The sequence below is a fragment of the Spermophilus citellus genome (assembly GCF_964194105.1).
Source record: "Spermophilus citellus genome assembly, chromosome: 10".
Lineage (NCBI taxonomy): Eukaryota > Metazoa > Chordata > Mammalia > Rodentia > Sciuridae > Spermophilus > Spermophilus citellus.
This window is the reverse complement of record NC_138197.1, coordinates 9261070-9333158: the sequence shown is the minus strand read 5'-3', so window position 1 is coordinate 9333158 and position 72089 is coordinate 9261070. Positions and strand designations below refer to the sequence as shown.

Below are 72089 nucleotides of genomic sequence, written 5' to 3'. Positions count from 1 at the left end.
GGTTTAAGTAAGATAGGGTGGATGCTGTTTTTGTTCCATTTCTCCATAACTTAATAGTGAGCAGTAAAGAAGGTAGCTTTAAATTGGGGGCAGTTTTGCCCTCAGAGGACATTGGTAATATCTGTAGATGTTTTTGATTGCCACAAATGGAGGTTGGGAGGATTACAACGGCCTAGTGAGTAGAAACCAGAGAGATGCTGCTAAACCAACCAGTTCCTAAACCAACAGGAGCTCCCTCCTGCCCGCCACCATCAATTACTGGGCCCAAAGTGTCAAGAATGCTGAATTTAAAATACCCTGGTGTGAATAGAGGGATAAAGGGACAGTCATTGTCGTCTTCTTTTTTTAATATATATATATTTTTAATATTAATTTTTAGTTTTCGGTGGACACAACATCTTTATTTTTATGGGTGCTGAGGATCGAACCCAGCACCCCGCGCATGCCAGGCGAGCGCTACCACTTGAGCCACATCCCCAGCCCAGTCATTGTCTTCTTAATGCTAGGGGTGTTTAAGTTTTTACTGTGTGTAGCTTTGATTGCTAATTTTGGGAACTTTCAGATAGATAATTGAGACCATAGAATTTCAGTAAGATAATTGAGACCATATAATTATAGTCAAAACCCTCAGGGAAAGGTTGTTTAGAATAGGGACTAGAACTTGGTAGTTAGTGGCTGCTGTTACATTATAGCAGTGTTTGTTGGGTTTATTTTCTCTCCTGATTAGTGAGGCTAGAGGAATTGGATTATTTCTCTCAAGTTACACATTGTAGGGCAACTTCTAAAAGTATCTAAAATTTTGTTAGTTGGGAATTAATTGGGAGTTAGTTCTAATACATGTAACTTAGTAAAACAGCTGGAAAGTCCAGTTTAAAAACAAAACAGAAAGAAGAGAAGCCTAACTTCAGTTTTTTTATGGATCACCTTAGTGTTAATCATGTTTTACTTTATATTTCTCTTACAACTTTAAGTGTCATGAGCTCAGGAAATTTTGCACTTAAATTTTGAGTTTGTTCAAATCTTGGTGGAGAGAGTGGATTGAAGTTCTCATTCCTTATTCTAATATAAGGTCTTCATATGACTGAAGCTGAGTCACCTGACCCTCTCAGTTTACTGTAGATACATACTATAAAATGATACTTAGGTGCACCTATTAGAAGCTTGAATGAACATTCTTAGGAATGAAGGTATCTAATCCTGAGTGAAAGGCACTGTAAAAATGATGAGCAATCCTTATTAGCAAAGAAATAGGGCCTTTGCCAAAGTAGAAATATTTTAGATTGTTCTTAAAATGTCACATACAGAAGTTTAGGTTAGGTGCTGAGAGAGTCTTCTTTTTAAGTTTTTTTGTTTCTGATTGTTAGCAGTTTAAAGTTTTTTAGCAGTCCCCAGATGTAAACATACCAGATCTAGGTATGTTAATCTCTTGATTTTAAACCATGAATATTTTTTCTTGGAGCATAAATAGATTGTGAATTTCTTTTCCCAACATAAATCAGTTAATTTTGTCTTCCTTGAAAACCTGTTGAGGGCTGGGGTTGTAGCTCAGTGGTAGAGTAGTAGAGCGCTTACCTTGCATGTGTGAATCATTGGGTTTGACCCTCAGCATCACATATAAACAAATAAACCAAAATAAAAGTATTGTGTCCATTTACAACTAAAAGAAAGAAAGAAAGAAAACCTGTTAAGACAGCTAATCTCTCTCCTTGATAATTTCAATAAGTGACTCAGGGAACTTTTGAGTAGACAAGACATGGTGCTGTATTTACCTTCTCCTTACCACTGTGTTGTACAGATTTGAATAGGCTTTAAATCTATAGAACCATCTTTTGATAAAGGTTTAATTGTTCACTCTTCACTGTACTTAGAATTTACATTTTCAAAAGAAAAAAATTGCTGTAGTTATATGCTTTTTTCTGCCTTTTCCTGGATTAACTGAGATTTGCAGGCATCCTATAATGATGCTGATTTTCTATTCTGATGGTTCTAAAACCTCTCAGATTTACTACCCTTCTACCACGTGGCCTGCACAGTGGTTTCATTAATGAGGTTCTAGGCATAAAGTTAGTTAGAAGAGATCAAAATAAAACACACAGACAGTACCTTATTTTACATTGCTAGGTCCGAGACGGCTCACCTCCCTGGTTCCCACCTCTAGCCGCCCAGCAGGGCAGCGAGGATTACTCTGGGCTAGCAGGAGAGAGAGAGAGCGAACACGCCTGGGAGTAGCCTTTTATTTGGGAAACAAGAGATTCAGGGGAGAATTCCATCCAATGAAGGTTGGGGGGGCTGTACTCCAAGGTCAGGGTCAGTGATTGGGTCCCCAGGGTCAGTGGTCACGCACACCCCCACACGGATGGGCTCTCTCATCAGGAAAGGGTCGGGAAAGCTTTGACACAGCCAAAGCGCCTCAGGCCCTTAACGGGAGTCACCCAATCACATGTCAGAATGGCTCCCCACATACCCTCATTTTCGCTTTTTTTTTTTTTTTTTTTTTGGTATCAGGGATAGAACCCAGGGGCACTAGACCACTGAGCCACACCCCCAGCCCTATTTTGTATTTTTTTTAAAGGCAGGTCTCACTGAATTGCTTAGCGCCTCACCATTGCTGAGGCTGGCTTTGAACCCGTGATCCTCCTGTCTCAGCCTCCTGAACCTCTGGGATTGCAGGTGTGTGCCACTGTGCCTGTCTCCCAGCTTTCTTTTCTTTTTTATATATTTATTTTTTAGTTGTAGTTGGACACAACACCTTTATTTTATTTATTTTTATGTGGTGCTGAGGATTGAACCCAGGGCCTCACAGGTGCTAGGTGAGCAGTCTACCACTGAGCCACAACCCCAGCCCCCAGCTTCATTTTTTATTAAACATTTTGAAATCCCCCCTTTAATGAAATAAAACACACAGGTAATATAACTTTTCTGCACATAATTTTAAAAATTCTCAAGCTGTAAGATAAAGGATGCACAAGACCCTGGGTTCAATCCCCAGCATCACACACAAAAAAAGGATAAATAGAAAATAATTTATGACTAATTCTAAATCATAGTTCTTTTTAATTTTTATTTTTGTGGTGCTAGGGATATATATTTCAATCTGTAAACATTGGATTTTCATAACAGGAAAATCTAGTAGATGTTATCACCAAACACAGAATCAGCTTGACATGATAGCTACCCAAGTGGACTTATATAGGGATATTTGGGACTTAAATGCCACTAGAAACAAAGCAGCAGAATCATGAACAATTCTTGGTCAAGGTACAAATAAAACAAAGTATACCTTTCTCTTGCTTTATTCAGCAGTTTCTTTTCTGAGCATACAGTGCATGTTAAAATTATATAGAAAGACTTGTTTAAATGTGGAATGGAATCAGGTCCTCGGCTTTGGTAAATACAAACAGTGCATATGTAAGTTTGAGAATAGAGAGATTTCATCACTTTCTGGACTTCTTATGCTTTCTTGGCGTCTGCTCATTAAATATCAGCAGCACTTTTTTTGTTTTGTTTTTTTCCAGTGTTGGTGATTGAACTCAGGACCTTGTGCAGGGTAGGCAAGTACCCTACCATGAGTGGTACCCCCGGTCTAAATTTCAGTAGCTCTTCTTTATTGCTGTGACAACCAAAATGCCTTCCACAGATGTCTAGCGTGTCTCCTAGTGGATTGTATTTCTTTGTTAAGAGTGACTCCTAGGGCTGGGGTTGTGGCTCAGTAGCCGCATGCCCAGCATGTGTGAGGCACTGGGTTCAACCCTCAGCTCTGCATAAAAATAATAAGCAAAATAAAGGCATCGTGTCCTTCTACAATTAAAAATTACAAAAAAAAAAAAAAAGAGTGACTTCTAAGCTGGGTGTGGTACACTCTTAAAATCCCAACAATTTGGCAGGCTGACTTAGGAGATTCACCAGTTGGAGGCTGGCCTGGGCAACTTCAGTGAGACCTGGTCTCAAAATATAAAGGTCTGGGGATGTAGCTCAGTACCTCAGTGGTAGAATTTCCTGGGCTCAATTTTCAGTCCTGGGGGGTGGGGGATCTAGACATAATGAAGAAAATTTTTTTATTTTATCATTTATTTCTTTTCTCATTTGTTTTGAATTTGCTACTTTAACAAAGTAACTCTTCGTTTTACAAGATTCAGTCTTGTCTTTTAGACATTTACAAGTTGCACTTGACAAAGGTTTACCTGTTCTTTAGGTACCTTTACATTCTCATTTCCTTATCACTCTTCCTATTTATCTTTGCAGTACTGGGGATTGAATTTAGGGCCTCACACATGCAACCCTTTTAAAAAATTTGTTTTTTTTTTGAGAAACATCTTTTGTAATTGCTAAGGCTGGCCTCAAGTTTTTTTTATTTTCCTGCTTCAGCCTCTTTAGTACCTAAGATTACAGGTGTGTGCCATACCCCTGGCTCCTTACCACTTTTACTACCATTTCCTTTGTCATTAGTGTTGAAACAGTGCCTGGTACATAGTAGATGTTCATTGATTACTTGTTTAATGAGGGAATTGTAATTGTAGGCTTTTTTCCCCTTCACTTTCTGTCTGTGTACCTAATAAATGATGAGGATATCATAAAAAAAATTCCAAAAAAATACAAACCTGTAGACAATTGAATAAATAATTGGCTCAAAGCAGTGTTCCAGTGGACCACTTAGCATTACTGTTAGGCAGAATTGAACCTTTTTGTTTTAAACATAGGATTGTTACTACATATGAGAGTAGAGGAGACTGTCCATAGATACATGCCCTTCAGAATGACTGAAGGGGTCTTTCATTAATCATTTGTAACTGAATTTGTTGAATATAACTTCATCTAGTAGATCTTTTCTAATTTAAGTAGTAGTCAGGGTACTAAACCCTCAAGCTTTGTAAACAGTTGATTCTGTGATCTTCTAACTTTGCTGAAAGTTTGGAGGCATTAGTGTATCTAGTTAAGAAAAGTTAGGTTGAAGATTGGAAATTTTGTAGCTTAACCTCATTGATTTGTAAAATATTAACTGTTATTTATTTGGATTGCTCATACACTGTGAAAACTTTTATAATTGTACACATTCACTTCATGTGTAATAACATGTAAAACATTAATTCATCAAATTAACTTTCTCTGCTAGTCTTGTTTTGAGTGTTTTAGATTAAAAAGTGATTGGCTGGACATGGTGGCACAGGCCTGTAATCCCAGTGACTGGGGAGGCTGACACAGGAGGATCACCATGTTTGAAGCCAGTCTTAGCAATTTAGCAACATTCTGCCTCAAAATAAAATATAAAATCCGGGTGTGGTGACCCACACCTATCATCCCAGTGGGTTGGGAGGCTGAAGCAAGGAGGATCATGAGTTCAAAGCCAGCCTCAGCAATTTAGCGAGGCCCTAGGCAACTTAGGGAGACCTTGTCTCTAAATAAAATATAAAAAACAGGTTTGGGTTAAGTGCCCCTGAGTTAATCCCCACTATCAAAAACAGAATATAACAAAACAAAACCCAAAGTAATTGAAAGTGATATTAATGAGAATCATAAAATGTTTAATTCCTTGAAATTTTCAACCTTTATGTATATAATTAATGGTGCTGGGGTTGAACCCAGGGCCTCACATACCAAACAAACCTTTTACTGCTCAGCTACATCCCCAGCCATCAACTTTATTTCATTAATACACTAAAATTATTGGCTTATTATTCTCTACCAAGTGCAGATGCTGATTCAATGAGAGGAACTTCCTTAACATCACACACTAGCATCCTGTTTTAATATACAAGCAGCATTACATGGATAGATTCAGAGTTCCTAAGGTTTTTAATAAGGTTGGCAGTGTAACATAGATTTGTCTCATCCTGCAACACTCGTGCTAAGAAAGGATTCCAAATGAGTCTATTTCTATTCCCAAGTGTGATATTTTCTTCGAAGGACTGTGCGCGCAGGCACACACTTTGTATTTATGGAATGTGAAGTGCAGGACTTTGAATTTGGTTTGTGTTTCATAGTAACAATAAAATACTAGGTACTATTCGATCTTGCACTCATTCAGCGACTTTATTAGTGTCTATTATATTCCAGGAGCTGTTCTAGGTACTTAGTCTATATTTAGAAAGAAGTAAAATGATTCATAAAAACGTTGAGAAAAATGGGTAGTGGTATTAGGATTTAAGTATTTTCTCCTCCATTAAAATATTGTAACTATCTCAGAATTAGAATAAATACCTTTTTTCCCATTTTACATCTTGAAGTCACAACTTTTTATTCTTAAAAATGGTAGGAAAGGGCTTTAAGAATAAAAGTTGTGACTTCAAGATGTAAAACTAACAATTAACTCATTTTGCAACTGTTATCTCTGTTCATAGTTGGTTTTATTGATTTTATTTTTGGTTTTTATTTATTTATTTTACTAATTAAATATATAAAGTATTATGTCACTGTGAGAAAAAAGTTTTCTTTTAGTCTTTTTTTTTTTTTTTTTGTACTGGGGATTGAACCTAGGGTGCTAACTGCTGAGCCTTATCCCCCGTCCTCTTTATTTTTTATTTTGAAGCAGGGTCTTGCTAAGTTGCTTAGGGCCTTGGTAAGTTGCTGTGGCTGTGTGAATTTGCAGTCCTCCTGCCTCCGCCTCCTAAGCTGCTGGGATCACAGGTGTGTGCCACCGTGCCTGGCTTTCTCATTCCTTAAACACATTATTGAGCCTTCTAAGGCCTTATTTTCCTTGTCTGTAAACAAGGCAGTTTAGTTGCATTTATCTCTGCTATCTGCTTTAATGACTTGAGCATTTGGGTATTTTTGGATTTCATATAAGAGAATTTTGTTCTATAGTTTTTCCACATAGAAAATTATATGGTAGTCATCAGATTAATCTTGTTGGGTGGTAAATATACCTTGAAACTATCTTCTTTATGAGTTACAAACTCATATGTTCTCTTGTTTTATGGTGACTAGCAATTTTGAAAATTGCTAGTCAGAATCCAGGACATAATGCAAAGCAATGTCAAGATTTTTCTTCTCTTCGCCATTTCTTTCTTTTTTATGGTGCTGGGGGTTGAATCCCTGCCCTTGCACATGCTAGACAAACACTCTTACCTATGTACCCACAGCCCAGCAATACCTTGTTAATGCCGGAAATGTTGACTGAATAAATTAACACTTGTTTTGAAGACTTGGGATTCAGTAGCATGTACATTTGACCTGGAAAAACTTTCTTTTTCTTTTTTTCAACCCTTATTTATTTTTATGTAGTGCTGAGGATCAAATCCTCACACATGCTCAGCAAGTGCTCTACCACTGAGCTATAATTCCAGTCCTTGGAAAACTTTCTTTTCAGAAATTATTAAAAAATAAATATACCTCATGGTTTTCCTTTGAGGTTGATTTTAAGTTGCTTTCATTATTAAAGTTCTATTCAGTGAACTCTATTGTTTTCTTACTCTGTAGTGGTCTGTGGCTACTGTTAAGGACCAGTTTGTATGTGATCTTTGCTGACTTGAATGCCTCTTGGTATCCTTATCTTCTTGATGGAAAGTCAATACAAGAATTCTGAGTACTTGTGATTTTTAAAAATATCTTTATTTTACTTATTTCTTTTAATGTGGTGCTGAGGCTCCAATCCAGGGCCTTGTACCTGCTAAGCGAGTGCTTTACCACTGAGCCACAACCCCAGCCCCTGAGTACTTGTATTTTGATAGAGAGGTCTAAACTAGAGATTTTGGATTGCCTTGAGGGCGGTGATAGGAAGATGTGGGTATATGTAATTTAAAGATCTGTTCTTTAACTTAATGATCTTTTTCTTTTTTGATACTAGGGATTAAACCAGGGTCACTCAACCACTGAGCCACATCCCCAGACTCCTTTGTTTTCTGTTTTGAGATAAGAGTCTCACTCAGTTGCTTAGTCTCTTGCTAAGTTGCTGAGGCTGGCACCTGCTTTAGCCTCCTGAGTTGCTGGGATTACAGGTGTGTGCCATTAAAAGTCTATGCCTTATTCCTGTCATTTGGTCTTAAAATAATACTTTTCAAATGAAATAATGATAATAGTAGGTGGTGATTTAAAAAAAAATGTTTTTTTTCAAATTAAAAAAGTTGGCAATTCACGTTCGTTTCTATTTTTTTTTAATTTTAATTTTAAAATTGAACTGCTTTGTGGAATCTAAATGTTTGGAAATAATCAGTTATCTAAATAACTTTCTCACACTTTGCCTGGAGATTTAATAGGAGTTCATTCATGATAAAATAGTTTATACTCTCCTCCATCCCCATCTCTATCCCTTCATTTCCCCATTTATGATGCAGTCTGTTTCTGAAAAATGAAAATATGGATCAGAGTGGTTCTGAAAAAGTTATTCAGTAAAGCACCATGCTTAATATTCTTTAATTCATCCTTTTCCAGGTCTTTTTTTCCCTTAAGAGACCGTGATTGGGGCTGGGGCTGGGTCTCAGTGGTATGTGTGCCTGGCATGTGTAAGGCACTGGGTTCCATCCTCAGCACCATGTAAAAATAACTAAATAAAGGCCCATCAACAAATAAAAAGATCTATTGAAAAAGAGACCATTGCTTAATAACTTAAGGAACATGGCTTAAGAAATGTTTCATATTCAAAAGAATTTATTAGACTTACAGTTGGTGGAGAACTTATTACATTTCAGGTACCGTTTATGATAATATGTAAATTCTAGATTATGATTTCCAACCTAATTTAATGCACTTGTGTCAATTTCTTTGAAGTATTTGCAAAATTGAAACCTTGGTACTTAATGGGTGAGCAACATGATATTTTGACATACCTAAACATAGTGAAACCGTTACTAAAATATATGTAGTGGAAGTGATTTTATAGAGCATATGCTTTGTAGGTGATTTCTATGACTTGAAGTCCCAGATTCCTTTTTTTCTTTCTGCACAGCGTATGTAGAACTTAGACTATATTTGCTGAGTGAATGACTTGTCAATTTATGAAAGAAGATTCTATCAGCCTAAACTGGAAAGTAAGAAGATAAATTATAAACCAAATGACTGTGCCTTATGTTGTTGTCTTCCCCTGCCCCTGTGAAACTGTCACCTTGTATTGTTGTGTCTGTTCCCTCAGGGATTGCACCCAAGGGCTCATACTTGCTAAGCAAGTAAAGTTTAAGTTTTATACAAGGTTAATTATACAGATTTACACTGTTTGAAATATTCAGCTTTTCAACTATTAACGCCTTGGTTTTTCACATTCTCCATCATTTCGTTCCTTCATTCCAGGACATGACTGAACACTGACATTATCAGGGACTCCCACACACAAGGGTATCATCAGTGAACCTTCTTTAGCTCACTGTGTAGTGAGGCAGAAAATCAGGTCAAAGGACAAAGCGTTATTTGATGTGAGCTCACTGATGTGATGAACAAGAAACCAAATTTTCTAAGAACAAAGAAGAACTAAACTACAAGAATTAGAAAAAAAGGTTAACCTCATACAACAAAATGTAGCCAGAAAAGATTTAACTATATAGTGTTTTAGCTTACACTAAAGTAGTAGGAAGTAGAGCAACCCAGTTGCACAGATTTAAAATGGTAAATGATCCCCCAAGTATCAGTCTTTAGCTCTAGGTGTGGCACAGTAGTTTGGTTTATTTATTTATTTATATGTGGTGCTGAGAATCGAACCCAGAGCCTCACACATGCTAGGCAAGCGCTCTGCAAGTGCTCTGCCACTGAACTACAACTCCAGCCCCTCTTCTCTTGTTTTTAACTGAGTAGATTGCTACACAAATGAGAGACATGACTTCCTTGCTTTTTGAAGGAGAGTTGGGTAAGTCAGTTGTGCTCTAGAAACGGGTCTTTACTGAGTCTGCAAAGGTACTGGTGGAACTGGGAGCAGAACTCAGAAGTTGTGTTGTCTTTATTTTGGAGTTTGAAAGAATTCCCCACGCAAAGACACTTCGCCGGGAGAATTCCAATTTTATTGCAAAAGGCTGTGTGCTTATATAGATCTGAGGGGAGATGGCAGGGCTTAGATAAATGGCGGGCCACCTGTTTATTGGCAAGTTCTTCCAGATATCAGCTCCGGAGCCCAGGAATTAGTTCTTATTGGGCTAAGGTTCCCCGCCAGCGAGAGTTCACACGGGTGGAACTTTTCGGGCCACTGCAGAAAAGGGGAAGGTAGGAAGAGGAGGTCGTTAGGCGCCATGTTGGGGTTTTTCTCTGGGGTGTGGCTGCCGTTTATACTTTTCCCAGCAGAGTTCATTTGATGCTCTTGAGGAAGTACAACTTGGCTTAAAACAGATTATGGAGCCAGTCTCAAGAAAAAGCAAGAGTCCTAGGCTGGGGCTGGGGCTCAGGGGTAGAGTTTGCCTTGTATATGTGAGGCACTGGGTTCAATCCTCAGCACCACATAAAAATAAAATAAAACAAAGGCATGCTGTCCATCTACAACTACCAAAACAAAAAACAAAACAACCCCCTCCACACACATACACACAGGGTCCTTAACTTAGAAATGTAACTTGACATGGAATTAAGGGGTGATGCCTATTGGATAGGATGTGATGTGTTTAAAACTTAATAGTAGAGTGCCTTTTGACATATTGTATACAAAATGGAGCACGACTTCTCATGCCTCTGGCTGTATATGGTGCAGATTCACTCTAGTCATGTAATCATACATGTATATAGGGTAATGCTGTCTGTTTCATTCTACCCTTCTTCCCATCCCCACACCCCCACCCCTCCCTTCACTCCCCTTTACAGAAATCAGCCTCATTCTTCCCTATCCTCCCACCCCACTATGAAACAGTATCTGCTTATCAGAGAAAACATTTGACTTTTGGCTTTTGGGGATTGGCTTGTTTCACTTAACATGATATTCTCTAGTTCCATCCATTTACCTTCAAATGCCATAATTTTATTCTTCTTTAAGGCTGAGTAATATTCCATTGTGTGTATGTACCACATTTTCTATATCCATTCATCTGTTGAAGGGCATTTAGGTTGGCTCCATAGTTTAGCTATTGTGAATTGAGCTGCTGTAAACATTAATGTGGCTGTGTCACTGTAGTATGCTGATTTTAAGTCCTTTGGATATAAATTGAGAAGTGGGATAGCTGGGTCAAATGGTGGATCCTTTCCAAGTTTTTCTGAGGTATCTCCATCCTGCTTTTCATAGTGGTTGCATCAGTTTGCAGTCCCACCAGCAACGTATGAGTGTACCTTTTCCCCACATCCTTGCCAACACTTACTATTGCTTGTATTCTTGGCAGTTGCCATTCTGACTGGAGTGAGATGAAATCTTAGAGTAGGTTTGATTTGCATTTCTCTAATTGCTAGAGATGATGAGCCTTGTTTCATCTTTGTTGATTGATTGTGTTTCTTCTTCTCTGAAATGTCTGTTCACTTCCTTAGTACACTTATTGATTGTGTGTGTGAGTGTGTGTGTGTATTTTGAGTTCTTTATGTGTCTTGGAGATTAATCAGTGCTGTGTCTGAGGTGTGTGTGGTAAACAGTTTTTCCCATTTTGTAGGCTCTCTCATCATGTTATTGATTGTTTCCTTTGCTGAGAAGAAGCTTTTTAGTTTAAGTTCATCCCATTTATTGATTCTTGATTTTACTTCTTGTGCTTTAGGAGTCTTGTTAAGAAAGTCAGGTCCTAAGCCAACATGAAAATTTGGGCCTACTTTTTTTCTATTAGGCACAGGATCTCTATTCTCATGTCTTTGATCAACTTTGAGTTGATTTTTGTGCGGGGTGAGAGAGAGAGGTTTAATTTCATTTTGCTACATGTAGATTTCCAGTTTTCCCAGCACCATTTGTTGAATAGGCTATCTTTTCTCCAGTGTGTGTTTTTGGCACCTATGAGATAACCGTATTTGTATAGGTTTGTCTCTGTCTCTTCTGTTTTATACCATTGGTCTATATGTCTATTTTGGTAATAATACTGTGCCTAGTAATATTCCATTGTGTGTATGTACCACATTTTCTTTATCCATTCATCTCTTGAAGGGCATCATTCTGCCTATCCAAGAGCATGGGAGATCTTTCCATCGTCTCTTTTTCAATTTCTTTTCTAGTGTTCTGTTTTCATTGTAGGTCTTTCACCTCTTGTTACATTGATCCCCAAGTATATTATTTTATTTTTTTTGAGGCTATTGTGAATGAGGTGATTTTCCTCATTTCTCTTGGATTAATTGCTTATGTTTAGAAATACATTTGATTTATGGGTATTGATTTTATATCCTGTTACATTGCTGAATTCATTTATCTAAAAGTTTTCTGGTGGAATTTTTTGGATCTTCTAAATATAGAATTGTGTCATTAGCAATAGTGATAGTTTGAGTTCTTTTTTTTTCCTGTGTGTATCCCTTTAATTTCTTTCATCTTTCATCTATCTGTCTGATATTGAATAGAAGTGATGAAAGAGGGCATCCCTGTCATTTTCCAGTTTTTAGAGTGACTGCTTTCAATTTTTCTCCATTTAGAATGATGCTGGCCACTGTGTCCACCGTGTAGGAATGCGCTCAGGTCCTCCCCGTCTTGTCCAGGGGTCTGTCCTTATCACCTGACCCCTGATGGGCTCCCACACATCTGGATGGATGTGGCTGGTCTGCTCTTGAGAATTCTGAGTCAGGTATTGGACTTGATTACTTTAGGTGAGGGGACAAGAAGGGGTCTGGTTGGGCTGATGAAAGGGAAACCTCTGTGTCCAGTACCCAGTGACCCTGTCTGAGACTCCAGAGGAAAGTGCTGCTTGGAGAATAGCAAGTCCTGGTGGTGACGTCCTGGACACCCAGTGTGGCCGCGCAGGGATGTGGAGAACAAAGGTGGAGAAGAGAAGCCTGGGATTGGAGAACAAGGTTCTGATCCAGTTCAACTCTCTATGCCCGTTTGTTTTTTTCACCACAGAAATGGCCTCCACCTTCAACCCCCGGGAATGCCGACTGTCCAAAGAAGAAGGGCAAAGCTCCACGGCTTCTTCCTGCGAATCGAGAAGGACACGGACGGCCACCTGGTCCGCGTGGTTGAGAAGGGTAGCTCAGCAGAGAAGGCCGGTCTCTTGGACGGAGACAGAGTTCTTAGGATCAATGGCACCTTTGTGGACAAGAAGGAGCATGTGCAGGTGGGTGAGGCGGGTTCTCAGGGTCTCTCCAGCCGCCACAGCTCTGCGGGGTGTGATTCGGGCCAGCAGGACTTGGTTCTTCCCTGGCAGCCGCTGGCAAGGAGGTATCAGTGATGTTGGCCCCCAAGTCCCCTAGTAACCCACACTGTGCCCAGTGGGCATTTCTCCCTGGGAAGCCGGCCCTCGAGGAGCTGTCTGGTGCCAGAGCCCAGCTGGTCTGCGGGGGGCCGGCGGGCAGGGAGCCGTGGAAGGGCTACGGATGTGCCAGCCCCTCCTCTTCCCAGGTGGTGGATCTGGTCAGGAAGAGCGGGAATGCCGTGACTTTACTGGTTCTGGACGGAGAGTCCTACGAGAAAGCCATCAAAAAACGGGTGGACTTGCAAGAGCTGGGCCGCAGCCCGGAGGAGCGGGGCTCGGATGCCGCGACCCTGGCCCCTGTGGTGAGCGGGACGGCGGGGCCGTGCGCCCGGCCGCGGCTCTGCTACCTGGTGAAGGAGGGCAGCAGCTACGGCTTCTCTCTGAAGACTGTCCAAGGTGAGCTCACGGCAGGACACGGAGAGCCCCTTCCAGCAGGTTCTCTGTTGGCCGATGACTCTTCCCGTTTGACTGTCTCTTCAGTGGTCCCCGAGGTCCCCCTGGCTCTGTTGTGCAGCGAGGGTCATCACGCGGACATCAGGGAGGGCTGGTGGGGGCCCTGCACTCTGGTTCCCCACCACTGGCCAGCTTGACGTCCCTTTGAGGCCAGAGGGTGGTGGGCTGATGCTGCTTTGTTATCCTCCAGCGTCTGGGGGTGGAGGTGGAGGGAGGCAGGACAGGAGGGCCTTCCCACAACCGCCTGTCGGGGAGCTGTGGGCAGCGGGGCCGGGGCGGTCATTATTCAGCAAATTCTGGAGCAGGTGTCAATGCCCGACATGGTGACTGTGGCTGAGGGCCTGGGGTAGGCAGATCCTGTCCGCGGCTCCGCCCCCACTGTTCTGAGGTGTGTACCTGACGCTGGCCACATCCCTGAGAAGCCCTGGCCCTCAGGGAGCATGCAGATGCTATCTCCCTCATTTCAGAGGTGCGGACTGACCAGTACCTGGAGGGGAAGATGTTTTCATAGAAACACAGAGGTATATAAAGGTACCAGGAGAAATGTCAAGTGTCTCGGGACACGCAGTTCCAGTTTTCCTGATATTCATACAGTCACCTAAAGCGACTCTTTGCCTACATGGAAATATTAGTAGCTCTTAACATTTTTATTTTTAATTTTTTATTGTTTTAATTTATAAGTGACAGAATGTGTTTTGACATTATACGTGCATGAAGCATAATTCCTGTTCTTGTGGTTGTACACAACGTGGTGTGACACGGGTCGTGTATTCCCATGTGAACACAGGAAAGTTGTGTGCGACTCATTCCACTGTCTTTCCTCTTCCCATGTCCCCTCCCTTCCCTTCATTCCCCTCTGTCTAATCCCGTGAACTTCTATCCCTCAATATTGTGAGTTAGCATCCACCTAACAGAGAGCATATTGACCTTTGATTTGGGGGGCTGGCTGATTTCACTTAGCACGACAGTCTCCAGTTCCATCCATTTACTGGCAAATGCCATCACCTCATTCTTCTTGACGGCGGAGTGAATTCCACTGTGCATATACACACCACACTTTCTTTATCCATTCATCTGTTGAAGGACACCCAGGCTGGTTCCCTAGCTTAGCTGTTGTGAATTGAGCTGCTGAAAACCTTGATGTGCCTCTGTCCCTGTAGTGTGCTGCTTTTAAGCCCTTTGGGTATACACCAAGGAGTAGGATAATTAGGTCAAACGTTGGTTCCATTCCAAGTTTTCTGAGGAATCTCCATCCTGCTTTCCAGAGTGGTTGCACCCATTTGCAGTCCCACCAGCAATGTAGGAGTGTGCCTTTCCCCCCCATCCTCACCACCATTTGTAGTGACCTGTATTCTTGGTAATCGTGAGTGGAGTGAGAGGGTCTCATGCCGTGTTAATTGTGAGATCTCAGTACCTTGGAAGGACTGACGCTTGTTAACTGGTACCCCACTCGCCCCATGCAAACGCACTACGCTTTCCCTCCCTCCACTGGTAGGTGATGGTGGTGATAGTGCCACTCACAGAGGAGGAGACGGAGCAGATGCCTCCTCATTCCACAAATGCCAAGAGAGGGACGCAATGATGAAGCATTTTCTGGTTCTAGGGGCCATTGCTACCTGAGACTTAGTCGGGCTCAGATTTCTGTTAAAATGAACAGATACCTGCTAAGTGTGACCATGTCCACCTTAGTGCTGGGAGCCGTGACGGATTCTAGGTCAGCCCCTGAGGGTCACGTGAGCGAGCTCTGAAGTTGGAAGCTCTGCTGTCGCGTCCCTGGGAGGAGAGCCTTTTCCAGGTGACCCCAGCTTCTCTGTGCGACGGGTTCCTGCCCCGCTCTCTTCCAGGTAAAAAGGGAGTGTACGTGACTGATCTCACACCCCAGGGTGTGGCCATGAGAGCCGGCGTCCTGGCTGACGACCACCTGATTGAAGTAAATGGAGAGAACGTGGAGGCGGCCGGCCACGAGGAGGTGGTGGAGAAGGTAGACCCAGGGCATCTGTCCCTCCCTCTCACTGGAAGGGGTGGCAGGCGGGTGGCAGGTAGGCTTCTGAGAGATGGACCCTGGGGTGGAGAGACTCGCCCGGGGCTCAGCAGGGCTACTGCAGGGCTTTGGAACTGGAACCTCAGCTGGGCTCTCACCTAGAGTCTGAAGAACCCTGCAGCTTCTGTCTGGGATCCGGTTTGCACAGTTCTCCTCCTCACACACTTCCACTTCCTGTGCTGGTCACCTGTGGTCACCTGAAGTGATTAAATAGAAAATTCCAGAAACGCAGTGCCTATGTTTTAAATAACTTTTGTTTCTTGTTAATCACTGTGCTTAATTTATAAACCAGACTTTATCATAAGTGTGTGAGTGCAGGAAAAAACAGAGAATCTATCAGGTTCAGGACCATCTGCTATTTCCAGATGGTGGTCATGTGACTAAGGGACAGGTAGTGTGGACAGTGTGCACGGCGTGGATATGGTGGACAAGGGATGATTCCTGTCCTGGGCAGGTGCGGGGCGATGGCCGGGGACCCCATCTTCGAAGGTCATGTCATCCAGAACCTAGGAAATACTCCTGGGGTCTCCGTTCAGGGTTTCTGGCCTGCAGTTGACTGTGGGTAACAAACCCCAGGAGAGTGAAGCTACGGAGGGGGACGCTGTAAAGTGTCCAGGACCCACGGGGACAGGGGTCTCCTCTGAGGTCACCTGGACTCTTGAGCTGGACCGGCCTTCTCTCCTCTTGGTGAATGGCCTTCCAGGTGGACCCTGCTTTCTTTCTTTTCCAAACTCCTGTGCGGGCCTTCCCCCACCTGCCTTTGTGGGTTTTGTGGGTCCGGTGGACACGCGTTGTTGAAGTCCTCCTTGATGAAGGAGGAATGACCCTAGAGGTGGAGAGAGGACAAAGCGGGCGCAGCATCCCCGCCAGCGGAGGCTGGAGTGGCCACTCCGTGGGCTGTGGAGACTGCCCCCAGAGGAGCCTCTTCCTCCCAGCCTTGTTCTTGGGGACTGACGCTGGCTTCCCGTTTGTGTGGCAGGTGAGGAAGTTGGGGAGCCGTGTCGTGTTCCTGCTTGTGGACAGAGAGACTGACAAGCGGCACCGTGAGCAGAAGACACCATTCAAGAGGGAGGCGGCCAGTTTGGAACTCCTGCCTCGTCAGCCCTGACTGGTGGAGATGAAGAGGGGCAGCCATGGCTACGGGTTCTATCTGAAGGCAAGCCCGGAGCGGAAAGGCGAGTCACCAGGAGCAGGGCCCCGCAGTGTGACCGACTGATCATCCAAGTCCAGCCTAGAGGCCCGCCAGACCCCAGAGGCCCACCAGGTCTAGGTCGGAAACGGCCAAGAACAGGAGACGTAGCTAGGTCAGCTTCTGGGTCACCAGGGAGGCCGACGTTGGGATCCCAAAGTGGGCAGAAGTGAATTTTGATTCGAATGTACCATATTTGAAGGATCTAGGAGAGAGCTGCCGAGTACCTCCAAAAAGCTCTCTGGGAAGGAGGAACGGGAACTTGTTAAAACTAGTGTGAGGGACAGAAAGAGTGAGATCCGGCGGGGTCTGCTCCTTCCCTAGGTGCACACGCTGCGCTCTTCAGACCCAGCGCGGTTGCCAGGGGCCTGACTCTCAGGGCTCAACTTGGTGTAAGATTCACGGGTCCCAGCACCCCCTCTGACTTCCTCTTCAGCCTGCTCCTCTGCCGAGATCGGGGGCCAGTCTTATATTAACATGACCTTTAACCCTTGAGCCCTTTCCTTGCTAAGGGCTGGGTTTGTTCCCCCGGTGTCCTAAGCAGGAAAATAACCCAGACAGGGTGCTCACAGGCCTCTCGGATGTGGAGGGAGGGACACTAGTTGTACTCCGCACACCTTTTATTTCATCCGAGTCTTTTTTTTTTAATTTATTCTTTAGTTCATCAGGGCTTTGAACTCCCAGTTTTTGTTTTAGGGGCTTTTCTGATAATTTTATCTTTTTGTGGGGGGAGGATAGGTCAGATCATCAAGGACATAGATTCCGGAAGTCCAGCAGAGGCAGCTGGCTTGAAGACCAATGACCTGGTAGTTGCTGTCAACGGGGAGTCTGTGGAAAACCTGGATCATGACAGTGTGGTGGAAATGATTAAAAAGGGCGGAGACCAGACTTCACTGCTGGTGGTTGACAAGGAGACGGAGAGCATTTACAGACTGGTGAGCAACACAGGCCCGTCTCCATGAGTCAGGGTTGGGCCACCACTCCTGCTCTCAAACGCTGGGCTGCTACTATTCCTCCAAACTGGAAGGAGGTGATGAGCATCGCTGAGCTGAACTGAGGCTCAAATTGGTACTGATATGAAAATGCTTGGGGAATACTGAAGGGTTCTAAGTCCTTGGACCGAAGATCTTGAAAGAATTTATGAATACACTACAGAATGACTCTTGCCAACCAAGATGATCTATGGAGAACATAAGCCTGGAGAGAGAGAGAGAGAGAGAGAGAGAGAGAGAGAGAGAGAGAGAGAGAGAGACACACACACCTCCCCTAACTTCCCCAAACAGAAAATAATTGAATTTTAAGTTCCATCGATCTTATGTAAAAGCCCAGAAAAGATTATCAAACAGTTTGGAACAGATTTAGCAGGACCAAGTTGTACCAAATTAATCTTACTTCTCCTTTAACAACTATCATTCTAACAGTTACTGTTTGCATGTTTTAAAACACATTTATTTTATCAAAAGAATTAGGGTTGAGGCTAATTTAATAGAAATCTGGGGGCTTAAGTACCATCTGCTTTGCTAGGGGTTGGTCATAAAGATGAATAAGAAAAATGGTTCTTGTTCTTACATGATAGACAGTAGAAACGCCTAAGGGCACATAAACGGTACAGGAGGAGGAATAGAATGGAGATGATATTTTTACATAGGAGGACACTGAAGCTGAGAGGAAGTGACTTGCTATAGTGACCCAGCTAGGACTGAAGCCAGTAATCCACTCCAAGTTCTTGGTTTCTCGATTCATTTTATCACCCTCCTCCTTGACACATAGATGAAGTATTTCAAGATGTTTTTGTCAACAAGATCAAATAATAGACTGAATGACAGATGTCAGTGGGTTTTTAGTTGAACAACTGTACCCAAAGAATACTCGATCCTGGAACAATGTCGCTGTGGACAGAAGTTTCCAGTGGCAGGCTGCTTGTTCCTACCCTGTTTTATTAAATCTGGAGTGAAACAAAGAGAACCCATAAAGGACATAGAGCAGTGATGGATGATGAATATGGTGTGAATACGAGACGATGAGATCTGCTTTAGTGACGCTCCAAAAAGCTGCCCCCTCCCAAAAAAGGTGGTTACATGCAAGTGCTTGTCTGGCTTGCATGAGGTCCTGTCGATGCCTGGTGCTGCGGAAACACCCCCACCACAAAGTTACGGACGTGGCTTCTGGAGGTAGCTACCTCCTTGTGCTGGCATAAGACCACCCTGGAACTACTAGTACCCTGGACAAGTTACCTTCTTCAGGCCTCAGTCTCCTTAGTTAGAAGGTGGGGTAGTTACTGCGAAGGGCTGTCACAGGGTCGAGTGAGTTGATATTTAGGCTAAGTCCATATTATGTGCAGTTCTGAGGAGAACCCTACCCTGGGCCAGTTGGTAATTAGGGGAGAGACTCTGGAAGCCACTGCCTTGTGACTAAGGCTGAAGTCAGCCGACCACTCACTGTTCTAGGGATCCTGCCGTCTGGTCCTTTCCGACTCTTCTTAACCTTTCAGAACGATCATAGAATGCTTAAATGTTACTTTATTCTTCTTTGGTTCATATAAAAGAGAACTCTGCTCTAAAAAGGTGGCGGCCCAGCTCTCCAAAGTAAGCTGAGAGGTTGAGGCAGGTGGTGGGTCTTCTGAGAGGTATTGGTGAATAGGTGAAAACCTATTCAGTTCCTGGCACATACTAGATAACCAAAGACTCAAAGAAGAATGAATGAAACTAAGTGTTAAAGGTCCCTGTCATTTGCCCAGAGATGGACTGCTCCTGGGAGAGTTGATCTGCTTGTTCATGTTGCGCTCCTGGAGATATTTTGGTATATGATGAGGCACTCTGATAAAGAGTCTCTGGTGTGGAACATTTGCAAATGTGTCACTGATAGGTCTAGTGTTGTTGAATTGGGGATGAGGAGGTTCTGTGCTGGTACCTCTCAGGAAGGAGGTGCGGTTTTGTGGTTAGTAAGACAGATGAGAAACCAGAGGACCAAACATCTGATTTTAGCCAGAAGGCTCCAGTGCGACTGGGGTGGAGCGCACACTGTGCTCGCCTTCCGTTGGCTCACTTCCTGTCCGTTGCCTAACAAACGTCCTGGGCCTTTGCAGGCAGCAAGGTAACTTCTGATCCAGGTTAGACCACACCCACATCAGCCTTCCTAAAACACCAGCTGATGAAGCTCTTAGTTCTATTAAACAATGTCCGTTTCCTGTCCTGTGCTTCTGTGTCCAAGACCAACATTGCTTTCTTCACATGTGCGGTCTGGTAGTTGAGATGGATCACAAGTATTTAAAGATGGCAGGGAGTACCGGGCGCGGTGGCACATGTCTGTAATCCCAGGGGCTCAGGAGGCTGAGGCAGGAGGGTCGCCAGTTCAAAGCCAGTAAATTAGTGAGGTCCTGAGCAATTCAGCGAGACCCAGCTCTAAATACACTTAAAAAAAAAAGGCTAGCTGTGGCTCAGCGGTTAAGAGTGCCTTGGTTGAATCCTGGGTGGGAGTGTGGCATAACAGGAGTGCCCACGAGCAGTCAGAACCATGACAGTAAAACCCACACATCAGAACCCGGCACCCAGGAGGGCGGCACATGGCAAGGGGTGGAGAGGGACTGCTGTCCATCATGTGACACCTTCCCCGGTTGTCACCGTGCGCACAGGGTCTTCTGGCGTCTGAGTCGCCAGTGTGCTGTGTTTTACTGTAACGTGTCTGAGGAGCTCTGATGACCATCTTACTGAAGGTGACTGGCTCAGTATCATGGTGTCAAGAGAAACCAGAAATTCTTTTTTTTTTTTTTTTTTGGTGGTGCTGGACAGCAAATCCAGGGCGCTGTGCATGCTAGGCAAGTGTCCACCACTAAACTGCCCCAGGTACTAGCAACGGTCATCCTTTTGGCTTCTTGTACAGAATTCTATCCTGCTTTTAGTTCATATTTATACACGTCTGCGTATGTTCATATAATTCCACAACTGTGCTCAACCTTCTTTTATACTTTTCCTGGCTTGAGTACTAGAAGAATTTTATAGCCTGTAATTAGTTGGATCCAGAAGAGGAGTGGTACATGTATGGTACCTTATAAATAAAACAAGCACATTTACTGATGAGTAAGTATTCATACTTAACTATTTTTTCTCTATTTTCAAAAGGCTCATTTTTCTCCATTTTTCTACTATCAAAGTCAAGAAATACCTAATGGTTCTATCAAAGAGGCTCCAGCTTCTATCCCTGTTCCTCTGGAAGTCTCAAGTCCAGATACTACTGAGGAAGTAGCAGATCACAAGCCTAAACTCTGCAGACTGATGAAAGATGAAAATGGCTATGATTTTCACTTAAATGCAATTCAGGGTCAGCCAGGCTCGTTCATCAAACAGGTAATCTGATTCCAGCGTCCAGTTAACAGTGTTACAATTGGAAGAGTCTTAGCTTCTTCCACCCAATTGGTGGCTTAATAAAAAGGTGACACTTCTAGATGCAGTGGCTCACTGCATCCTCCAGGCAGGAGGATGGCAAGTTCAAAAGCAGCCGCAGCAACTTAGCCAGGCCCTAAGCAACTCAGTGAGACCCTGTATCAAAATAAATAAAAATGGCTAGGGATGTGGCTCAGTGGTTAAGCACCCCTGGGTTCAATCTCTGGGCCCCTCCTCCACCCCCAAAAACAAAGGAAAAAAAATGGTACACTGCAGACTTTTATCTCACCGGGGCTCAGTACTTTCACAGTCCTGCACCCTCCGAGTAAGTCATACCAGAAGCTCATGTCTGTGCCAACTTGTGTCCCACCTACCTGTCTCCATCAGTGAGCTCACCTGCCTGTTGCACTGTCAGCCCTGTGCACCTGGCAGAGTGCCTTCCTCCACAGGACTGATCATCATCATCTTGTGGTCCCCAGCTGGGAGGGGGGTCCCTAGGGGGACCTACGGCGCCCACAGCCTTCAGAACAGAAAGCGCGATTTTCGTCCAGCTGGTCACACTGCTCACCTGAGTGTGGAAGTCGTAGCTTCCAGAAGTGGAAAGGCATTAAAGAACTGGAGAGGTGACACGGCTAAGTGCCCCTCTTCCCGCTTACAATGGATAACTGGGAACTTGTGCTCACAGGTGCAGGAGGGCGGCCCTGCTGCTGAGGCTGGGCTGGAGGACGGGGACATCGTCATCGAGGTGAATGGGCTGAATGTGCTGGAGGAGCCCTATGAGAAGGTGGTGGACAGGATCCAGGGCAGTGGGAAGAACGTCACGCTCCTGGTCTGTGGAAAGAAGGCCTATGCTTACTTCCAGGCCACAAAGTCCCTGTTGTGTCCTCCATGGCTGACCCACTGGCTGCCGATTCCACAGAGGAACCAGGGGCAGCGTCAGAGCACGACCCGCCCGTGGCCAAAGAACGAGTGAGTGACGCTAAGCTTCCCTTTTGTCCCTTACAGCCCCTGGTCACCTGGTGTCTGTTCCTACTGTTTCTTCGTGTTGGAAGACCTGGTGAAGAGCAAAGAGACCGTGGAAGGGAGGTGTGCAGGGCAAGCTCCCATTTCCACAGCGCGCCCGGCTTCAGGACCACAGGGGGGCACAGGACAGGCAGACTTTCCGCTAGATTCTGTTCTGTCACTTGTGGTCCTGGGTAGATGGGTTCACCTGCTTGGTCCCCAGTTTCCTACCTATTAGAAAGGGATAATTTCTAGAACTGTCTCAGAATTATACTCAGGTCTTGAAGTGCTTTAACCAGTATCTGCTCACAGTAAACACAAAAATGATGTTGGGGACAGTTTGAGAAAATAATTGGCAGGTGTTATTGTTTTATTACTAGGAAAGACTAAGCATCATTCTGTTTACACCTGGATTAGGTAAATTCATTAAAAATTTTTTTACTTGTAGATGGACAAAACTTTATTATTTTTTTAATGTGGTGCTGAGGACCAAACCCAGTGCCTCCCACGTGCCAGGCAGGAGCTCTGCCCCTGAGCCCACCTCCGCCCTTCATTCTCCTCTCCTAAGTATCTGAGGTCCAAGAGCACATCGAGGGTCCAGGTTCGTCGAGACACTGTGGCAAGGCGAGGACTCCAGAGCTGAATGCACAAGGCCCGACTCCGCCTACTTCCCTCCACCCTCTCTCACTGGAGTGTGTGCTGCCACCCCATGAGGAGTCTGCAGATGTGGACCGTAGCCCCAGAACTGTCTTCTTGGTTGAGCTCAAGGCTGAAGAAGACCATCACTTGAAGGTGGACAGCGGTGACGGCACAGTTACGTTACAGTCACTTTAGGGGCTGGTGCAAAGGGCGCACTGCACAGTGTGGCAGGGCAGTGGATCGTAACGCCCTGTGGTGAAAGTGATGCTGGCCAACGGCCCCCCTTGGGGCCCTGAAATCCCCACCTGAGGTCCTCAGGTTGCAGTGTGGCTCCAGGCCTGGGCACATTAGTGGGCAGCACTTGGTAGCTGCGGAGCAGGATGCAGCGTCAGACGACGAAGGGGCAGGGTGAGACTCTTCAGTGTCCTGGAAAGCCATCTGCCCGGAGGTGGCAGCAAGCTTCCCCAGGAGAGAGGAAAACTTGCTGCATCTGTCGAAGACGACAGATGACGATTTTGATGAGGAAAAAGCGCCAGTGAAGACATCTGTACGCAACACTCTAGCCCCAACCCAACCACCAACACCAAGATCAAAATGTCGAGTCCTTCAAAAAACAGGAAGAACTCCTAAAACACCAAGGGCCTGGTTCTGCAGAAGACGCTAAGGCAGAAATGCAAGCAAGCACAGGACAAAGGGCTGTCTCCCCACAGTGGAATCGGTAGGTGGAGAGATGCTCTGCGTGACCCACCGGAGGCCACTCAGGATCTCTGCAGTGCGGAAGCCTCTGAGTGAACAGTCTCCATCTTCAGGCCTGGGCTGGGGCTCAGTGGTAGAGAGCTGGCCTACCATGTGTAAGGCACTGGGTTCGATTCTCACCACCACAGGTAAATAAAGGTCCATTGACAACCAAAAAAAAAAAAATTCTGTCTTGTTTCATTTCTGTAACAGTTGGTATCCGGCTGTCCTTTTTATTATGCAAAGTGAGAGCTTTCCCTACTGTGTTTGGTAAATGTCCAGGTTTCATTGCCAAAAATGTGTTGTACAAAATCCTGTTTTGTTTTTTGTTTTTTTTTTTTGGTACGGGGATTGAACTCAGGGCATTCGACCACTGAGCCACACCCCCCGTCCTATTTTGTATTTTATTTAGAGACAGCATCTCACTGAGTTGCTTAGGCCTCGCCATTGCTGAGGCTGGCTCTGAACTCGTGATCCTCCTGCCTCAGCCTCCGAGCCTCTAGGCTCACAGGTGTGGGCCACTGTGCCTGGCAGTGCCTGTTTAGTTTTTAAAGATGGAACTCCACCTTTGCTTGGTTTTTAAGTGTTATGGGATGTTATGATAATGATTTATTAGTAATAGTGGTGGTCAGACATGGAAATATATATATGAAATAAACTCAGTACTTTAATAAAGTAAAAAAAAAGATGAATTCAATATTTTTTTCTATTCTGATTGGTGAAATAAATAACAAATACTCATTTTAATGAACATAAAATAAACACTGACCTTATATTCTAGAAAGCTTAATAAGTATTATAATTATCTTAACAATTCCTCTATAGGTGGTTAATTACAGTTCTATGCTAGTGTTACAGAAGAGAAAAATATACGACGTTAAGAAATTCGTTAATGTGTCAAATAGCAAGTTGGAAACAAAGCCAAGTGCAGGATTCAGATCACCTGTCTCCTAGAAGTGACTCTATTCCTGAGTTAAGCCCTGTGACTCTAGAATAAACCATCCCTCTCCTGACATTCACAATCTGTAAATCCCCTGTTGTCTTTGCACAGGCCCACAGTACAGCCTCGCATTCTTCTTCCAGTTCTGAAGATACAGAGATGTGATGCCGGAAATGACCCCTTTGGCAGACACTGCTCAGGGTCCAGAATCGACTTTCTCCACGAGCTGCCTCCACTGTCTGTCTCCATTCCACCTGTGTGACCGTGTGCTGTTGTCATTTGCCTTAGGGGCTGCTCTTGCAGGTGGCTTATTTATGGTTCTTAGGAAGATGTAAGGCAGGAGTCACATCATTTTTAAGTGATCTCCTCCAGGCTTCAACTCAACTCCATTTCTCTAATGATTCTCTTACTCCTATAGGCTCCTTGAACACCAAAAAAAAAACAAAAACAAAAACAAAAAAAACCCAGAAAAACTCATAATCTATATATGTGAGAGTTGCTAAATAAAAATATCTAAGCAGATCTCATTAAAATCAGGCTTTTACAGAAATGCTGTGGTTGCTGGAATCAATACTATTAAAATGCCTTTTGACTATGCTTGAAACCTCCCTATTAGCTGGTGTAACCTTAGTAGTGCTTTTGTTTTGGACAAACTTTTTATGCTTTGATCTTCTAGAACCATGATAATATAGAATAAGACCTTAATAATAAAAGTGATAACATTCATAATTGTCTTAAGATGCATTTGAGTATCCTAAACATTTTTTAGAGCTACCTTTAAAGAACTGGAGTCCTAGGATATGAAAGTGACTACTGCAGTTCCTTGTTTTACCTCACACCATGAGGGGCAAATAAAAGGAAGACATGGGATATATCATCCTGAATTTAATGTAGGGTACTGACTCTTCTATTTTGGGAGTACCGGCGATTGATTCAGGGACACTCAACCACTGAGCCACATCCCCAGTTGTTTTTTTGTATTTTAGAGACCAGGTCTCACTGAGTTGCTTAGCACTTTGCTCAAAGTTGCTGAGGCTGGCTTTGAACTCATGATCCTCCTGCCTCAGCCTCTCAAGCCACATGGATTACAGAGGCGAGCGCCACTGGGCCCGGCTCACTCTTACTATTAATTTTAAAAGAAATCAAGATAACAACATAGGGCTGGGGTTATAGCTCAGTGGTAGCGCACTCATCTGGCACGTGTGAGGCACTGAATTCGATCCTCAGCACCACATAATAAATAAATAAAGGTATCGTGTCCATCTACAACTAAAAAAATATTAAAAAAATGGCAACATAACCTGAAGTCTCTCTTGGTAGAATCTCGTTCAGCTGTCTACTAATCTTTTCCCCAGAAAACAGATGAACTCTTGGTTATTTCAACAGGGCAGGGGCTGGGGGAGGAGGGAGGCATGCTAACTCACATGAGATTGCACAAACGTAACACCAGCTGCGACTGATAAAGGGAATCTCAGGCCAAAGTGTTAAAATCTTGGATTTTAATGACCGCCCGCCCTCCCTGTGTGTTAGCTCGGCCCCTTAGGAGCACAGCGTCATCTGAGGAGGAAGGCATATGCTGGAGGTGGAAAGAGCCTGCCACGGCATCTTGTTTGTTTAAAAACATGAGGTGCTGGTCCCCTCCGTAGTTTTTCCCCTTAGGAAACTGTCACCACTGCTTCTCAGAGTCTTCACAGGCATGAGCTCAAGGCGCCATACGCTTCTCTGGTGCCTGTTTGTGAGCCAAGTAGAGGAAGAGTATGCTGGACAGGGCGCTGACCAGGAAGATGACATCAAACCACCGGTGGTAGAAGTTGAACTGCAGCTCCCCGAGGACCTCCGTGATGATGGTGCGGTACTGCAGAGGCATGCTCATTCGGATCAGCAGCACGGAGGACACAAAGTACATCCCCTGAAACACCAGACCAATCAGTCCAGGCTCCACTGGCACTGCACTGAGGGACAGGTCAGAAGAAGCTGTGGACATGAAGCTTACCCGTGACACTCACCATTATCTGTGCCAACAGCAGGACAATGACATTAGAGGATTTACTGCTGGATATGGTGTAGAAGAACTGTGAAGAGAGGGAGGAAGAGGGACTGGATGGTAACTGCTGTTATGAACTGTAAGGGGGGTGTTGACCTCTGAGCAGTGTCTCTGCACGCCACGACCCTACACAGAACGTTCAGATGACCAGGGCTGTGAGAAGAGACTCAAAAACTCAAGCTTTCCCCTTGAGGTACTTGGTGGCTTTAAGTGATGAAATATTTGAGAGGATTCCTATGCTATCAAACTTTACAACTCTTGTGATGCGTCCAACCTTAATATCCCTACAAAACATTAAAATGGACATCTGCATTTATTAGTAGGCTCCATAGCTCTTTCCCAAATCAGGCTAGAAGCCTGGAGACCCTCTCCTGACCCAGCCTCTTCTCTTCACTCACTGACCCTGCTCTCCTAGGAGGACAGTGAGGTCCCCACACACGTTGTCAGAGGAGTCCCCTCTTTTATCTCCACGAAGCCTTCCTCTGTTGACCAGGAAACAACAGAACATTCTGCTTCCCTACTTCCATATCTTCTTTATAAATGATTCTCATGATTATTCTAACCTCAAATATCTCATTCATTTATTCCAAGTATCTGCCAAACACCTACCATGTGCTAAGTTCCATTATTAATAACAGTGACATACAAGTAAACAGACCCTTATTCAACTACCTTGGGACTTACCTGCACTTGGTATATGATGTCATATACTGTCATCAATTTATACTATTCAGATTTCAGAAGGCAGAAATCATTAGGTATCATTATTTCATGGTGCCACAGTTAAATAAATACCCTTTGATACTGTGATACAATATACCTTGGTAAGAGTGATCAGCAATCCTCTGATGGATGTGACAATGATTATTCCAACCAGAATGAAGGAGATGTGTTGGGACCAGAACTTCACCTGCCACCATAACAGGAGGAAAAAAAATATGGGTTAAATCTCTGTTCAGAGAGAGGTTAAGAACTAAGATATTTTGATCACTTATGACTCCGAGAGAGAACGTCATTAGGCCCTGACCCCCACCCGCTCCTTCTTTTAAAAGGGAGGGAAGAAGGCAAGTAAGTGTTAAGTAAAACACAGGGAGACTGCAGTGGGTATCTAAACTGTGGCTGAATCACATCTTAAGGACAGAAGAAAGCAAGAACAAAAAGTGATAAAGATAACTGGCTCGGCTCAGACGCAGAGCACTCCCTAGGATGTGTGAGGCACTGGGTTCCATCCTCAGCACCACATAAAAATAAATAAAGGTATTGTGTCCACCTATAACTAAAAAATAAATATCAAAATAAATAAATAAACGAAAGGAAATGAACAGGAGCTTGATGTTTTTAACATCTATGAATGATAGCCCTCTAATCAAACAAAACTTCAAAGAATCTTTTTAAATTAAAAGAACTTATAGGCATTTTCAGCTATGCTTTAGGAAATAACTGAACTTCATTTGAATCACATGATGACATCTTTTCATCCTTCTGCATTGCTTGATTCAGTTCTAAAAAGTATGTGAGGGAGAGCTGCTGTTACTAACATTTAAAAAGCTTGTTGTTTACCATCATGAAATACGGAGGACACAGATGAATTACAGATGGAATACGTACATAGCAAGTAAGTAATGTCGGGAAAAACATTTCTAAAAACCTAGCCCAGAACAAAATTTAAACAAGGAAAACAAATATGCAGTAACAGCAAAGCACACTTAAAAGATCATGCAAAAAGGAAACCCATTGGCATATCATCAGAACAGTGCACATTTGGAGCTATTTCTCAAGGACTGGTGCTCAGTCTGCTCCAGCTCATCCCTGTCCTGTCCAGCTACCCTCGGGCCTGGGGCACACTGCTGAAACAGAAGCCTGGCACATCATGACACCTGTTTTTAGGGTCAGAGTGCAGCTAAATGACTCAGTCTCACTACCAAAAGTATTAACTAGTCTGAATTACTGGCCAATCACACAAGTGTAAAATATACTCTTCTATGAATAAAGACACTGAACTTAAACTGGGACAAAAGCGTGTTTATGACTCTGGTTTTACGAAACAAGTAAAATGAATTAAAAAAAAACACACAAGTATGGGGTGGGGCGGGGCGGGGCTGGGGCTGGGGCTCAGGGGCAGGACGCTTTGCCTAGCATGTGTGGGGCACTGAGTTTGAGCCTCAGCACCACATAAAAACAAATAAAACAAAGGCATCTGTCCATCTACAGCTACAAAAACATAAAAACCAACAACAACAACAACAAAAAACATGCACAGGTGACACCATCTTTAGTCCGACGGCCACGTTAATTAATTTCTTACAGCAGAAATCACTTCATTACTAACATGAAACACTAATTGGGAGTTAATTTTCTACCAGTGAAATAAAAAGTGAGTTTGAAGAGTTCATCAAGCATCACAGAGACAAGGATCTTGACGAGGAGAAACTGGCCAAGTGGTAGCTGGCTACAGAGAAGCAGAGGAGGGCTGTGGAATAGTGAGCACCCACAACAACAGTAGGTGCCGGCCACGACTTAGAGTTTTACATTCAGAAAGAGGACCATGGCCTTTACAAATATGCCACGTGACTGGGCCAACCTGTATAAAGGACAGGGAGAAGAAGAGAAGTAGAAGCAAGTGGCTGAAGTATGAGCATGAGGATCTTAATAACGTTAAGTTAAAGCAGATAAAACAAAGAAATCCAACAGACCAAGATCTTGACATGACTCTTACATCAAACTGAATCCCCAGGTAATTCACAGTGATCTCAATGCCTCTTGTGACAGGATCCGTTTTCCCAACTCAATCAAAAACAATGTTGATGGTTGCCTGCAGAGACACAAACTTTTACATTAGAGCTTTTTTTTTTTTTTTTTTTTTTTTTGTATCAGGAATTGAACCCAGGGGCTGTAAACCACTGAGCCACATCTCCAGCCCTTTTTATTTTACATTTTGAGACAGGGTCTCACTAAGTTGCTTAGGGCCGTGCAAAGTTGGTGAGGCTGCCTTAGTCTCCAGAGAGGCTGTGATTATGTGTGTGTGCCATGGCACCCAGCTACTAACGCATCGTAATAATCATTATTTAAAAAAGTGATTTAAGATGATGAGCTGGGTAAAGCACCCCTGGATTAAATCCCCAGTACCGAAAAACAAAAAAGATGATGAATTAATCACTATGACACATCTTATAGGTTAATGTTTCTAAAAAACACAATTCTAGTCTTACTTTAAACTATGTATAGGAAATCTATTTTGACTACTCATAGGCAAATAAAAGTCTCTACCTACTCCATGTTTATTTTATATAGAGTCATTGCATATATATACTTTAATTTATTGGAAGCAAAAAAGGTAACATTCTGATAGACAAAATCACAGTGAAAGAACCAAGAAATTCTCATTCCCTGTGGTTATTTTTTGAATGCTTGAAGAGCAAATACTAAAATAAAAAGGAGTTATAACAAGCTAACAAACGAGATAAAATGGAATCAATCACAAAAGTATCAGTTTAAAAAAAGGGGGGATGGAGAACAGATGGAACAAATAAAAACACATAGCAACATGGTAGTTTTAAACCTAACCACTCCAATAATCACATTAAATGTAAACGGCCTAATTCATGGGTCAGCAAACCCAGCCACTGTGTGGGACAGCCACAGACAATACATAAATGAATGGGCTTGGCTCCGTTCCAATAAAGCCTAATTTACAAAAGCAAGCAGTAGTTGGGTCAACTGTGGGCTATAGATTGCTAATCCCAGGTTTAAACATGCCAAGAGACTGTTCAGCAGAGACTATCAGGCTGGATAAAAAAACAACCCAATTAATGCATATGTTGCCTATGAGAAACCCTCTTTAATAGCAAGATACAAATAGGTTAAAAATAAAAGGATGGAAAAACAAAACGAATCAAAAAGAAAGGTAGAATACCTATCTAAATATCAGATAAAGCAGATTTCATAGCAGAAAGTATTGCCAGGTCTTAGAAGGGTCATTTCATATTGATGAAAGGATCACTTTTTCAACCAAGGGTACATAATAATCCTAAATGTTTAGATACCCAATAAAACTTCAAAATACATAAAGCAAAAACGGATAGAAATAAAAAAAGAAAAACAGCCAAATCCAAAATACTGGAATTGTTCTCTTAATAATTGATAAAATAGACAGAATATCAGTGAGAATACAAAAAACTTGAAAAATACTATCAATCACCCTGACCTGACATTTGTAGGCCATTCTAGCCAACAAGAGCAGAACACACATTCTACTCAAGCGCACACAGAATGTTTACCATGCTGAACTCAGCTGACTATATTCTGAGTCATAAAACAAGCCTTGATAAATTTTAAACTATTTAAATTATACAAAATGTTCTTAGACCATATAAAATTGAGATAGAAATCAATTAGAGAATGTCATTTGAAAGACACTGTAACATACTTCTAAATAACCTGAGAGAAGAAACCAAAAGGGAAATTAGAAAGCATTATGAACTGAATGAAAGTAAGAATACATCATTAGAGAGATGCTGTTAAACCGGTACATAACAAAAAATGTATAGCAATGAAACATCTTTATCAGAAAAGGTCTCCAATCAATGATCTTAGCTTCGGGACTTTAAGAAATTAGAGAAAGATGACCCCAAATCAGAAGAAAATAACACAGAGCAGAACAGAAATCAATGAAACAGAAAGCAGAAAAATAATACAGAAAAATCAAGAAACCCCAAAGCTGATTCTCTGAAAAATTCAATGCATCGATAACCCTCTATTAGCCTGATAAGGAGGAAGGACACAAGTTACCAACATCAAGGAGAGGCCACTTCACCCCCACTAGGATGGCTACAATGAAACAGAGAAGAACAAGTGTTGGTGACCATGTGAAGAATTGGAACACTTATATACTGCTGTCAGGAAAGTAAACTGGTGCCACTATTTTGTAAAACTGTGTGCAGGTCTTCAAAAGGTTAAACAGATAGTTAGTATATGACACAGCAATTCTATTCACAGATATGTACGTGAGAGAAATGGGAGAATATGAACAGCACACAACTTACCCATGAGTGTTCACAAGAGCATTACTGATGGTGGTCCAAAGCAGAAACAACTCACATGTTATCAACTAATGAATGGATGGGTGAAATGTGGTGTTATCCATACAAGGAGTGACTCCATATTTGACCAGAAAAAACCAACCAACCAACCACTATTAAGCCACAAAAGGAGTGAAAATGCTATAAATGCTGAGTATGCTAATCTTTCGCTCCACTATACTAATACTTAAACCAATGAGTATAAGGTTTCTTTCAGATTTGATGAAGATGTTAAAAAATGGATTGTGATGATGTGTACTGAATTGTACATTAAATGGGTAAATAGTATATGGATTATAGCTCAATAAAACTGTTATGCAGTAAAAGAATAAAAGGGTGACATCTCAACAGGCCTGGTGGCGCATGTCTGTAACCCCAGCAGTTTAGGAGGCTGAGGAAGGAAGAGTGCAAGTTTAAAGCCAGTCTCACCAATTTAGCGAGGTCCTAAGCAAAGAAGTGAGACCCTGTCTCAAAGAATAAAAAATAAAAAGGGCGGGGGATGGCTCAGTGGTTAAGTGCCTCTGGGTTCAATTCCTAGGGGGGTTACATTGCTATAGATTGTATATCTACCAAAAGGATAATAAGGGAACATTAAGAGCAATACTATGCCAATAAAATACAATTTCAGTAATAATGGACAAATTACTTGAAAGACACAAACTGCAAGATCTCACTTAGGAATAAACAGATAACTGAATAAACCTTATATCTTTAAAGAAAATCTTCCTGCAAAGAAAACTCTAGGTCCAGATGTCAAGTCTAAGAAACCTTAAAGGAAGAAATAACAACATTCCATAAAACTTTCATTTTAATTAGAAGAGGAGGCAATACTTCTCAACTAGCTCTCTAAGGTCAGTATTATTTTGACTAAAAATCAAATAAAAACATTATAAGAAAACTATAGTCTGATATCCAACATAAAGAGAGATGCAAAAATTCCTAACAAAATTTTAGCAAGTTGAATCCCACAAAATACAAAAAGGAGATTCATCATGACCAGTCAGACTCATTCTAGAAGTGCAAGGTTAATTTAATACAAAACAAGAATCATATGATATCTCAACAGATGCAGAAAGGGGCATCTGACAAAATCCAACAATGTTTCATGATTAATAGCACTAAACAAATCATGAACAGAAGGAACTCCTCAAGCTGATAAAAGCCAACAGCAGGCATCGTGTTTAACGGTGGAAGATTGGATACTCTTCCCGACGATGAAGGACGACTACTCCTCAACCTCTGCTCCACTCAGGACTGGAGGTTCTGGTCAATGCAGTCAGGCTGAGGAGATGCAGGAGGAGGAGCAAGGGGGAAGAGACAGGAGAGGCGGAGATGGAGGTAAAGACAATGGGAGGAAATGAAGAGAGTAAGTGAGAGAGAAAGGAAATAGGAGCCATCACATTACAGAGGAAGAAGAGCTGATCGTCTACGCAGAAAAGTCTATGAAATCTATGAAAAAACTTCTAGAAAAAACACGGAATGTTACCAAGGTTGCAGAATATAAGATCAATATGTAAGATGGAGTCATATCTATACACTAGTAACAATCAAACTGAAATGATACAACAACCACACCTACTATAGCTTCAGAAATGTCAGATACTTAGAGAAACCTGACAGAAGATGCACAAGACCCACTGAACACTGCTGAGAGCAACTACACGGGTCTGAGTACACGAAGGGCTCTGGGTGCATGGACTGCAAGACTCAATACTGTCAAGATCTCACTTCAACTATCTATAGATTTGACGATCCCAATACAGATTTAGAAAGTATTTTTTTGGTAAGAACTAATAAACTGATTCTAAAATTCATTTGCAAATGCAAAGGACATAGAATAGCCAAAACAAATTTGAAAAAAGAACAAAGTTGGATAACTTACACCCTCTGACTTCAGGCTTATTATAAAGCAGTGATCCAGACAAAGGACAACTATACCAACAGAAAATAACAGGAGCATACAAACAGCTCAATTAGTTTTTTGACAAAATTGCATAGGTGACTGAATGTAGAAACAATCTTTTCAACAAATAGTGCTAGAATAACTGGAAATCTACATGAAAATAATTTACGTAGATTCATACCATACGACTTCAAAAATTAACTCAAGATGAGTTATGGACAAGAATGCAAAAATATTAAAATTTCTAAAAAAGCATGAAAAATATCTTTGTGACTCTGGATTAGGCAAATATTTCTTAGATACAATGCCAAGAAGCACTATCTATAGTAGGAAAAGAAGGAAAGAAAGAAAGGTAGGTAGGTAGGGTAGGTACTGCTAAGAGAATAAAAAGTCAAGTCTCTGATTAGGATAAAAATATTTGTAAATTTTTAGAAGTGCATATTTCATAAAAGATTTCCAGAATATATAAAAAAACTAAAAACCTAATAAAAATAAACAATCTAACTAAAAAATTGGCAAAAGCATCTAAAAGATACTTCACCAAAGAGGATACAGCTTGCAAATAAACACATGAAAATAAGCTCTACATCATTAGGGGTTAGGAAAAATGTAAATCAAAACAGGCATCAAGACCCCAAATCTGTTGGAATGTCTGAAACTGCCAACCAGATGGAGTATTGGTGAGGGTGTACAACAACGGAAACTCCCACATACTGCAAGTAGGAGCAAAACTGGTACCATCTTTGGAGAAGAATTTGGCACACATTTGCCATATGAATCAGACGTTCTACTCCTATTTATCTGAGAGAAAAGTGAGCACATGTCTAGACACAAGTTCACAGCCAACTTTATTTGTAATATCCCTGACTGGGAACAAATATCCACTACTAGGTGAATTGATAAACAAACTGTGGAATACTACTCAGCAATAAAAAGAAATAAATTACATTATCACGCGAAACTTCAATAATCATGCTGAGTAAAATAAGCAAGATAGAATAAAGACACATAGGATCACATTTATATAAAAATCTAAAAAATATAAACCAATATATGACGACACAAAGCAGATCAGTTCTTGACTGAGAACAGGGAGTGTGAAGAGAGGCATTACGAAGGGGCAGGTGGAAAGCTGAACTTGATGGAGTGTGGTGATGGCTGCTGCATAGGTACAAATGTCAGGAACTCAGCAAACTATGTACTTTAAACAGGTTCAGGTTATTGTAGGTCAATTATATAACTCTAGGAAAAACTGTTAATAAATGACATGCTCTCCTATAGGCTGCATCTCAAGAAACATTCTATTAGAGGCTTTGTTAACTGAACATCCTACATCTCATTGAAGGGATCAAGATTTTAAATATCATCTGAGTGTTACTGACTTCAATTTATTGTAACATTAGATCCATGAAGTTCAAAATCCCTCATTCATCCATACTGGTCAAAATTAACTAACAAGCTGACAAAGCTCCTCTTTGTGCAAACACAGCTCCAGTAGGAAGGTCACCAAACTAGAAAGTCAAATCAGCCTTTTCTACGGTCACATTGAAATCCATGAATACCCACAGATGAGTCAGAAGTAAAGACAAACAAACGTACATAAAATGCACAGACAATAAAACAGGGAGAATCACACAAGAATAAGAGTGGTAAGCCCAAAAGATGAATTCATCTACAGAAGTAAATATTTTAGAATTTATTTTGAACTTAAGTTTTTAGGTATAGATTACTACAAAGGAAAAGTGGTCTCCATTTTTTTTAAGGGCCTTGTGTGTGTTAGGAAAGTGCTCTGCCACTGAGCTAACTCCCCAACCCCAAGTGGCTTCTTTTTTGTTTTTTGGTATCGGGGATTGAACCCAGGGGCACTCGACCACTGAGGCACATCCCCAGCCCTATTTTGTATTTTATTTAGAGACAGGGTCTCACTGAGTTGCTTAGCACCTCACTATTGCTGAGGTTGGCTTTGAACTCTTGATCCTCCTGCCTCAGCCTCCTAAGCCACTGGGATTACAAGTGTGTGCCACCACACCTGTTCCAAGTGGCTTCTATTCTGAGGTGAAACTAGGAGTTGAGGTTATACACAGTCATGTGTTCATGGGTAATATGAAAAGCAGAGTGTGAAATAAGAAACTTTTAAATCAACTCATGTGTCTCATAATATAAGCCTAACTAATGATTTCTGACAGAAGAAAAATGCAGCCTCCATTTCTATGTCCTCTAAATAGGAGAGGGGGGAAAAGGGGAGGCTTGGAGATACGAAAGGTCACTCTCTCTGTCAACTCAATTGAATTTGGAACTGAACTCAAATGTATCAATCAAATCTGTCTTCTCTTTCTGCCATTTTCAGGGAAAAATTACCCAACTCTTACAGTTAAAAACAATATACTTACCATGAAAATTTTCCAAACACAGTAAATAGAGAAAAAGTAACCCAGAAAATTGAAATATTTTCCCTTGAAAGTTTTGGAGTATTCTATTCTGTCCTGAGGAAAACCAAACACAAAACATGGTTAGTCTCAGCAAATGTAAACGTATTTTCAACAAGAGAACCCCTCCATGAATCACTGTTCAAGCTGAGTCCCAAACTCCCATGGTAATAATATTAAAATGACAGTCATAGTAGTGGCCAACGTTTATTGAATGTTTACTCTAAGCCAGAGACTGGGACAAATATCTCATATGCATTGTCTACTTTAATCTTCTGAAGATCATTTCTATTATCTTCATTTTACAGATGAGAAAATCGAGTCTGAGAGAGGTTAAATAACTTGCCCTGGTCAATTTGGTGAGTAGGGTCAGGTCTGTCTCTAAAGCCTATGTTAGTTAACCTCTACCCTTCATGACTACCCCTGTGCACTCACCCTCAAAAAGGATTAAAACAGTTTGAAACCTTAATAGATTCTGCACGTTTGGATCATACTGCGTTTTGGGTATACACAGGGAAGTCACCCCTTGCAGTTAGGGCCTTTTGATCTGGGTCTGTTAAAACAGGGACAGACCCAGCAGATAGGTATCTACTGTTTCCTTTTTTTTTGGTACCAGGGATTGAACTCAGGGGCACTCGACCACTGAGCCCCATCCCAGCCTTATTTTGCACTTTTATTAGAGACAGGGTCTCACTGAGTTGCTTAGTGCCTTGCTTTTACTGAGCCTGGTTCTGAACTTGTGATCGTCCTGCCTCAGCCTCCTGACCTGCTGGGATTACAGGCGTGCACCACTGTGCCTGGCGTCTACTGTTCTTATAACTAACTTATCAGGGAATAAAAAGAAATAGAGGAGTGGGCTGGCGCTGGGGCTCAGTGGCACAGAGCTCGTCTCTCATGTGTGAGGCACTGGGCTTGATCCTCAGCACCACGTAAAAACAAACACAACAAAATAAAAGTATTGTGTTAATCTACAACTAAAAAATAAATTAAAAAAAAAGAAAAGAAAAAAGAAACAGAGGAGCTGCCATCTTGATCCTGGCTCAGTAGGAAGTGGTACATGCCATCTCCATAGATGTTGAAAAGCCTCCTCTGACTGTCCCTCCATGTTCTATTATTGAAAGTGTTCCATTAAGGACTTGTGCAATGACAGGAAAGACCTCGTTAAGTCACCACTCATCCTAATGCTCCAGTCTTATAATGAAGCTGGGGCTCTTTGCATTGCTTCGTCATAGAGAACACTATAAAGTTATTGAGTCTGTTTTTTTTAATGTTTAGGTATAGGTGGACAGAATACCTTTATTTTATATATTTATTTCTATGTGGTGCTGAGGATCAAACCCAGGGCCTCACACGTGCTAGGCGAGTGCTCCTCCTTGAGCTACAAGCGCAGCCTGCTCTTTAGTCTTTCCAGGTCAGTTTTACCATCATATTGGTAAAAACCACCCTGTAGTCTCCTTGCTCTGTACCTTGGTAGCATATAGATCAGCTGTTTCCAGAAAAAGCTGCCTGCTTAGTTCTTCCAAAGCATCCACTTCCTGTTGAACAAGAGTAAGATCTGGCACAAATGGGCATCAAGGTTTAAATCACAGAGAAATTTCAAAAAATAGCAATGAAGAAAGCATTTGCTTCTGATTTTTTCTAAAGCCAGGAATCATCTGTATTTTGAGTTTCCTGTACTTCACAGCATTTTTCCAGCCTCCGGCAGAGGTGTGTAAAGCTTCTCCACCTTGAAAATCACCAAGGACTGCTGCTCAGTCTCTCCCAGCCCAAGTGTCTTAGCAGATGGTTTGTCTGTTTTTCTTTTTTAGTTTATTAAATTACGTCAAATATAATCTTTGAAGGCTCAAAGGCCTGCATAATAATAGCATCTATAATAAGCATGATCTCAATAAATACAATACATCCCAATGATGTTTGGGAAGGGAACAAAAACCGAGGCTGGGGTTTAGTTCTTTCAGATATTATCTTTTATTTCCCAACAATCCTGTGTTATCCATTCTGCAGATAAGGAAAGTGAAACTTGGAGGTCCCTGGCTCGCTCAAGCCACCGCACTAACAGCCGTGGATGCAAAGTGAGGCCTGCCTCACCCCGTGGCCTCACTCCACGGCCTCTCACTCCGTGGCCCCTCACTCCATGGCCTCACTCCGTGGCCCCTCACAATGGCCTCTTACTCTGTGGCCTCACTCCGTGGCCCCTCACTCTGTGGCCCTACTCCATGGCCTCTCACTCTGTGGCCCCTCACTCCGTGGCCCCCCGCTCACAATGGCCCCTCACTCCGTGGCCCCTCACAATGGCCTCTTACTCTGTGGCCTCACCCCATGGCCCCTCACTCCGTGGCCCCTCACCCCGTGGCCTCTTCTTCCCACCAAGCTGAGCTATTTTCCAAGAACTCAGTGGACAGTGTCAATACTTTCCTCACTGAGGTCACAAGCTCCGAGATGTTAGATCATCCTGGGACTTATCACTGGAATAGCTTAAACCTATACTTTTGGCTTTTAGAGTTTTGAGTAATGAAAACAGTAAAGACAGTACCTTTAGCATACAAACCTTCACTTAACCAGATCTCCCTCCCTGACGACTTTCCCCACTATCACTGACATCCACAACGGCCCTTCAGGTCCATCCTCAGTGGTGGTCACTATGGGCAAGGCCCAGGCCACCGAACAACAGGTTACTAGTGATGTGTTCCACCATGACTAGGAGGGAGATTATATCCTACTCATCAGTGTATCACTTAGCACTCTTCTTGAAAAAAGAAGACATGAATGTTTCCTGATTAAAATAATTCTTTTTCTTTCTCAGCCATAAGCATCTTGCATTTCTTTTTATTCTTCCTTGATATTATCTGCACCTGACACCAGGTTATATCATAATTTATAGCAACATACTTCATTCTTCTCCAGTTGAAGGCAAAGGGAATTTGTTCTTCCCTAGGCCAAGGAAGGAAACAGGAAGTTGTGATTTCAGACTCAGGCCCCCACGGCTACATGGCCTGGGGGTCACGGAGGGATTTGGTTACTGAATTTGGGAATTAGTTCAACACCGTAACCAGCTGGGCTGGACGAATCTATTAACTTAATCACCTTGATTTTCTTTTAAACCAGAAGTTTACTGAAGAAGAGAGCCATGATGTCTGAGGTGGGTTTCAGAGTTGGGGAGTGAAATGTCGTGGAAAGAACTATGAAGAGGAGACCGCGGTTCTGTTCCTAATTTTGCCACAAACACTGTGGCTTAACCTCTCTGGGTCTATTTTCTCATTTGTAACATGGAAAGACGGACTTTTTAGGACTCTTTCAGCTCAAAGATAATGATTTTATGATCTTACATGGGTGTTGGAAAGATGACTCTACACATACTGTATTCCTAAGCCAGTTTGGACTCCAGTGCATTCAGGTACCTTGCAAAGAACTATCCCAATACTGTTTTTTTCTTCTGCCCTTGGTCCAGAGTGTAGAAAGAATCAAGTAGAGGGATAAAGGATACTTTCGCTTCCTGGAGGTGAAGTAGCAACACTCTTTATCATTCCCCAGAACCCGAATGGTTTGTTATGCACCTCCCCCTTCTGGAACATACTTCTTCGTGCTATTGCCATTCTGAAATAGAGAAAATATAAAGCCTTAGTAAGGAAGCAAAGACTCCCAAGCCCAGTCTCATTCACACTCCAGTCTCACCACTCCCTCTCTCATTTGCTGAGCTGTTCAGGAAAGGATACTGATTCTGGAGTCCCACTTTTCCACTTCTTAATACACTCCCAGAAGCAACGTAACCTCAGCAAGCCACATTGGAACAGAACCCAGGGCAATATATTATCTGAAGGCTGTATTTGCTACTTAGAAGCTGTGAGACCTACAATTTTCAGTTCTTCATCTATGGATGGTTGTAAAGATCACTGAAATAATATATAAGAATTCATACTATCAACTACAAAGTGCTGTTCATATATTAATAATTACTGCAGTTAATATTTAAGGAAAAAATCGCTAACACATCTAGATAAAGAAGCAGGTACAGAGGATAAACTCAATGAAAAGCAGGCACAAAGGAACAACAATAACAAAAATCAAATAAAAAATACATAATCTTGGCCTCTTAACGCTAACGCCAATTTTCCCCCTTCCCTTAGTATAATCTGTCTCACTACAGAATAAATCAACAGAACACCTACCATTCTTTCCTTCTTTCCTCTTGTCCCCATGGTGGGGGCCTAACTGGTACGTAGTAGCTGCTGACACATCCAGCTCATCATGAAGAACAAGGTCGTTTTTAGATTAAAAATAAAACTAGACATGGATGATTATTTGAAGGCTAAAAGGGGCCGAGCCCTACAGTCCTAAACTGAATAGGATGAGCTAGTAAAAACAGAGCAGCAGAGCCACAGAAAAGTTTAATCCAAGGTGGATATTTTTTTGGGTGATAAGAGAGAAAAATGGTCAGGATGATGAAGCAGAACTGGTGTTTATGGCTAGGGTCAAATACCAATTCGTCTTTTTACCTGGTAGAGTCTTTAAGTCATCAGCTAAAGTGATTGATATAACAAGCAAGAACGTTTGGTGTGTCATCATGTGACTTAACTGTTCCCTTCTCAAAACAACCCTTGCCTCTGATACTAAGAACGAAGCCCAGTGCCATTTAGCTCTTTCTGACCACCTTTTGCATACATCCATTATAAGCTCAGCATCTGGGGAAAGATGTCATTAACAACCACGAGGAGGCTCAGACCTAGGGAACTTCTGATTTGGCAAGATCTGTAATTTTTACTGAAAAAGTAAAAAACGGGGAAAGCTGGAACAGGTATATGAAGCAAAGGTTCTACTCCATCACTTAAAGTTTCACTTCAGCTTCATAAGCAGGACTAAAGGAGAGGAATCCGAAGAGAGGAGCACAGAGGCTGGTTTCCGCTGTCTGCACACTGATGATTGGACGTGACGTGGAACTGGCTGAACACTTGCAGGGACTGACACTGCCCTATGGTCTTACAACAGGCAGAGAAGTGTAATCACTACAAGTGAAAACTGGTCGCACACACACAAGAACAGTCTTGTTTTAAAACATTCACTTTTACTTGTAACTTTACCATCTAATTATGATCCAACTTTGCACCTATCAAATAAGCTACAGATGAAAAATATTCCCATATTCAGGAAGAAAAGTTAAAACCAGACTTTCTGAGATGTGGTAAAAAGGGATTAACAGAACAATACAAGGTACTACAGAAGTAATGCTTCCTTCTTTACCATCACCACTATCACCATTGTGTTCATGATTGCCTTTTTAAAAAAATAAGGGTAGTTCCCAACAAATTAACTGTTATTAGCTGAATACCATTTTAAAATCCATTATATAAAAAATATATATTAAAAAATCATGTGCACTTGGCTGAGGTTTTGTGGCATCATGAAAGGGGTGAGGCTGAAAAAATGTCTACTATGGCTTAAATATGTCATCTTACTCTACTCTGATTTCAATGTTCATGGTTTAGACATTAGGTGTCCCTCAGAAGCTCACGAGTGAGACCACGCAAGACAGAGATGAAGCCTGGGCTCCGAGAGTCTTCACTTCCTCATGCCCAGCAGGGATCAGCTGGGTGCTGAGTGTAACAGGCGGGGGTGGCTGAGGAGGTGGGCAGTGGGCGTGCATAGTTCATCCTGGGTGAGGGGAGAAGGCTCTTCCTGCTTCCCTGTACTGAGCTGCTTTCTTCCATCCCGCTCTCCTGGCTTACCGTGGGCCCAGAGCAGCAGAGCTGACCAGGTATGGACTGAGATGGATGAGACTGTGAGCCTCAAACCTTCCCTTCTCTAAAATTGTCCTTTTCAGGTCTTTTGGTCACAGTGGTGAAAAGAGGACTTAGAACACATGGTTTCTGGTAGGATGTCAGCCATTACTTTGCTTTTTTGGTACTGAAGATTGAACTCGGGGGCATTCAACCACTGAGCCACACCCGCAGCCCTATTTTGTATTTTATTTAGAGAGAGGGTTTTGCCTAGCGTCTTGCTTTTGCTGAGGCTGGCTTTAAACTTGAGATCCTCCTGACTTAGCCTCCCAAGCTGCTGGGATTACAGACAGGCAGCTACTTTGTTTTTCTTTTTAAAATGAACTGTAAATTTGGAGATAATTGTAGATTCATAATGGTTTTAAGAAGGTATTCACAATAATGGAAATATTGTGCAAAGAGGATTCTGATGCTGACATAGTCATGATAAAGAATATTTTTATCACTACAAGGATCTGCCATGTGGCCTTAGAAAGTTCACATGCCTCCTACTGTCAACTCCTCCTTAATCCTTAGCAACCACTAATTTCTTCTCCATCTCTATAATTTTGTCATTTCAAACATGTGTATTCAAGCCAGATGCAGTGGCGCCACCTGTAATCCCAGTGGCTCAGGAAGCTGAGGCAGGAGGATCACGAGTTCAAAGCCAGCCTCAGCAACAGCGAGGTGCTGAGCAACTCAGTGAGACCCTGCCTCTAAATAAAATACAAAATAGGGCTGGGGATGGGGCTCAGTGGCCAAGTGCCCCTGAGTTCAATCCCTGGTACCAAAACAAGTGTACACAACTATAATTACACATTATGTATCCTTTGGAAATTATCCACACTATGTATGCACCACAGCGTTTAACCATTTAGTCATTAAAGAACACCTGAGTTATTTCTAGTGTCTGACTACTGTGACTAAAGCTGCTATAACATTCCTATACCAGTTTTTGTGAATATAAATTTTTCTTTCCCTGAATAAGTGCCCAGAAGTGCAATCACTGAGGTCTGGCATTTGTATGCTTAGTTCTCACAAGACAGCTGAGCTGTTCCTGTGCTGTTCTACATTTCCACCAGCAACGTGTGTGTGATCCAGTTCTTCTGCATTCTTAATACACTTGGTGTTTTCACTAGTTTTTATTTTAGTCATTCTGAAAAGTACGTAGTGGTCCTTCACTGTGGTTCTAATTTCGTACCCTTGATGGTGAAAGTGTCCAGCATCTTCCCACGTCCTCACATGCCATCTACATGTCCTTTATAGTAATATGTCAGGTCATGATTTGTGCCCACTTCCTAAATGGACTGCATTTTTATTTTTTATTTTTTTAAGAGTGAAAAACGCACAATTTATTGGTCACATACACTGGTGCCTATGGGCATGTGGGGCACATATGGATTCTGCTCTTGCACACACTCGGAATTTGGTGTCCTACATGAATTCTGTTAGGTCAAAAAGCCACAAGAAAAATCATTAACAATCCATTCTCCTAGTAACCAAGGACATAGGCTGAAGAGCTTGGGAAGAGGATGTACTAGTCGGAGAGCCTGGGACCAAGAGCCCACCCTCTTCGGCAACCGGGCTGGGGAGCTTGGCCTTTGGAGCAACAGTAGAGACTTGTCCCTTCATATGACATAAATGCTGGGGCGCTCTGCCTAACGCAGGGCCTGGCAGTGGCTGCCCACCTTGGACAGTGCACAGGGACTCAGCAGGGGCCGTGACATCTCCAGCTTTCTAACTGGAGAGCTGGAGCTGATTGTCCAGCTGCTCTACCAGGGGACTGTGCTGATCCCGGTCACTTAGCAGCTCACATCACTGAAGCTGGATTGTACCGCTTGTTAAAAATGTTAATGTGGGGCTGGGGTTGTGGCTCAGCGGTAGACTGCCCGCCTAGCACGGGCGAGGCCCGAGGCCCTGGGTTCGATCCTCAGCACCACATAAATATAAATAAATAAAGATACCATGTCCAATTTCAACTAAAAAATAATAAATGAAAAAAAAAGTTAATGTTAAACTTTTTAAAATTCTCTATACTGGTCTTTTCAGATATGTGGTTTACAAATATTTTTTCTTTCTATAGCTTGGCCTTTCAGCATCCACACAAGCTCTTTCTCAAAGCAAAAAAGTTTTTTAACTTTGATGGAATCTCATTTATCCATTTTTCCTTTCATGGACTGCACTCTTAACATTAAGTTTAAGAATCTTTCCCCAGTCTCACATCCCCAAGATTTTTCCCTAAAAGTTTTACATTTTACTTTAAGATGTTTTAAGTTAATTTTTACATAAAGTATGCAATGTAGGTTTGCTTCTTTTCTGACTAAGCGTGTCTTGCTGCTGTAGTAGTAAGGCTGACCCCTCTGCTGCATGCTGCTTGTCTGTCAGGCACTAGCTGGGACACCTGTGTCAGCCTGTTTCAGGTTCTCCATTCTCGTTCACTTCCTGTCTGCCAGTACCACAAACTTCCAACGACTGCAGTTATATAATAAGTTTTGAAATTAGGTAGCATGATTCCTCTTATTTTGTTCTTTTTTCCAAAACTGTTTTAGTTATCTATTCATTTTATTTTCTGTACACAAATTTTAGAATGTTTTTATATATTTCCACAAAAAATCTTGCTGGGATTCTGAAACGAATTACACTAAAATTGTATATTAATTTAGAAAGAATTAACATTTACTATGTTAAGTCTTTTAATCCATAAGCATGATATGTCCCTCCATTTATTTAGATCTTTGATTTCTTTCAGAGTTTTATAATTTTCAGCATATAAATCCTATACAAAAGAGAAGGAACGGGGCAGGGAAGAGAGGAGGAAAAAGGGGGGAATGGGGATTGAAGTCAAATTTCTTACATGTCCAAAGAAACCCAACTGCTATGTTAATTATAATGCTGTGCTGAAAAAAAAAGTCCTGTATGTTTTGTTAGACTTATTCCTAAGTAATTCATTTTTTGAGCAATTATAAATAGTAAAGTATTTTAATTTGGGTATCCAGATGTTCACTGCTAATATGTAGAAATACAGTTGATTTTTGTGTTTATTTTGTACTCGGTAACATCGTTGAACAGTCATTACCTTTCTCATTGTTTCCCCATGACACCATTATTCTCTTGCTGCTCTCAAGATTTTCTCTTTGCTGGGCATGGTGGTGCACGCCTGTAATCCCAGCAGCATGGGAGGCTAAGGCAGGAGGATCTCGACTTCAAAGCCAGCCTCAGCAACTTATCGAGGCACTAAGCCACCCAGTGAGACCCTGTCTCTAAATAAAATATAAAGAGGGCTGGGGATGTGGCTCAGCGGCCAAGTGCCCCTGAGTTCAATCCCTGGTGCCAAAAAAAAAAAAAAAAAAAAAAGACTTTCTCTTTGGCTCTGAGCAGTCTGTCTGTCCGTCCGTCCTCAGGTCCTTGTGTGTTTACAGATTGCTTCTTGGATCTGTGAATGTTTTCCACCACATTTGGGAAGGGACTGGTCATTATTTCGTGAAGCACTCTCCCCACCCCTTCCACAGGTATGCTGGACTGCCTTCAGTCCCTGACTGCTGCAGTCTGGCTGCAGCAAAATAACCGGGGGTGGGGGTGGGGTTGGGGGGGGGTGAGGAGGAACTTGTGTACATTAATACAGCAGGAGTGGGAACTGTTTATTGTAGGCCTGGAGGGGTATGTATACATTCCACACAGCTTATCTTAATTAACATAAACTAGATACAGCAGTCAACCAATAAGGAATCTCCACATTTAATGGCTCGCTGGCGTTACTTCACAAACCACTCCCTCTGCAAAATGCCAGGCGCCATCCCGACTTGTTTACAGACTCTAACATCTGACCTCTCTATTCTTCAGAGTGAATGATCTCTACTGGCCTATCTTTAAGCTCACTGAGGTCATTCTGCCACATCAACTCTGTTATTAAGCCTAGGTAGTGAAATTTTTATTTCAGTTGTTAGCATTTTTAGTTTCCATTTGTTCTTTTTCAAAGTTTGCATTTCTCCATTGGGATTCTCTGTCTTTTCACTAACATCATGCTTATCTTTATGTCTCTGAATGTATTTACAGCAGCTGCCTTCAAGTCTTTGTTTGCTATATATTTATTATCTGGACCCATTTGGAGTTAGTTTTTATTGTTTTAATCCTGAATATGGGTGATATGTATGCTCTGTTTCTTTGTAATGACTAGTAAGTTTTGGTGGAAGACTCGGTATTGTAGATGCATTGCAGTGACTTTGGAAATCTTTTTTTTTTTTTTTTCCTGAGGACTGTTGGTTTTTGTACTATCAGACAACCAACTTATCAAGAGTCAAACTGAGAAACCTATCACAGCTGCAGCAACTAACATTTCTGTTTAGTTTTTAAACTCCCAGCTCCTTTTTCTAGTTTTACTCAAAAGGTCTCTCCAGAATTTAGTACAGTGTCTGGCACAGACTAAGTTTTCTAAAATTATTAAATGAATATATGAAATGAATACATGAAGGCAAAGTATTTAATTTTCACTATATGATTACTCTACAGAGACTAATAAGTTGTGTAGCAACTTAACTAGGTTTAGCTCACTGATCTAAGGCCTCTACAAGTCTTAACATACCAACTCTGTTCTTGACAAACAAGAAAACCAAAGCACAAAGACATAAACTAGCTCAAGGGTCCAGTCTGATTTCAGAGTCTGTTCTTTTGTCCTGTAGAAAAGATTCCTATGAAATGCCACTTAGAAAACATATATTCTAAAAGCATTTTATTTGATCATAAAAACAACAATGACAATGAAAAGACTTGAGGGATTTTAAGTTGTTATAGAAAAGGAAGTTGAAAAGATCTAAGTCAAACATGAAAAGGTTTAAAATGTAGGATAAAAGACTTTTAAAACATCCATTCTTCAAATAGAAAAGTTACTTTAACAATCTAGATAGAGAAATATCTAAATTCAGGGAATTTGGTTGAATTTGAGAATTTTCTTTCATAGATGAGTGGACATGAATATCTGATAATACCCTACTTTATAGAGTACATTTAAAAAAATTGTTTCTTTTAGTTGTAGATGGACACAATACTTTTGTTTTACTTATTTACCTTCCTATGTGGTGCTGAGGATTGAAGCCAGTGCCTTACACATGCTGGGCAACTGCTCTACCACTAAGCCACAACCCCAGCCCTTCTCAGACTTTTGATCCTTTTTTTTTTTTTTTTGTACTGGGGAGTGGTCCCGGAGTGCTCTGCCCCTGAGCTACAGCCCCAGACCACAGAGTACATTTTAATGTGATCTTACCTTTTCTTTTTGCTTATGATCATATCCATGGTTTGGAGCAGTCGCCGTTCTAGCGCTAGAATATCTGTGTCAGTCACATTCCTACAATAAACACCAACTGTCAGCATTGTTTTGGGGTCCTACCCTGTGCATAATACAAGCCAATGGAGAAACCAAAAAACCCCCTAATTGTTACCAGTAATTCAAGGACTTGCTTTTTTCTGCAAAATATTAAAATGACTATAATCTAAAATGCATTCCCTGTCATTCTTCTGGGGGCTCAGGGTAGTAAAAGGCATCTAGCTTCTTAAGTCCTTGGTAGCTGTGATCCAGTGATCTAGGATATACGACTAAACTCACTTTTAACCTGGGATTGTACCCTACTGTTCTACTTCTTAGAGGAACTGGTTTCTGAAGTTGGGATTAAATCACACTGCTGACCACCAGAAATGTTCTTTTAAAAAATGTGAGTGGGGGATGAAATTTGCCATTTAAAAAATAAGTGAATGTGCCAGGCATGGTGGCCCATACCTATAATCCCAGCAATTTGAAAGGCTGAGGCAGGAGGATTGCAAGTTCACAGTGAGCCTCAGCAACTTAGCAAGACCCTGTCTCCAAATTTTAAAAAGGGCTGGGGATGTGGTTCTTGGTCTAGTGCCCCTAGGTTCAATCCCTGGTACTGAAATAAATAAATAAAAGGATAAATGACACAATCAATGAAATTGATAAGACTTATTTGAAAAGATTTCAGGTTAACAACTACAGGGACACAAGAAGAGAAGATTAAAAAGGCAGAGTAATAGATCTAATATGATTTAAGTATTAAAGTTGGTGGCATGACATATGTCTTTAAATGACTAGGAAAAAAAAGAAAAGAGAAACTGCACGTTATCTGAGGAAGTAGGACATGTACGTGTATGGGCAGCTGACAGCACCAAAGCCAGAGAGCAGAGCCATGAGAGTCACTCCAATCACACCCACCCAGCTGATGAGCTGCTCAATGGACAGGATCCCTGAAAACATCACAGTACATTGACACCAGGTAACACAGACACAATGGAATCATTCCACATGACTACACACGCCAACTTCTAATAAACACAGAAGCCAACTGACTTCCTTATTATCCTGTATGCTCTAGTCATCTCTTTTATTGGGTGATAACAGTACAATAATAATTGTAAATAACAGTACTGACTGTTTATACTAGATAGTGTGAACACTAACAGAGCAAAGACAAAAGTCATTCTAGCAAAAGCTCTGGTTTAATTAAAAAAAAAGGAAAGAAAATCTTCTGGAAAAGTATAAATGGTAGGTAAGTGGCACTCTGTGTAGTTACTTTTGATATATGTATTTCCCCTTAAGGTCGTACTTTTTAGCTATGTCTTATTCCTTTCTATGCCCAATGCACATAGTGCATCTAACAAATGGGCTGAATGTAAAGATGGATGAGTAATTCAAAGGCAAATGTGAGTTTTAGATTACCAGCTGTATTCTAATTATTAACTCTTTCCTATTACATGAAAATGTTGAAACTCAACTCAGCAGTTAAAATAAGTGCTGCCAGACTGGGGTCCTAATTAGAATAAGGTATATTCCATGCTTATATAATCATATCAAAATAGATTCTAATGTCATGTATAACTAAAAAGAACCAATTAACAAAAACAAGTGCGGCCAGATGATGTATTTGGGATAACCGAGGGAAAGCAAAGCTAAAGAACACTCAGGAAGTCTGGCACCCCAGGAAAAACTGGTTTTCATTTGCTTTTACTTCCTGTTTCTGGGACGGCTAGTCCCACTAGTCCCCACTCCATCTCCTACTACTTCTTTTCCATTTTAAGGCTTTGTAAGATAATTCTTACACCTTCTTGTTGGACCTTCCTTTGGTCTGTCCTTTGAATCTTAGCTTAATTATCAGTCCAAAGTCTCAATAAAGGTTGATTCTAATCACCTGCAGTGAATTTGACATTTTTATCTGCGTCATTCTCTATCACAGTACTCTGTTTGTGCCTTGGTGACAATGACCACAACTGGCAATTATTTACTTATTTACATATCTAGTCCCAGTCAAAAGACTGTTTCAGCAGGGCAGAATCCAAATGTGTTTTGTTCACGGTTCTCTCCAGCAAATAACATCAGTAGGTGCTCACTAATACTTGTGGGGTATTAATGAAGGAATAAATTCTCATCTAAATTCTGTTGATTCTACTTTCCACATATCTCTTGATTTTGTATCGTTTTACAGGAAAGATGTCTAATTGATCTTTGTTTTCCTTATTATCTAGCACACAGTATACAACAAATGTTTGTTGACTGTGTACATAATATCACTCAAAAACATAAAAATCCCAAGGGATTAATACAAATTATTACATATTAAAAACTGAAAAACAATGCCCCTTCTACTTTTATTCCCATTAACATGGTGTCTTTTTATTAACTATCTTTGTGGTTTAAAGTACTTTGTAGTTTTATCTATTCAATGCCAGCATTTCTATGAAGTGAAGAAGTCAGGGTTATTATGCCCAGTTACCAGTTGATTCCCAGGAAGTCACATGACTGAGTAGCAGACCATGCCACTGTTTCGACCTGTTCACACAGATCCCCTCTGGCCTTACTCTTTCCCAACCTTCTGAGGCTCATGCATTGCACAAGGAGTACTTTTATAGACCTTTTTTACAAATTAGTAAGGCCTGGGTCTTATAGTTTTTTGTGATCTCCACAGCAAGAAATCATACTGAGGGGCCGAGGTCGTGGCTCAGCGGTAGAGAGCTCGCCTAGCATACGTGAGGCGCTGGGTTCGATCCTCGGCACCACATAAAAATAAATAAATAAAATAAAGGTGTTGTGTCCAACTACAACTAAAAAATATTTTTAAAAAAGAAGACGGCAGTGTAAGGTTGGCTACTTCTAAGTGACTGCCTAAACATTTCTTCCTATTTACTTCTCTTAGAGGGTTAAATAAATTAAAAAATCTGAACATTCAGAATGCGAAACTGAAACGACCAATTATTTCACCATGAAAAAAAGGCCCAAACTGAAACCATCTCCCTAGCTTTCCGAGTGTCCTTTCAGGATATTCTCATCAAAGTTAGAAAAAGAAACAGACGAAGGGGGTAGGGGGTTAGCAGTGATGGTGGAATGAGATGGACATCATTATCCAAAGTACAGTATGAAGACAGGAATTGGTGTGAACATACTGTGTGCACGGCAGAGATACGAACAACTGGGCCCAGTGTGTGCAGTATGAATTGCAATGCATTCTGCCGCCATACGTAGATTAAAAAAAAAAAGAAGAAGAAACAAAGACACGACAGACACAATGGTCTTCTTCCCTGCCATGGCCTGGCCGTCCTGGCCGCGAGAGTGCAGGAGAGAGCTGGGGAGTCCCGTCAGGCAGGTCTCAGACTACACGGAGCTGCCTCAAATTCTTCAACTGACTTCTAGCATCACAAACTGGTCTCTCTGTGGGCTCATATGGAATAGGTTTGTATGAGAGCAATACTATCAAATCTGACTATCAAGTCATGCCCACACTGACCTGGGCATGCTGACCACATTAGCAAATCCTAAATTCCTATCCAGAGTGTTAAATTCTTCAATTCATTTACCACGAAGAAAACTCAATTTCCCCCCAATTCACAGATTCAGAAAACGTGCACCAACACTTGTTATGTGCCTTCAGAGTAGGCACTAGGATATACAGCAAATAAAGACAAATACGAGCAGTTTCTGACCTCAAGGAAGCCCAGAGACTAATGAGGAAGTCAGAAAGGAAATAAATAATTTAAGCTTTACAGAGGATAAAAATAGTGAAATATATAGGTGAGATAAGCAAGTCCCCTGAGGTGGGGGCGATTAATACCCCCCAGTGATGTCCTCCGGGAAAGTCCTCTGAGAGGAACTGATCAGAGTGAAATCTTAAGAAGACACCTGGAAAGGGAGGTAGGGTGAAAACTGTCACCTCTGGTACAACAGCTGACCCAGCAGCTCCAGAAACTTCAAATCTGGAAGGCCTGGAGAACTCCAGAGAGCGCGGGCAGGTCTGCACCATGCCAAGGATCTGACTGTTGTTGGTAGGCTGGAGTGATCTCACTTTTTTGCTTCTTTATTACTGTTTCAAATTTTAAAAAACCTCTTTTTATTTCCAAAGTTATTTATGCTGCTGCATATGCTTTAAAAACTGCACAATACCTCTGACCCATTTGCAGAAGATCTTCAAAACCTTTTGCCTAAAATCTCTGCTACCAGACAATGAGTACACGTGGAAGACATGTGGCAGATTTTAGACCTATCCAGTGTTCATTGCAATTCTTTTCTGGCATTTCTTTTTGTGTTAAGAGTCTGGAAAGCCCAAAGTTCTTAGAATTCCTTGAAACTAAGGTTTTGAATGTCCATAGTTTTCACCAAATTGACAGGTGCACATGAAGCCTTGAACGTAGAAATAAACAACGCAGGGGTGTTACATATCTGGGAGCCGGTGCAGCTGGGACAGATTCTACTGTTCAGAATGTGTTCCTCAAAGGTCCACATGTTAAAGGCTTGGTCCCCACCCATGATACTGGTGGATGGAACCTTTAAGAGATAGGGCCTACTTGCAAGTTTCTGGTTATAGGGGGTACACCCTTGAAGGGGATATTGGGAACCTGGCTGTTCTACTTTCTCTTTCTTTGCTTCTTGGCTGCCATGAGATAAACAGCTTCCTCTGTCACAATCTTACCATGATGTACTGCTCGCCACAAGCCTCAAAGCAATAGGCTATGTACTGAAATCTCCAATACTGTGAACCAAAATAAACCTTTCCTCTTTTTAAGTCGATTACCTCAGGTATTTTGTTATAGTAATGAAAAAGTGACTAACATCTATGTAACTGTATTTCTATAATTCTGCATTCAATATAGGAGATTTAAGTTAAAGACACCTTTCTATGTTTTTCACTAACCAAGGTTAAAAACTGCTGCTCCAGAATGACAGACATATGATCTAAAACTAGCATTTGATACTCCTTAGGATGAAGAAGAAAATTTGGTTAAAAATCAGATATTTTTTAGAGAAATGATTTACTATATTTCCTGACAACCAGAAGTTTCAAAACACTTTTTTTTTAAACTATAAGATTAAATAACCCTCTTCCTAAACCTACTTCTCCCCATATACTCACCATGTTTTGGGCTGAGAATGGGAAATGGATCTCCCAGTTTCCAGAAGAAATACATAAAGGTCAACCATAAGAGACAGGAAAAAAGCAGTCTCTGTTTCTGCACTAAGACAGAAGAGAGAAGACTGTGAGGGAAAGCATGTTAAAGAGCTTGCTGTACCTAAAACTATGAGTATATGTATTAATATCTGGTCAATGAATGATGGAACTATACAATTTTTAATGAAAGCATCCTTACCCAACATAAGAGAAACTTGGATGAAATTAAACAGTGGACTGAGTTAAAAGAGACATTGTAGTAGAAGTGGGAATAAAGTTGTGGCAGAACAAATAACCCAATCATTCATTTGATATTCATTATGGAACCATTTTAGGACATTGTGAAGTGCCCTCAAATAGCAGCAGTTATGAAAGTAACGTAGAATTAAAGCTGTCTATATCTCCAATCCCCAAGAACACCCAATCTATGTGCTGACATTAGGAAGGGAAATACTTACGCAGTCGGATGTTGCTCACAATAGAATAGCCAATGTAAAAAGGCACCATGAAAACCAGGATGAGCAGAATTATACACAGGTTCATTTTCCAGTGAAAATAACGGGAGCTGAAATGTCAAAGATTGTCACTGGGGGAGGGTAGCAGCTTTCACGTTCTTTAGTCTTCCAAGCATGCCTGGCTCTTTAAACTCAACACTGAACATGTTCCATCTAATTCACCAACTATGCTATTATTATCTACTCGCTGGTAGAGATTAAAAAATATAAATTTCTAGAAGGTATATATGACCATCTTAACCTAAAAATTTCACTAAATGTTAGTACTTTAGTTATATTCATAAGCAATGTATAATAACATTTATCAACATATTCCATTCCTAGTAGTATGAGTTATTTCATCCACTACTAGGAATCTTATTGCAATATAAAAATTAAAGGGAAACAAGGTTAACAGTAATGCATGCCATATAGACTCAAGCATGTCTTTCATACTCAATGTAAACATCTGATTTGCTTTATACTCTTTATAAAATATAAGCCAGGCACAGAGGCACATGCCTTAAGTCCAGTGCCTCAGGAGGCTGAGACAGGAAGATCATGAGTTCAAATCCAGTCTCAGCAAAAGCAAGCCCCTAAGCACTCAGTGAGACCCTGTCTCTAAATAAAATACAAAATAGGGCTGGGGGTGTGACTCAGTGCCTGAGTGCCCCTGAGATAAATCCCTGTTACTGCTCCCCCCATATATATAATTTATTTAAAAAGTTTAGTTCTTTTGCTTTGTATAATGGATTTATCGAGATATAATTCACCCATTTAAAGTGTAAAATTCAATGATCTTTAACATATTCACAAGTCAGTGCAACTACCACATTGATTCTAGAACATTTTCATTACTCCCTAAAGAAACCCTGTACCTGTTACCACTTTCTAATTCCCCTCCTTCAATCTTCCCAATTCTAGGAAACCAAAGTATCTGTTTCTATGGACTGGCCTGCTCTGGACATGTCATGTGAATGGCATCTCATAATTCGTGATCTTTTATGACTAGCTTCTTTCACTTAGCATGTATTAAAAGTTCATTTCTTTTTAATAAATTTTGAATATTCACCCTGTTGTTTATCCACTCATTAGCTGTTGGGTAACTGGACTGCTTCACAATTCAGTTACCATACATTGCGATGCTCTGAGCATTTTCGTAGTTTTAGTGAGACTGTGCATTTCTATTTCTCTTTAGGCAGAACTGGAAGAGACCTGCTAGGCCATAAGGGGTATCTACACTCAACCCTGGGAGGCACAACCATGTTCCCCAGCAGTGCGTGAGGGTTCTGACTCCTGCTCGGCCGCACCAACACCGGACCCATCACCGCGGCTTTGCTGCGTCCCCTGGTGGTCATGACGCAGAGCTCCTTTTCCTCTGCTTCTCCGCCTCTACATTATCACCTTTGGAGAGCTGCCCTTCAGGTTCTTTGTCCATTTTTTAGATATTATTTTTTAAACTATTAAACTGTAAGGGTTATGTATACATCCTAGGTAACGATCCCTCATCAGACAGAAGATTTGCAAAAATTTCCTTCTATTCTTGGGACTTCTGTTCACTTCTTGATAGCGTCCTTTGCATTTACTGATTTTAAACTTAGGTAGGCCTGGTTTCAAAAACTGGCTGAGCAGCTAAGTGGCTTAAAAGGATATATAAAATACAGGTGAGAAGTAACCTGTAAGGAAATAGGAAAGAAAGCAACAACAATGGCAAAAGATAGGTAAAATATCGGACCAGGCCTAATGGCTTTTGTGAAATAGGTTTAGAAACTTGCTGTGAGTGGCCACAACTTTAGTTTTCAGTTTTCTAATGGTCAATATGAAATAGAAAATTTGATTAGTTAGATAAAATCATGTGTCTGTAAAAAAATAAACCACTGTCTCCAAGGAAGCATAATTATTACCGACTTATTATTACTGGATTATTACCAAGACAAAAATGAAACTTCTCTAATGATTTCATAAGGATGAAAATGTGAGATCCATCTGCAATTTTTGAAAAAGCCTCCGCGTGGGAGGACCGGGTTTGCCTTGCCGGCGCCTACGGAGTATTGGCGGCTTTTTCAAAAATAAAGTTTTGTTCCTGCTTGAGTGGCTAGTGATTCTGTGCCCAGCCAAGACTGCGGCACTTTCTATCAATATTTAGATGAGTGGTTAGCAAACTATGTCCTGGCAGCTACCTATTCTTAAAAGTGAAACCTTACTGGAGTACAGCCACGCCCACTTGTTCTTGTATTGCTTATGGTTCCTTCTGATTTACAACAGCAGAGTTCAGTAATTGTGATAGAAACCCTTTGGCCCACAATGCGAACCTGTTTAAATAACAGAGAAACACTTAGGTTGTGAGAATAAAATATAATAACCAGCAGGTAAAATAATATTTGCCTATTCTCCACAGTCACTGGATCTATATCCAGCTTACTCCCCAAAAGTTTGGATCATTAAAGAACAAGTTTAAAAGTACAAGAGTAAAAGTAAATTTCTGTTTAATCGTATTACAGCTTATTAAATGATCTATCAGGAGCAACTTTATTTTTTTTAACCTTTCAATATTTTATGTTTAAGCATCTCTATTTTATGTCTTCAATTTTTTTTCCAACTCTGATTCTTAAAGAATTTGAGAGTAAAGTCTCAAGTATCAGCAGCCTATAATGAATTTATACAGCTTAGCTTGGCATGGATTCCTGACTATGAGTGAAAGGCCACTTTATTCCTAAAAGATCTTTTCATGTGGTAATAAAAAAGTACAACAAAAGTCAACATAGCAAATTTGATAAATGCCATATACAGATGATGGTCTAAAAAATTCTTAAGCTTGCAATTTGACATAAAAGAAATATTTTGGAAAAACTGTCTAATAGGTTTGTTATTTGGCAGAGAGTAAAGAGTTACTTTTAAAAAATGTTTTAAAAAACATTCTAAGTAGAGGTTGTAGCTCAATGGCAGAGTACTTGCCTAGCATGTGTTCAATCCTTAGCACCACATACAAATAAATAAATAAATAAAATAAAGATGTTTTGTCTTAAAAAAAAAAAACCTAAGTTCAATCAAACTTGATCATGCCTGTAAAATAAAAAAAGATAACTGAGACAATAAATTCATTTTCAGAGAGGTCCTTAAATAACTCTGAAAAATCCACATGGTAGATTTTTTTTAAAATTAAGACTCAGATTACTTTTACATGGTAAAGAGTGGAGCACAGTGTTTCTCAAGAGGCAAGTTATTTAGTATTCTTACTCACCTGCTATTCAATACTCCTAAGATTTCAAAGATGATCAGCTCAAACATGGTGCAAGAAAATGCAAAAGTCACAGAGAAGATCACCTGTACAACATATTGACGCACCTGTTAAAAGCCAAAAAGAGATAGAAGTTGATTACTTCCTGGCTTGAGATTTTGAACTGATAATCTCCTGGAGGCAAGTCAGAAATCTTATTTTTAGAAATTCTCAAGTCATTGGAGACAGATGACCAACATCCACTTGTGGTTGGGGAATTTAAAGCATGAGAAGATGAAGTGACAGGGTCAGAAGTAGCATTTAGAATTCCAAATGCACACTGACCCCCCCACCCCCCAAAAAAAGAGCTATAAATCTTGATAAAATGTTCAACACAACAACAGTTTTTCAACGCTCTGCAGATCTCAGATCAGTTCTGGAACCTCCATTGGGAGGCCTGACAGTACTGGGCAGAAGAGAACCTTCAGAACTTTGGGCTCTGACAACTACCAACCCCCCTGGAGAGGTTTAATGGAGAACATTCTACAATGACAGAAAGGCAGTTCAGTACCAGTAATTTATTACAAAATAAGGAAGATTAATTAGAAGATGTCCATTCTAGGGTGGTGATTTTGTGACTCCAAGGCTTAAAATGAGAACCAGACCAACTTCTGAATTCTGGTAGTAGTTTCAAATGTAAGATTGGTGATTCAGGGCTAGACAGACAGAGGAAAGGGAACCTTTATGAGACACTGTGAGAATAACTGCTACTGGCATATATCCTGATGTAACTACAGCATGGCATTCCTTGCTCCATGTGACCTGGCTCTATATTTTATTTTTTAAATCTAAGCCTGATCACATTCTGCAGTTTCACTGTTGGAATAATTTTCATTTGGCAAAAAGCTTCCTATTTTGGAAGTGAACATGATCTTTAACAGAGGCATTTTTCTTATTTTATATTTAAACAATGTAAACTCACATGCAGTATAAGCATAACATAATGTTTTCTTCTCACCTCGTAGTCCTTAAACAATTGACGCATGAAGAAAAGCCACCCAAATCCAAAAAACAGTATCTATAGGAGAAAAAAGACAGAATGTCAATATATATCTTCTTTTGAGAAATGCTTCAAAGAGAATACATCTAACTTATTTCACAGATTAAAGATGAGATCCACTCACAACACTGGAAAGAGATGTTTAGATGCTCTTAGATTTCTAAGATTATCCATGCTATAGAATGTGTTATAAATTAGACAAAAATGGAATTACTTATATATTTTCCCATAGTCTTGTGATAGCCAGGGATGTTAGCAAACAGACAGGACTCAGTGGAACTTGTTTCTAATAGATGATCCTTGTTTGCAAGTATTAAAAACCTCAGTGGAAAGGAGTTGAGACAAAAATAGAGTAGAAGCTGGGCGTGGTGGCGCACGCCTGTAATCCCAGCGACTCAGTAGGCTGAGGCAGGAGGATCAATAATTCAAAGCCAGCCTTGGCAATGATGAGGTGCTAAGCAACTCAGTGAGACCCTGTCTCTAAATAAAAGACAAAACAGGGCTGGGGATGTGGCTCAGTGGTCAAGTGCCCCTGAGTTCAATCCCTGGTACCAGAAAAAAAAAATAGTAGAAAGACAAATACTTTTTATGTGTGTTTCCTTCAGAGAGGTTTCTTAGCTTCCCCCTCATCCTGCTCAAACTACAAAGAGTGTTTCCACCTTGGTATAAAGCTGGGGTTGTAGAATCCCACTTTCGTCAGTTTTGATCCAAACCGGCAGAGACAATCATCACACATCAGCTGACAAAGCTGGCTCGATTTTCACTACTAAATAGAGCCATCACACATTCTGACACAATTCCTCTCTTCTTCTTATGTTTGTCAAAAACTTTATTAGTGACCCCTGGTTCTGTAGATTCTGCCTTATGAAACCTCTGCTGTTCTCTGATAGGAACTTCCCTCCAGCCCTCACCCACTTGTAATCCTATAGGTCTCAACAAACATATTATTCCTCATAGAAGGACTTCTTTTTCCCATGAAAAAAGAGAAATTGCTCTTTTTATAAAATCCTATTGCACCCTGTACTTGCCTCATCAAAGCACCAGCCACAGAGTTTTATAATGTCTAATTATAATGACTTTATTATAAGCTCTGTGAGGACAAGGACCATGTCTGCTTGTTGATGTTTGTATTTGCAGCACCCCGTATAATGCCTGCACCCAAGTGTGTGCTGGGTGGCTAAATGATCCAGTCAAAGATGGCTGCTTTTCAGCAAAAACCCAATCTTGAAAATTTTGCAGATTTCTACATGTGCAAAATTTCTAAGTGTTGGGAACCCAAAGATGAGCAACATAGTGTCACCCTCCAGAAGCTCACTCTATCATGGGAAAGACATCAAATAAATGATTACAATGTAATATGGATATGCAAGGACAGAGACATGTACATGATCCTGAAAAAACAATGAGGGAGACCAAACCAATCTGTATGTAAGATTTTCAAAGAAGATGATACCTGAGCTGAGGGAGGTTATAATTTAGGGTTAAAACTTGATATCGTGTGCAAATTTGGGGATTAGGAACATTTTTCTACAGTTTCCCAGGTATATTTACCACATACTCAAAAGTTTCCTAGGCCCTAAAATACTGAAAATCATTATCTTAAAGGATGACTAAGAATCAGGCAGGAAAAAACAGAGGTGGTAAGGGCAGGGGGACGGGGCTTCCAGACAGCAAGACCATTCCTAAAGGCATGGAGCACCAGCCCTGGGATACGCTGGCAACCCCTGCCCAGTGCTGCTGGGAGACATCATTCACAGGAGGGAGGGCTGGGGTAGCTCACTGTGCAGTGCTGTCCAGCACACTCAGGGCCCTGGGTTCAATTCCTTCAAAATAAATAAAATAAACAGCAACGAAGGGGGGAAAAGAAAAGAAACAATGAAAGTGGTTAAAAATGAGGCTGGATCTTGAAAACTGTGAGGAAATTGCAACTAAAGAATTAAATGGTATAAATACACTTTTCTCAAACCCTTTGAGCGGCAAAGGGAAGAAAAAAAATGAGGCTGGAGAGGAGAAACAGAGGCCCAATCTCTGAGAGTCCTAAAGGCCACCCCAATGAGCTTGAGTCTATAAATGGTGAGGGCCATTTTTTTTGGGGGGGATATTTGAATGCTTCAACAGCTTTATTCACAATTATAAAAGCTAGAAACAATCTAAATGCCTTTAAATCGATGAAAGCATTAAAAAATATGATAACAGAATAGTACTTAGCAATAAAAATAACCAAACATGTAGAATCTGAAAGTATTAGTCTAATTAACGTAAGAATCAGGACTCAAGTGAGGGTTATTTAAGCAGGAGTCGACAAGGCCCTTTTGTGGTTTACCCCAGAACATGACAGTAGCAGCAAAAGAACCAACTCTAGGAAAAGAAACCTAGGAGGTTGTTATCTCTTCTCTTCAGACAGATGATAAAGGCCTGAATTAAGACTTTGGTGAAAGAGGAGGAAGCAACAGATTTGAGAGCTGTTAGAAGGTAACCAGCAGGAAAGAGTCAAGGACTAGTTTAGAACACAGGATGAAGAATAAGCCACCTCTGTTGTAAGAAGAGTGGGAGAGGAGGTTTGGCAATGGGACGGGAGGATGGAGAAGATGATGAGTATATTTTAGACATGCCAAGGGCCAGAGGGCCTCTCTGGCCAAGATGCCCAGCATTTGAGTAAGAGATTACAAAGGCAGGACTGAGATTTACCTCTACATTGAAACCACCCAGTGGGATTCTCCAAGATGGAACGCACAGCACGAGGAGAGCGAGGCGCGGGGAGAGACAAGGAGGGGACAGAGGAGGACTGTCAGAGACAACAGAACCAGAGAAGGGTGTCCTGAAGCCACGGCCCAGGCTGAGCGGAGAGCTACGAGCCGCAGAGAGGGAGAATGAAGCCAGGAAGGGAAATGTTCAAGGGCGGGCGTGGCTCAGTGCAGAGCACTTGATTAGCCGCACAAGGCCCCGTTCAATCCTCAGCACAAAAAACAACCAACCAACCAACAACCAGGCCTTTGTAATTTGCTCAATGATGACCTTAAGAAAAACAGTTTGAACAGGGAGGTAGAGGGAGACCCAGCACATGGTGGGCTGAGGGTAAATGGGGGTAAAGGCAGGTGGAGACAATGAATGGCTTTAAGGAGAGCCAAGGAAGAGAAAGACACATTAGACAGCATCCTGGAGAAGAAGGGGGTAAGGGAAGGCTTCCTGCACAGGGAAGAAAGCACAGAGGAGGGGCAGACCAACACAGGAGGAGCCGAGATGATTAACTATTATCACTAGCAGCTCACCTTCACGGATCATTCACTTTATTCCAGGTTATGCACTACAGCATTATAATCTCAAATTTAAAAAAAAAATCACAAAAACTCAGTGAGGTAGGTTTGATTGTCCTATTTTCGGAAAGAAAGCTGAAATTTAGAGAAGTTAAAATGAATATAAGAATTAGGGTTCAAACTGGAGTCTGAGTGACCCACTTCAAAACCCATGCTTTTAACCACTTCACAACGGGCAACTCCAGATCAAAGGCACAGGCTGAGTGCGGCCTGTATAGGGGCAGGAGACACCTTGTGTTCTGACGGGGGTGGGGGGTGGTGAAAATGACTGTGGTGGATAATCTCTTAAATTAAAATGCAGGAAGTAAAAGGAGATCAGTCTTTTGGTCACTGTTGACTAAGCAGGAGGCAAGAACATTTGCTACGAGGTGAGCGTGGAGAACAGGGGCTTTGAGGAAAGTGATAAAGATCCAGAGAAATCATAAGGGGGTGGAACAAACAACTAGTCATGAAAGCGAATGAGTCAATAAGGTGAGGGTTAAGCTTGTGGCATCGGCAACCTGGACACTGTACATGATTTTCTACAGCAGCCTTCAGGCCCCTGTATCAATAGTGTACAAGCTAAAACAGTGATCCAAATGTGGACTTTCGTAGGAAGGTAAAGGAAAAAGAGAGCACAAGAAGGTAACTTGGGATCCATTAATCCAGACTAAGTAGAAAAGGAGAGAAGCAAAGAGATTAGAAGAAAAAAATTCCAGACTATCTAGGAGGCCCGCTGGCCAGTGTGACATTAAGTTCAGAGTTTAGAGGTCATGATTATATGATACATGAAGGCATGATTAAAGGTGGAGAAGTTTAGTAATTAGGGCTAGGAGTGGTGTGCAGGTGGATTAAAAAAAATCAACGAGATCATTCTAAAATGGAACTTTAGATAAGGAAAACAAGCAAAAATTATAAATTTGTATGATGAGATGGGGAACAGAACTAAATATACACTTTTCATGTTTTATTGTGTGCTCCTTTCCCACTGACAAAGAAAGTTTACAAAGACTTTTAAACTACACACACACACACACACACACACACACAGTAATTGGAGTTGAGCACAGTGGAGTGTGCCTCACCTTTAGTCCCAGCTACTCACAGGACTGAGTCAGGAGGAGTGCTTGAGCCTCTGAGTTTGAGGCCAATCTTGGCAACAGAGTGAGACCCTGTTTCTTTCAGAAAGAAAGGGGGGGAAAAAAAAGACCTGGATAATTTATTACATCCAAGGTACATCATGTGAATTCTGGCAAGATTATAGGGGACCCAAGAAGTATGCAGAAGGAAAAGACAATTTCAAAAAGCTTGCAAATAAAATGGAAAGTGCACAGATTAAAAAAAAATACTTTGAGACTTGTACAGAGGAGAGCCTTGACCTTGGGACTTAGAGTGTACTCTGCAACTGATAAGGTTTATGACTGTAAGAGGGTTCAAAACAGGTAAGTTTATAAAAATGACCTCTAGCTTAAAAATTATCTATAAACAGAAAAGATGGCCATTAGTAAGATACTTATTAAGGAACCAGCTGGAAAAGACACCTTTCTTGAATCATTTGTAGATTCAATATTTTTTTCATTTAATATGTATCATATTGATTATTTATGCCAGATCCTGCCACAGAATGGTGAACAAGAAAGCCTGGCTGCTGCTCTTGGGGTCCATAGTCTATGGAGGAGGTGAACAAGCGGTCAGCATGTGGCAGCACTGATGGAAGGGAAGCAGGTCAAAGACATCATGGTAGCCCATACAGGGACACCTACCGAATCCAGCCTTGGATGTCCAAACAGATCTGAAGACTGAACAGAAGTAAGCCAGGAGTAAGAGGGGAGGGATATGGGGCAGATCCAGAAAGGCAGAAGAGACTGTGTGGAAACCTGGGGCACGACAGACCGTTCAGTTTATGGAAAGCCGAGCAGCTTGGGCACACGTGTAATCCCGGCAGGTCGGGAGGCTGAGGCAGGAGGATGGCAAGTTCAAAGCTAGTCTCAACAACTTAAAATGGAACATAAAAAAGGGATGGGGACATGGGATATGGCTTGGTAGTTAAGTGCCCTGGGTTCAATTGTTGGCAAGATAAAGTAGTTTAGGAAGTAGAGCATGAAGTGAAGAGCCACGCTGAAGAGCTAAATGCCATAGCCCCAACAAAAGGGACACTATAAGCCATATTGAGGAGTTTAAATTTCATCTTGTGGCATGGCGAACAATTTCAACAGTAAGACTCTGCTTGAGGCTTACAAGCTGATGTGACCTCTGATTTCAGATTTCATTTCAAATAAACCTTTCAATTCATACAAACAGGAAAAAAATGGGGGGAGGGTTTCTTCCAAGGTAACCGAATCTCTCTAGAAAGGTGCTTTTTATTATATTGATACTTACCAGGCCCTGTTATTCCAGCAAATGACCTGGGTACTATGGAATACCAGAGAGAACAAGAGAGATAATACCTTGGACTTTGTGAGTCCACAGATAAAATCACAAATGAACAACAGTGAAAGAGAGAAGAAAATAAAGTGGAAATGAGGAAGAAGGTGTCCAGAATGAAGCCTACATTGGTTGGGAGGAGGGGTCAGGCAAAAAGTGCCCCTGAGGGGGCTGCCGCTGCCACCCAGCGGTCCATTGCCAGAGTGCCTGGAGGTGGGGTTGCATGTGGCCACCTCCCTCCTGGGATACAGTCCGGGGCCTTGAGGGCCAGAGTACCTGAAGGTTTGCTGCCACCGGGGCACAGCCGACTCTGTCTAGGGACACTGGCCAGGGCCTGCAGGACCAGTGTTGGGGTGCCTGAGGGTTTGGCTGACCTAAGGTCTACCTGCTGCTTCTTCCTAGAGTTACTCCTTTGTGTGAGTGCATCCCTGGTGGCTTCTCTGCAAGCTGGAAGGCACTGAGACCTTGGGAACTGTGACAAGCCCAGATCTGTCAGAGAGCGACAGGGTCTGCATGGCCAGCCTGGGTCAGGCAATCCTGTGAAAAGTCAGGCTGGGAGCACTCCGCCTGGGGAAGCACAGGTTAGAGAGAGTGGAGAGAGCTGGGCGCTCCCAGCTCTGCCATCCGAGAAGGGTGCCACTGAGCTACAGTTCCTGCCCCTAAACAATACTCTACTGAATGATGAATGGACAGCAGAAGAAATCATGGATGAGATAAAAAAAATACTCAGAGGTAAGTGAGAATACCAATATAATATGTCAAAATCTCTGGGGCACTATGAAGGCAGTACTAAGAGGAAAGTTCATTGCATTGAGCTCATTTGTTAAAAGAATAAAAAGTCTGGCTGGGGCTGTAACTCAGTGGTGGAGAAAGTACTCAGCACATGTGAGGATCTGGGTTTGATCCTCAGCATCACATAAAAAATAAATAAATAAAATATTGTGTCCATCTACAACTAAAAATATGTTTAAAAAAGAATAAAAAAGTTAATGACTAAATGACCTAACATTACATCTCAAAACCCCCAAAAAACAGGAATAAATCAACACCAAAAGCAGAAGAGAGGAAATAATTAAATTCAGAGGTGATATCAATGAAACTGAAAGAAACAATTCAAAAAACTGACAAAACAAAAAGCTGGTTCTTTGAAAAAATAAATAAAATTGATAAACCCATAGCCATGCTAATGAAGAGAAAGAGAAAACCCAATAAAATATGTGATGAAAAAGGAAATGTCATGATAGACACTACTGAAACACAGGAGATAAATAGAAACTATTTTGAAAGTTTAATAGAAAAGTTTGAAGATATTGACAAATTTCTAGAGACATATGACCTACCCAAACTGAACCAGGTGGACATACATGATTTAAACCGATCAATTTCACGCAAGGAAACAGAAGACACCATCAAAAGCCTACCAACCAAGAAAAGCCCAAGACCACATGGATTCTCAGTCAGTTCTATAAGACATTCAAAAAAGAATCAACACCAATATTCCTCCAAGGAGGGAACCCTTCCAAACTCATTCTATATGGCAAATGTCACCCTGATACCAAAACCAAACAAATACACATCAAAGAAAGAAAACTTCAGACCAACATCCCTGATGAACAGATGCAAAAATTCTTAATAAAATTCTGGCAAATCGCATACAAAAACATATTTAAAAAGATAGTGCACCTCGGTCCAGTGGGGTTCATCCCAGGGATGCAAGTTTAATGCAACATATGGAAATCAATAAACGTTGTTTGAAACAGGGTCTGTCGCTAAGTGGCGAATTTGGAATCCTCCTGCCTCAGCCTCTTGAGTCACTGGGATTCTAGGCCTGTGCCACTGTGCCTGACTCTTTTCATATTCTTTTTTTTTTCCCCTTGTTGATACTGGGGATAGAACCCAGGGGCATTCGACCACTGAACCACATTCGCAACCCTATTTTGTATTTTTTTTAGAGACAGGGTCTCACTGAGTTGTTTAGCACCTCGCTTTTGCTGAGGCTGGCTTTGAACCTGCGATCCTCCTGTCTCAGCCTCCCAAACCGCTGGGATCACAGGCGTGAGCTCGTAGGTTCTTAGCACTGCTAATTTTTTTTTTTTTTTTTTGAAGAGACAAGAATGATATTCTACAGATAGGAGCACGATGATGAGGAGATAAAAAAAATATCAAACACATTTTTAATGTCACTTTAAGCACTCAAACGGAAATGTTTCTGCCATTTGAAAGAAAAAACATTTCAGAAAAAACACTTCAAAACTATCTGAAAAAATAGGCGATAAAAGTGAACGGCCAGAAGTCAGCTCTACAGATGTTGTGAGTGCAAGCCCCTGGAGAAGGGTCTTCAGTTACGGACCAGACAGGCTCTCTGGAAATACAGGGGCCAGTGCGTGAAGGAAGCCGTGCACTCTGCGGTCCGCGTAGGAAGAAACACCGAGCACCGCACGCGCCGCATAAAGCCAGAGGCTCCACAGCTCCGGGCTGCAGCCACCGCCAACGCACCACCGGGGCCGGCGGCGGAACCCGACCGCGTGCTCCGAACCCCGCGGGGCCCTCCGCACGCGGGCCCGGCCGGACGCCAACGGCACCCGGCCCCGCAGCCGCGCTCCGGCCTCGGGGGCGGCGTCCCGGCTCCGCGCTCCAGCGGCTGCCCTTGGGGGTGGCCGGAGAGCGGGACGCCCGCCGCCACAGGCCCGCCCCGGGAGCCGGGGCCGAGGGAGCCCGGGCTGGCGAGCCCGCCCCTGCCCGTGAGAGGGCTCGGGCACTGCCCACACCGACGGCGAAGAGGAAGGGCCCGCGGCCCGCTCGCCGCGCTCACCCCAGGGGGCACTCCGCCCAGGAGGCCGAAGCGCCGGGCGGGGTGCAGACCCACCTGGGAGGTGATCATGATGCTGGAGTCTATCAGGAAACTCATGGCAGACGTCAGGAGCGTTCATGTTCCCACTTCCCACTCCCCAGGGCACGACCGCTCGGGCCGCCGGCCCACAAACGCTGCTAGCCTTCGCCCGGAGGCCGCCGTGGGGACTGCGGCGCTCCGACCCTACGCCATCCAGCTGCGCCGCCGCCGACCAATCAGCTTCCGTGTCTCGTGCCTTCCGCCTCAGGTCGCCAGGGGGCGGAGCGGGCGCGACGCCAAGGGGCGGGGCTGAACCGGGAGGGCCGGCTGAGGGCGGGGCTGAACTGGGGCGGGATTTCAAGGGTGGGGCTGAAGTCCGGTGGCCGGCCCAGGGGGCGGGGCTTAGCTGGGTGGCTGGGCCCCAGGGGGCGAGTTATCTGGGGGACCGAAAAACCGAAGGCTGGGCGGTGTCTGGTTCTGAGGCCGAGGCCGGTCTTGTTTTAAATGCTAATTCTCTTCAACGTAATGTCATGACTAATGGATAAGATGCCCGGCATTGCAAAATCAACCAATCAATGCAAACCTCATTGTCATGACTTAGGCCGGAGTACAGCCTGGAGTTCTAAATGTTATAACCTTTACTTGGTCCACAAACATCACTGCAGAATTACACGTGAGGGAAGAATGGACAGGCACGCGAGAGGTTTCGTGCCTGTAGTGAACCGAGGAAGCACCTGCTGGGTCCTCAGAACAGCGCCCTCGGTCTTAGGGAGGGGTGACCTCGGGTTCTCAGTACCACTGCGGTACTCTGCGCTTTCGTGTCACCCTGGCAAGAGATCCAGGTGGGTGAGCCAGGAGGGGAGCGCTGGCCCTGGTGCTATGGTAAGCACCGCCAAGAGCGTGCTCCCAGGTGAGCTGAGGTGAGCTGCCAAGTGAGAAGGGAGGGGATTGAAGACAGCAGTCTCCAAGAGAAGGGTAGAATCCACGTGGCCTCAAGAGAGCGTTGTAAGGCTAAGAACTGGAAGTTAATGAAGACTTAAATTAAAAACAAGAAACAATTCCTTAGGAATCGAGTATAAAACACCCCTACCCGCCTGAGGAGGTATGCTTGTAGACATAGTCATTTACCACCTATGTTGCAATGAGCAAGTCAATTAACCTCTCTGAAATTCAATTCCCTCATCCGTAAAATGGAGATAATAATTAGTGCATTGTTAGTAGTAATGATTAAATTAACTAATGTGTGTAAAACGCAGAGCTGGTAAAAGAAGAGAAGGTGGTTATTAACATTTCTACTTGGATGGCTGCTCCATGAGTTTTCTGATCTGTGAAGGGTAAGGGTACAGGTGAGAATTTGTTTCTCTTATTTTTGTGCCTGAACAATAAACAGTTTCCTGGGAGTTTTTGGATACAAATCAATGCGAGGTTTACTCAGGAGTAAGCAATGAGCCTGGGCCTTAGTGGTCTCACAGCTCAATAGGAGACATCTTTTTATATAAATCTGTGGATTACTATGATGAAGGGTCCAAGTCCTGGGATTGACTTAATGAGAAAAGAGAAATGAGGAGCAATTACATTTCTATTAAGTGGACAAAGATGCCCTGGTGCCTGGGACCAAAGCATCTTTCTCCCTCTTAGGTATGGTTTTAGAAACACAGCATGTATTTATTTATTAAATAATGATTTGTTTCTGCCTCTCAAATCATCTGTTTCTCAAGATTATTCTATGATCACAGAGGACCAAATTTCAATTTATCATGGAATTGTTAAACTGCTACAAAGGCAGAGGTGTCAAGTGAGGTTGGCTCTTAGCATCCTGAACATGAGTAAATCCTAGGGAGTCTTTGGAAATTCTCAGTGGGACCCCCTGGCTATCTGTAATGATGGAATTGAAAAAAACCACGTAGACAGATTGCTATATTTTGTTCCAGTCTTAATTATAATGGTTAAATTAGCTAATAATTGTCCAGTACTTACTATGTCCCAATATCTGTGCTAAGGGCTATATAAACTTTATTCTAATTAACACTCATAACTGTCTTAGGATGTAGGCATCATATTACTCTTATTTTACGGATAATGGAATTGATTTTCAAAGATTAATGCTTTTGTGCACATGGTTACAACACTACCCTGGAGGAACTGAGGTGCACATCTAGGTCTTCCTGTTTACAGAGAACATGCTAGATAAGTCCTTGCATTTCAGTGCGGGTTTTTATTTGTGCCTATTTATGCTTACCCTATGAGGACTTCTTTGGCAATACTTTGACAATACATTATGGCTGATATATTCTAATTCTATCCAAAAATCTACTGATATTATTAATAATGCATATACTTTAAGTGGATACAGCATTACTTAGGATGAGAAAAAAAAACCTAAAAACAAAAGAGCCCACCTTCTATTGAGGTTTACTTTGGCATACTTACTTTTATTTATTTTTTCCTGTTAACATCCTCAGTGCTAATATAATTTATATACAAATCTACTGTTTGTATAAAATCCCTGGTATTTGCTCAGGTGTTTATTAGATATGATTAATGGCCAATATTTACTGTACATTATCCATATTTTTAAGGCACATGACAAAAAGCTGTGCACTGAATCTTCACAACTCTGTGAGTTAAATATTATGATTTCTAGTTCTCATGCAAGCAAAGAAACAAACTCAGGAAGATTATTTCATTACATTTATAGCACCTAAAGTGGAGTTAGCATTTATAACAAACTGTTAAATTTGAAGTTTGTATTCATTTGAACACTTTTTGTTTTTACCTTGAGAACGCTCTCCCTCCACCCCCCCCACCCCCCAGTTAGTTGTCTCCTTAGATTCTCTTTAATATGCTCTGAAAAATACGGATCTCTTATTCCTAGGGGAATGTGCCTTCTCTGCTTGGTGGTTTGCAGCTCTTCTTTCTTTGGTACTGGGGATTTAACGCAGGGACACTTGACCACTGAGCCACATCCCCAGCCCTATTTGGTATTTTATTTAGAGACAGGGTCTCACTGAGTTGCTTAGTGCCTTACCATTGCTGAGGCTGGCTTTGAACTTGCAATCCTCCTGTCTCAGCCTCCCCAGACCATGGGATTACAGATGTGTGCACTGTGCCTGGCTTGCTAATATTTTCCTCCATCTCTTCAGCACTGTGTCTAGGTGTGGTGAACTTGAGCCTGTTTATTTAACTCTCTTTGGTGGTCTATATAGTAACTTTCATTGTAAGTCTACATTAAAAGATCCTCCTTTATGAGACTCGAATACTTTCTTTTCTACACTATTTACTATCCATATTAGCTGCTGTTACACAGAAAATTTTGCTCTTTTGTTTAAATTTTCCTATGTTGAATGATTGATACATTCCTAAGTGTGTTCTCTCCAAAGAAGAAAATATTTGAAAGACACTTAAACTTAGTTGCCTGCTACTGGTATGCAATGGATTTCTTTCTTTCTTTTTTTTTTTTTAACCTCTCATGCCAAGGCTAAATGCTATTTATTTATTTTGTTAGGAATAGGGATTTCACTCCATGTATTAGTTCTAAATTCCTTTAAAGGAATCTCCCTTCTAAGAATTCTCACTAATTCTATCAGAGCCAAGGTAGAATGGGTATTCAGGAAGGTGTTCTGAGATGGAAGTCACAATATTTGGCCTGTGAATTGATGTAAAAGTTAAATCCATGATGCATAATATATTTATCACAGCTGGTTAAACATGTACCAAGCTACCCTATTATGAATTAGAATGCAAGCAATCATAAACTGCTGGAAAATTGGAAGTATATGGTCACAAAATGAGAAGTCCAATCAATTAGGAGTTAGTGGAATGTTCCATGAGAGGAACAGGCTGTTAATAGAGATGTGGAAAATATATTTTAAGCCCTCATTGTGATTTTCATGAAAAATGATGCTATGAAACCTGCCAGGCAAAGCCTTAGGGAGAACTGCTCTCTGCTCACATCTCCCTCCTGAGTCAATCTTCAGGGAGGATGATTCCTGTTCTTAACAACTGACACTTCCAGCAGATTCACTTTGCAGAAAACATGTGTTTTGAAAGGTCTTGATTTCAAGTGCTCTTTGGCTTCCTCCTTATTCCATGAAATTCTAAATATCATAGCAAGAGAGGTTTTTATATAAGTTTCATTGAGCTAAGAGGGGACCCGTAACTCAGAGGCAAAAGGTCATCCCCACTTCCATTTTGATTTTTAGCACATCTTTATAACTTAGAGGAAGAAAGACACCCTTTAGGCTTTTTTGATCATTTGTTTATTTTATTATTATTATTTTTCACTAAGAAGAAACAATTTAAGTTTGTTCAGAAAACTTAACCCTTTAGCCACCTGATTGATGATTTCTGAAAAAAATGGTTTAATAAATAATTAACACTTTAATAAAAAGTACTTAATAAGTTACTGGAATGGGAAAAAAAGAGTTGTGCTGTTCCATATTTATTCAGCCATGATTAATCTAGTGTTGAATAATAATTTTTAATTTCCATTTCTTGAATATATTTATTAATTTACCTCCTGCCAATATATGGCTCCGGTTGCCACTATTTAGAATTTATTCCTGTTCTTCCTAAGTGGCATTTGCATAATGGAATGAGGAGGTCCATTCACTAGCAGTTGGTTGTGGGGTGTTGGACAGAGTGACTGGGTTGTAATTAGTGGCATCTGGCCTCTGGTTTCATTAGCATGCAAATGGAACTACTAGAGGCCACACAGCCTGGCAATTTCACAACAGTCTCTACAATGCATGTCTGCTTTTATAAGCATATCGGTAAGGTTGCTTGTTATAAAAGAATAAAATATGTATCTCTGAGTGAATTTGACTGTCAATTTTTGCATCCTAGAATCTCAAGAATTGTTGTTACTGTTGTTGTTAAAGAAGAACACAGTAATGCAATAAATTATCCTCAAATTTTTCTCTTTTTTAGGCTATTAAAAATGTAATTCAAGCTCTTATTTCTCCCTCTTCCACCTCCATTTTCCCAACTTCTTTCTCATTTCCCTGTCTTTTTTATGTCTTAATTAAACCACTCAGCTTCATTTTTATAAAATATAGTGTGTGTTTCTTTATCAGAGCATTAGTTTACTACTGAAACAACTAGCCTCTCTAGGCACAGTTTTACTGTGTTCATTCTGTTCTCCATGGTCTTTCTCATTCTGATATGACTAGGTATCTTTGATGATGATGGATCATGATTGGAGCACAATCTTGTTGGAAAATTGATATTTGCCACCGGTTGTTTAATCTTTATTTTCTCTTCTTACCAATTCAATAAGTTGTAACTACTAATATCTTTTACTTTTCAGATTAAAAAAAATCAAGAAAGAAGAACATAAAGCTTAAAAAGGCCCAGTGACTTTCCTGAAGTCATAGAGTTGATGTTACAGCCGGGACCTGGGTTCCAGCCTCTTGATCGGAAGGACCGAATTCTCTTACCTACTGTTCACCAACATCACCTGCAACAAATAAAAAGCAATTCCCTGTCCAAAAGAAGAGAATTTTATCATTACGTAAGCAATTTAAAGCTTGTGGTTTGTAAAATTTTTCACATTGACAACGTGAATATTTTTACCTATTCTGATTTGTAACTAGGTGTTTGTTTGGCTTTTGCACACTAGTTTAATTTTATTTCTTGTCATCTCATGTCTTGGGAGCACTATTTTTTAAAGAGTGAAACACAGACTCTCAGTTTCCTGGGATGTTTATGGGTCTTATATCACAATCACGATTCTTGGTCTTTAATTTTGAAGTAACATTAAAGTACATTAGAAAATTTTCCATAACAGCACAAATTCTAAAAATCTTTTAATATGTTAACATGAATATACCTTACTTCTATAGAGGCTGAGAAAATATTAAGTCTTGCCTTGATTGAGTGTCTTATTTGCCCACAAGGAAAAAAAATGTGGAGATTTTGAGTTGAGGACTGGTGAGTGAGCAGTTGCCAGTTTTATCTATTGGTCTGATCTTGGGCAATAAATTAAAATTTAGCTGTATATTTTCAAAGATCTCTGGTATTTCTTGTTCTTGATTCATGCATATTATTTTCATTTGGATCCACAATAAGTCACTGAAACACAAGAGCAACACATGTCTCAAATTCTAACTTTAAAGAAGATAGAAAATGGATGCAAAATGCAGAGCACGTTGCCTAGTGTGGAGCAATTCCTCAATAAATTTTTGTTTAATTTAAATATGAATCAAATTTTGGAACTTAATATTGTGTTCTTTTTCTCATCTGATATGACTAATTTTGAAAAACCAGTTTGATTGACAGGGAGGGGAAAAAAGCCACTGCCGTCATCCTTAATAATCAACGGTAATAAGCAGTGAATTAATAGCGGTGTGGTCTCTCTCTGTTGCTACCAATTACACACATTATTAATGGATTGACAAAAATCTGCCACGGCGTAGATTGTTAACAGGAATTGACACCTCAGTTTTGCTGGTGTCAGAAATTAATTTTGCAACCATGCCATATTAAAATGCATGTTGCAATGGTTTACAAGGTAGAATAGAAGACCTTTTCTGAAAAGTGACTTGGAATGA

At 41.6% G+C, this 72089-nt stretch overlaps 2 protein-coding genes across 2 annotated transcripts; one reads left to right on the top strand and one right to left on the bottom strand.

The window, feature by feature from the left end:
• Positions 1 to 12855: 12855 nt before the first annotated feature.
• LOC308657586 (Na(+)/H(+) exchange regulatory cofactor NHE-RF3-like) lies at positions 12856 to 25865 on the top strand (the record flags this gene model as incomplete). The annotated part of the gene is given in 11 exon segments (XM_081309383.1): positions 12856 to 12912; positions 12915 to 13067; positions 13352 to 13601; positions 15503 to 15639; positions 16679 to 16804; positions 16808 to 16874; positions 17627 to 17823; positions 21007 to 21231; positions 21953 to 22130; positions 22133 to 22236; positions 24695 to 25865. Coding segments are annotated over 11 exon segments (1548 nt in total). The 3' UTR covers positions 24749 to 25865.
• Positions 25866 to 26096: 231 nt separating this feature from the next.
• LOC308657852 (Golgi pH regulator-like) lies at positions 26097 to 65726 on the bottom strand. The gene is given in 15 exon segments (XM_081310044.1): positions 26097 to 26492; positions 26590 to 26655; positions 27448 to 27537; positions 29344 to 29412; positions 29416 to 29439; positions 35999 to 36091; positions 37501 to 37589; positions 39519 to 39628; positions 47042 to 47122; positions 47913 to 48033; positions 52185 to 52286; positions 52679 to 52785; positions 55956 to 56059; positions 56950 to 57009; positions 65575 to 65726. Coding segments are annotated over 15 exon segments (1365 nt in total). The 5' UTR covers positions 65617 to 65726; the 3' UTR covers positions 26097 to 26285.
• Positions 65727 to 72089: the final 6363 nt, after the last annotated feature.